The sequence below is a fragment of the Caloenas nicobarica genome, chromosome 15, assembly GCF_036013445.1.
Source record: "Caloenas nicobarica isolate bCalNic1 chromosome 15, bCalNic1.hap1, whole genome shotgun sequence".
Classification (NCBI taxonomy): Eukaryota; Metazoa; Chordata; class Aves; order Columbiformes; family Columbidae; genus Caloenas; species Caloenas nicobarica.
Genome location: NC_088259.1, coordinates 91,935 through 162,763, shown reverse-complemented (window position 1 = coordinate 162,763; position 70,829 = coordinate 91,935).

Below are 70,829 nucleotides of genomic sequence, written 5' to 3'. Positions count from 1 at the left end.
GGAAGGCAAAAAGTCTGCTCGTCATCGCTACGTGTCACGCTTTGGAAGAGATGCCACGGTACCACTCACCTCTTCTTCCTCTTCTTCCTCTTCTTCTTCTTCTTCTTCTTCTTCTTCTTCTTCTTCCTCCTCTTTTGTGCATGGTCAGTCCCACAACTCCTTGTCAAGGTTCTCCCTCTGCAGGAACCGCGGACAGCTTGGCCTCTATTCCTGCTGCTGCTCTCTGCAGCTCTGGGACTTGCCTTTGCCAGCCTGCAAGGGATCTTTTCTCATGCTAAACTGAAGAATGCCTCAGCCTACTCCTGGCTACACTTGGGCTTGAGCTAATGCTTGTGAGCCTGGGTTCTGAAACAGAGTCACAAAGGGAAAAAAAATGACATGAAATAACATCACATGAATTAACATAAAATCAAGAAAATTAATAAATTAACAACAAAATAAAATAAAATTCATTGTGTTATGTGTCCTTGACATTGATTTTGGAACTGAAAGCCCTCTGTCCTTTCAGGCAAACAGTCTCTTAGTTATTGGACTGGCGGAAAGGAGAGAAGAGGAGAGGAGAGGAGAGGAGAGGAGAGGAGAGGAGAGGAGAGGAGAGGAGAGGAGAGCAGTTCTGCTCTGTCAGGCCTGCAGTTCTGCGTGACAAGCCCTGAGCGAGCCCTGAGGCCTCCATACGTGATACTACAGGCAGTATTGCTACTGGAAGGAAGGCTGCACTGGCAACAAATCCACACTGTCTTTTTGCAAAAAAGGGACTCTATTAGGTTGCTTACTCCCCTATTTTGTAGGTACAGGGACTGATTTGGAGCCAGCACCCCAAAGGCTTCCTCCAAAGGGCTGCACATATGCGGCTGTGTCACCCCCATGTCACAATGCCAGCACCCGGCAACGCAGTGGTCACCAGGCCCCACGCAGGATCCAGAGGAGCAGCCTCCCGTGTCCACTGCCAGAGCTGGCCCGGGGGCAGCCCCAGCACATCTGACAGGAAGCACTTGAGGAGCTGCTGGAATCACAGGCCAGGGGCTGAGGGAAGAAAACCTTGCATGAGGCTGCTGGAGGCTCTCCGCTGCAAGACAATCTGCTGGCAGGGCCACCTTCCAAGCTCGGCTCACGGATGCAAATCCTTTTCAACTGGATAGCAGTGGCAAGACCAAGGCAATTCCTTCTTGAGGAGCACTGCACAGCTCACCATCCTCATCTCCTACACAGCAACGCTCAGGAGCCGTAAGAGATAGGATGTCGAGGGCTTGCAAGGGCTTGCAAGGGCTTGCAGTGCTTTGGAACACCCACTGGTGTCCTACACAGGGACAGCAAGGATTCTTGCCCACAAGGTCTATCAGCTCAGAGGCACTTGGGCACTCTGGCAAGTCCGCCAGATAGCTCCAGCTCAAGGGAGGATAGGGCTTGGGCAGCTCCTGGGAAGCATGAGCAGCCTGTGGGACAAGGAGCCAGGTCTGGCTCACATGCTCAGGGAACAGCCCATGGCCAGCACTGGGCTCAGCAAGGAACTTTTTCCCCTGGGGCACATTGGCACTGGTCCCCGGCGGTTTTTTGCCTTCCTCTGCAGTTCTCAGCACGGCCCCTTGCCACCATTTCTTTGGGCCATTTGGCCTGGGAGCCGGCTGCTCATGCTCCACCATGCTGGCAGCCGCAGCTGCCACTTCTCAGCTCTCCCTGCAGCTAACACAAGTGCCTGGCAGGGACCAGAGCACTTCTCATGCATCCCTGGCCAAGAAGCACAGCAGCCAAACAAGTTGTGCAAGGCAAAAAGTCTGCTCGTCATCGCTACATGTCACGCTTTGGAAGAGATGCCACGGTACCACTCACCTCTTCTTCCTCTTCTTCCTCTTCTTCCTCTTCTTCCTCTTCTTCTTCTTCTTCTTCTTCTTCCTCCTCTTTTGTGCATGGTCAGTCCCACAACTCCTTGTCAAGGTTCTCCCTCTGCAGGAACCGCGGACAGCTTGGCCTCTATTCCTGCTGCTGCTCTCTGCAGCTCTGGGACTTGCCTTTGCCAGCCTGCAAGGGATCTTTTCTCATGCTAAACTGAAGAATGCCTCGGCCTACTCCTGGCTACACTTGGGCTTGAGCTAATGCTTGTGAGCCTGGGTTCTGAAACAGAGTCACAAAGGGAAAAAAAATGACATGAAATAACATAACATGAATTAACATAAAATCAAGAAAATTAATAAATTAACAACAAAATAAAATAAAATTCATTGTGTTATGTGTCCTTGACATTGATTTTGGAACTGAAAGCCCTCTGTCCTTTCAGGCAAACAGTCTCTTAGTTATTGGACTGGCGGAAAGGAGAGAAGAGGAGAGGAGAGGAGAGGAGAGGAGAGGAGAGCAGTTCTGCTCTGTCAGGCCTGCAGTTCTGCGTGACAAGCCCTGAGCGAGCTCTGAGGCCTCCATACATGATACTACAGGCAGTATTGCTACTGGAAGGAAGGCTGCGCTGGCAACAAATGCACACTGTCTTTTTGCAAAAAAGGGACTCTATGAGGTTGCTTACTCCCCTATTTTGTAGCTACAGGGACTGATTTGGAGCCAGCACCCCAAAGGCTTCCTCCAAAGGGCTGCACATATGCGGCTGTGTCACCCCCATGTCACAATGCCAGCACCCGGCAACGCAGTGGTCACCAGGCCCCACGCAGGATACAGAGGAGCAGCCTCCCGTGTCCACTGCCAGAGCTGGCCCGGGGGCAGCCCCAGCACATCTGACAGGAAGCACTTGAGGAGCTGCTGGAATCCCAGGCCAGGGGCTGAGGGAAGAAAACCTTGCATGAGGCTGCTGGAGGCTCTCCGCTGCAAGACAATCTGCTGGCAGGGCCACCTTCCAAGCTCGGCTCATGGATGCAAATCCTTTTCAACTGGATAGCAGTGGCAAGACCAAGGCAATTCCTTCTTGAGGAGCACTGCACAGCTCACCATCCTCATCTCCTACAGAGCAACGCTCAGGAGCCGTAAGAGATAGGATGTCGAGGGCTTGCAAGGGCTTGCAAGGGCTTGCAGTGCTTTGGAACACCCACTGGTGTCCTACACAGGGACAGCAAGGATTCTTGCCCACAAGGTCTATCAGCTCAGAGGCACTTGGGCACTCTGGCAAGTCCGCCAGATAGCTCCAGCTCAAGGGAGGATAGGGCTTGGGCAGCTCCTGGGAAGCATGAGCAGCCTGTGGGACAAGGAGCCAGGTCTGGCTCACATGCTCAGGGAACAGCCCATGGCCAGCACTGGGCTCAGCAAGGAACTTTTTCCCCTGGGGCACATTGGCACTGGTCCCCGGCGGTTTTTTGCCTTCCTCTGCACTTCTCAGCACGGCCCCTTGCCACCATTTCTTTGGGCCATTTGGCCTGGGAGCCGGCTGCTCATGCTCCACCATGCTGGCAGCCGCAGCTGCCACTTCTCAGCTCTCCCTGCAGCTAACACAAGCGCCTGGCAGGGACCAGAGCGCTTCTCATGCATCCCTGCCCAAGAAGCACAGCAGCCAAACAAGTTGTGGAAGGCAAAAAGTCTGCTCGTCATCGCTACGTGTCACGCTTTGGAAGAGATGCCACGGTACCACTCACCTCTTCTTCCTCTTCTTCCTCTTCTTCTTCTTCTTCTTCTTCTTCTTCTTCTTCTTCTTCCTCCTCTTTTGTGCATGGTCAGTCCCACAACTCCTTGTCAAGGTTCTCCCTCTGCAGGAACCGCGGACAGCTTGGCCTCTATTCCTGCTGCTGCTCTCTGCAGCTCTGGGACTTGCCTTTGCCAGCCTGCAAGGGATCTTTTCTCATGCTAAACTGAAGAATGCCTCGGCCTACTCCTGGCTACACTTGGGCTAGAGCTAATGCTTGTGAGCCTGGGTTCTGAAACAGAGTCACAAAGGGAAAAAAAATGACATGAAATAACATAACATGAATTAACATAAAATCAAGAAAATTAATAAATTAACAACAAAATAAAATAAAATTCATTGTGTTATGTGTCCTTGACATTGATTTTGGAACTGAAAGCCCTCTGTCCTTTCAGGCAAACAGTCTCTTAGTTATTGGACTGGCGGAAAGGAGAGAAGAGGAGAGGAGAGGAGAGGAGAGGAGAGGAGAGGAGAGCAGTTCTGCTCTGTCAGGCCTGCAGTTCTGCGTGACAAGCCCTGAGCGAGCCCTGAGGCCTCCATACGTGATACTACAGGCAGTATTGCTACTGGAAGGAAGGCTGCACTGGCAACAAATCCACACTGTCTTTTTGCAAAAAAGGGACTCTATTAGGTTGCTTACTCCCCTATTTTGTAGGTACAGGGACTGATTTGGAGCCAGCACCCCAAAGGCTTCCTCCAAAGGGCTGCACATATGCGGCTGTGTCACCCCCATGTCACAATGCCAGCACCCGGCAACGCAGTGGTCACCAGGCCCCACGCAGGATCCAGAGGAGCAGCCTCCCGTGTCCACTGCCAGAGCTGGCCCGGGGGCAGCCCCAGCACATCTGACAGGAAGCACTTGAGGAGCTGCTGGAATCACAGGCCAGGGGCTGAGGGAAGAAAACCTTGCATGAGGCTGCTGGAGGTTCTCCGCTGCAAGACAATCTGCTGGCAGGGCCACCTTCCAAGCTCGGCTCATGGATGCAAATCCTTTTCAACTGGATAGCAGTGGCAAGACCAAGGCAATTCCTTCTTGAGGAGCACTGCACAGCTCACCATCCTCATCTCCTACAGAGCAACGCTCAGGAGCCGTAAGAGATAGGATGTCGAGGGCTTGCAAGGGCTTGCAAGGGCTTGCAGTGCTTTGGAACACCCACTGGTGTCCTACACAGGGACAGCAAGGATTCTTGCCCACAAGGTCTATCAGCTCAGAGGCACTTGGGCACTCTGGCAAGTCCGCCAGATAGCTCCAGCTCAAGGGAGGATAGGGCTTGGGCAGCTCCTGGGAAGCATGAGCAGCCTGTGGGACAAGGAGCCAGGTCTGGCTCACATGCTCAGGGAACAGCCCATGGCCAGCACTGGGCTCAGCAAGGAACTTTTTCCCCTGGGGCACATTGGCACTGGTCCCCGGCGGTTTTTTGCCTTCCTCTGCACTTCTCAGCACGGCCCCTTGCCACCATTTCTTTGGGCCATTTGGCCTGGGAGCCGGCTGCTCATGCTCCACCATGCTGGCAGCCGCAGCTGCCACTTCTCAGCTCTCCCTGCAGCTAACACAAGTGCCTGGCAGGGACCAGAGCACTTCTCATGCATCCCTGCCCAAGAAGCACAGCAGCCAAACAAGTTGTGCAAGGCAAAAAGTCTGCTCGTCATCGCTACGTGTCACGCTTTGGAAGAGATGCCACGGTACCACTCACCTCTTCTTCCTCTTCTTCCTCTTCTTCCTCTTCTTCTTCTTCTTCTTCTTCTTCCTCCTCTTTTGTGCATGGTCAGTCCCACAACTCCTTGTCAAGGTTCTCCCTCTGCAGGAACCGCGGACAGCTTGGCCTCTATTCCTGCTGCTGCTCTCTGCAGCTCTGGGACTTGCCTTTGCCAGCCTGCAAGGGATCTTTTCTCATGCTAAACTGAAGAATGCCTCAGCCTACTCCTGGCTACACTTGGGCTTGAGCTAATGCTTGTGAGCCTGGGTTCTGAAACAGAGTCACAAAGGGAAAAAAAATGACATGAAATAACATAACATGAATTAACATAAAATCAAGAAAATTAATAAATTAACAACAAAATAAAATAAAATTCATTGTGTTATGTGTCCTTGACATTGATTTTGGAACTGAAAACCCTCTGTCCTTTCAGGCAAACAGTCTCTTAGATATTGGACTGGCGGACAGGAGAGAAGAGGAGAGGAGAGGAGAGGAGAGGAGAGGAGAGGAGAGGAGAGGAGAGGAGAGGAGAGGAGAGGAGAGGAGAGGAGAGGAGAGGAGAGGAGAGCAGTTCTGCTCTGTCAGGCCTGCAGTTCTGCGTGACAAGCCCTGAGCGAGCCCTGATGTCTCCATACATGATACTACAGGCAGTATTGCTACTGGAAGGAAGGCTGCGCTGGCAACAAATGCACACTGTCTTTTTGCAAAAAAGGGACTCTATGAGGTTGCTTACTCCCCTATTTTGTAGGTACAGGGACTGATTTGGAGCCAGCACCCCAAAGGCTTCCTCCAAAGGGCTGCACATATGCGGCTGTGTCACCCCCATGTCACAATGCCAGCACCCGGCAACGCAGTGGTCACCAGGCCCCACGCAGGATCCAGAGGAGCAGCCTCCCGTGTCCACTGCCAGAGCTGGCCCGGGGGCAGCCCCAGCACATCTGACAGGAAGCACTTGAGGAGCTGCTGGAATCACAGGCCAGGGGCTGAGGGAAGAAAACCTTGCATGAGGCTGCTGGAGGCTCTCCGCTGCAAGACAATCTGCTGGCAGGGCCACCTTCCAAGCTCGGCTCATGGATGCAAATCCTTTTCAACTGGATAGCAGTGGCAAGACCAAGGCAATTCCTTCTTGAGGAGCACTGCACAGCTCACCATCCTCATCTCCTACAGAGCAACGCTCAGGAGCCGTAAGAGATAGGATGTCGAGGGCTTGCAAGGGCTTGCAAGGGCTTGCAGTGCTTTGGAACACCCACTGGTGTCCTACACAGGGACAGCAAGGATTCTTGCCCACAAGGTCTATCAGCTCAGAGGCACTTGGGCACTCTGGCAAGTCCGCCAGATAGCTCCAGCTCAAGGGAGGATAGGGCTTGGGCAGCTCCTGGGAAGCATGAGCAGCCTGTGGGACAAGGAGCCAGGTCTGGCTCACATGCTCAGGGAACAGCCCATGGCCAGCACTGGGCTCAGCAAGGAACTTTTTCCCCTGGGGCACATTGGCACTGGTCCCCGGCGGTTTTTTGCCTTCCTCTGCAGTTCTCAGCACGGCCCCTTGCCACCATTTCTTTGGGCCATTTGGCCTGGGAGCCGGCTGCTCATGCTCCACCATGCTGGCAGCCGCAGCTGCCACTTCTCAGCTCTCCCTGCAGCTAACACAAGCGCCTGGCAGGGACCAGAGCGCTTCTCATGCATCCCTGGCCAAGAAGCACAGCAGCCAAACAAGTTGTGGAAGGCAAAAAGTCTGCTCGTCATCGCTACGTGTCACGCTTTGGAAGAGATGCCACGGTACCACTCACCTCTTCTTCCTCTTCTTCCTCTTCTTCTTCTTCTTCTTCTTCTTCTTCTTCTTCTTCTTCTTCTTCTTCTTCTTCTTCTTCCTCCTCTTTTGTGCATGGTCAGTCCCACAACTCCTTGTCAAGGTTCTCCCTCTGCAGGAACCGCGGACAGCTTGGCCTCTATTCCTGCTGCTGCTCTCTGCAGCTCTGGGACTTGCCTTTGCCAGCCTGCAAGGGATCTTTTCTCATGCTAAACTGAAGAATGCCTCAGCCTACTCCTGGCTACACTTGGGCTTGAGCTAATGCTTGTGAGCCTGGGTTCTGAAACAGAGTCACAAAGGGAAAAAAAATGACATGAAATAACATAACATGAATTAACATAAAATCAAGAAAATTAATAAATTAACAACAAAATAAAATAAAATTCATTGTGTTATGTGTCCTTGACATTGATTTTGGAACTGAAAGCCCTCTGTCCTTTCAGGCAAACAGTCTCTTAGTTATTGGACTGGCGGAAAGGAGAGAAGAGGAGAGGAGAGGAGAGGAGAGGAGAGGAGAGGAGAGGAGAGGAGAGGAGAGGAGAGGAGAGGAGAGCAGTTCTGCTCTGTCAGGCCTGCAGTTCTGCGTGACAAGCCCTGAGCGAGCCCTGAGGCCTCCATACATGATACTACAGGCAGTATTGCTACTGGAAGGAAGGCTGCACTGGCAACAAATCCACACTGTTTTTTGCAAAAAAGGGACTCTATGAGGTTGCTTACTCCCCTATTTTGTAGGTACAGGGACTGATTTGGAGCCAGCACCCCAAAGGCTTCCTCCAAAGGGCTGCACATATGCGGCTGTGTCACCCCCATGTCACAATGCCAGCACCCGGCAACGCAGTGGTCACCAGGCCCCACGCAGGATCCAGAGGAGCAGCCTCCCGTGTCCACTGCCAGAGCTGGCCCGGGGGCAGCCCCAGCACATCTGACAGGAAGCACTTGAGGAGCTGCTGGAATCACAGGCCAGGGGCTGAGGGAAGAAAACCTTGCATGAGGCTGCTGGAGGCTCTCCGCTGCAAGACAATCTGCTGGCAGGGCCACCTTCCAAGCTCGGCTCATGGATGCAAATCCTTTTCAACTGGATAGCAGTGGCAAGACCAAGGCAATTCCTTCTTGAGGAGCACTGCACAGCTCACCATCCTCATCTCCTACAGAGCAACGCTCAGGAGCCGTAAGAGATAGGATGTCGAGGGCTTGCAAGGGCTTGCAAGGGCTTGCAGTGCTTTGGAACACCCACTGGTGTCCTACACAGGGACAGCAAGGATTCTTGCCCACAAGCTCCATCAGCTCAGAGGCACTTGGGCACTCTGGCAAGTCCGCCAGATAGCTCCAGCTCAAGGGAGGATAGGGCTTGGGCAGCTCCTGGGAAGCATGAGCAGCCTGTGGGACAAGGAGCCAGGTCTGGCTCACATGCTCAGGGAACAGCCCATGGCCAGCACTGGGCTCAGCAAGGAACTTTTTCCGCTGGGGCACATTGGCACTGGTCCCCGGCAGTTTTTTGCCTTCCTCTGCACTTCTCAGCACGGCCCCTTGCCACCATTTCTTTGGGCCATTTGGCCTGGGAGCCGGCTGCTCATGCTCCACCATGCTGGCAGCCGCAGCTGCCACTTCTCAGCTCTCCCTGCAGCTAACACAAGTGCCTGGCAGGGACCAGAGCACTTCTCATGCATCCCTGCCCAAGAAGCACAGCAGCCAAACAAGTTGTGCAAGGCAAAAAGTCTGCTCGTCATCGCTACGTGTCACGCTTTGGAAGAGATGCCACGGTACCACTCACCTCTTCTTCCTCTTCTTCCTCTTCTTCCTCTTCTTCTTCTTCTTCTTCTTCTTCCTCCTCTTTTGTGCATGGTCAGTCCCACAACTCCTTGTCAAGGTTCTCCCTCTGCAGGAACCGTGGACAGCTTGGCCTCTATTCCTGCTGCTGCTCTCTGCAGCTCTGGGACTTGCCTTTGCCAGCCTGCAAGGGATCTTTTCTCATGCTAAACTGAAGAATGCCTCAGCCTACTCCTGGCTACACTTGGGCTTGAGCTAATGCTTGTGAGCCTGGGTTCTGAAACAGAGTCACAAAGGGAAAAAAAATGACATGAAATAACATAACATGAATTAACATAAAATCAAGAAAATTAATAAATTAACAACAAAATAAAATGAAATTCATTGTGTTATGTGTCCTTGACATTGATTTTGGAACTGAAAACCCTCTGTCCTCTCAGGCAAACAGTCTCTTAGATATTGGACTGGTGGACAGGAGAGAAGAGGAGAGGAGAGGAGAGGAGAGGAGAGGAGAGGAGAGGAGAGGAGAGGAGAGCAGTTCTGCTCTGTCAGGCCTGCAGTTCTGCGTGACAAGCCCTGAGCGAGCCCTGATGTCTCCATACATGATACTACAGGCAGTATTGCTACTGGAAGGAAGGCTGCGCTGGCAACAAATGCACACTGTCTTTTTGCAAAAAAGGGACTCTATGAGGTTGCTTACTCCCCTATTTTGTAGGTACAGGGACTGATTTGGAGCCAGCACCCCAAAGGCTTCCTCCAAAGGGCTGCACATATGCGGCTGTGTCACCCCCATGTCACAATGCCAGCACCCGGCAACGCAGTGGTCACCAGGCCCCACGCAGGATCCAGAGGAGCAGCCTCCCGTGTCCACTGCCAGAGCTGGCCCGGGGGCAGCCCCAGCACATCTGACAGGAAGCACTTGAGGAGCTGCTGGAATCACAGGCCAGGGGCTGAGGGAAGAAAACCTTGCATGAGGCTGCTGGAGGTTCTCCGCTGCAAGACAATCTGCTGGCAGGGCCACCTTCCAAGCTCGGCTCATGGATGCAAATCCTTTTCAACTGGATAGCAGTGGCAAGACCAAGGCAATTCCTTCTTGAGGAGCACTGCACAGCTCACCATCCTCATCTCCTACAGAGCAACGCTCAGGAGCCGTAAGAGATAGGATGTCGAGGGCTTGCAAGGGCTTGCAAGGGCTTGCAGTGCTTTGGAACACCCACTGGTGTCCTACACAGGGACAGCAAGGATTCTTGCCCACAAGGTCTATCAGCTCAGAGGCACTTGGGCACTCTGGCAAGTCCGCCAGATAGCTCCAGCTCAAGGGAGGATAGGGCTTGGGCAGCTCCTGGGAAGCATGAGCAGCCTGTGGGACAAGGAGCCAGGTCTGGCTCACATGCTCAGGGAACAGCCCATGGCCAGCACTGGGCTCAGCAAGGAACTTTTTCCCCTGGGGCACATTGGCACTGGTCCCCGGCGGTTTTTTGCCTTCCTCTGCAGTTCTCAGCACGGCCCCTTGCCACCATTTCTTTGGGCCATTTGGCCTGGGAGCCGGCTGCTCATGCTCCACCATGCTGGCAGCCGCAGCTGCCACTTCTCAGCTCTCCCTGCAGCTAACACAAGCGCCTGGCAGGGACCAGAGCGCTTCTCATGCATCCCTGGCCAAGAAGCACAGCAGCCAAACAAGTTGTGCAAGGCAAAAAGTCTGCTCGTCATCGCTACGTGTCACGCTTTGGAAGAGATGCCACGGTACCACTCACCTCTTCTTCCTCTTCTTCCTCTTCTTCTTCTTCTTCTTCTTCTTCTTCTTCTTCTTCCTCCTCTTTTGTGCATGGTCAGTCCCACAACTCCTTGTCAAGGTTCTCCCTCTGCAGGAACCGCGGACAGCTTGGCCTCTATTCCTGCTGCTGCTCTCTGCAGCTCTGGGACTTGCCTTTGCCAGCCTGCAAGGGATCTTTTCTCATGCTAAACTGAAGAATGCCTCGGCCTACTCCTGGCTACACTTGGGCTTGAGCTAATGCTTGTGAGCCTGGGTTCTGAAACAGAGTCACAAAGGGAAAAAAAATGACATGAAATAACATAACATGAATTAACATAAAATCAAGAAAATTAATAAATTAACAACAAAATAAAATAAAATTCATTGTGTTATGTGTCCTTGACATTGATTTTGGAACTGAAAGCCCTCTGTCCTTTCAGGCAAACAGTCTCTTAGTTATTGGACTGGCGGAAAGGAGAGAAGAGGAGAGGAGAGGAGAGGAGAGGAGAGGAGAGGAGAGGAGAGGAGAGCAGTTCTGCTCTGTCAGGCCTGCAGTTCTGCGTGACAAGCCCTGAGCGAGCCCTGAGGCCTCCATACATGATACTACAGGCAGTATTGCTACTGGAAGGAAGGCTGCGCTGGCAACAAATGCACACTGTCTTTTTGCAAAAAAGGGACTCTATGAGGTTGCTTACTCCCCTATTTTGTAGCTACAGGGACTGATTTGGAGCCAGCACCCCAAAGGCTTCCTCCAAAGGGCTGCACATATGCGGCTGTGTCACCCCCATGTCACAATGCCAGCACCCGGCAACGCAGTGGTCACCAGGCCCCACGCAGGATCCAGAGGAGCAGCCTCCCGTGTCCACTGCCAGAGCTGGCCCGGGGGCAGCCCCAGCACATCTGACAGGAAGCACTTGAGGAGCTGCTGGAATCACAGGCCAGGGGCTGAGGGAAGAAAACCTTGCATGAGGCTGCTGGAGGCTCTCCGCTGCAAGACAATCTGCTGGCAGGGCCACCTTCCAAGCTCGGCTCATGGATGCAAATCCTTTTCAACTGGATAGCAGTGGCAAGACCAAGGCAATTCCTTCTTGAGGAGCACTGCACAGCTCACCATCCTCATCTCCTACAGAGCAACGCTCAGGAGCCGTAAGAGATAGGATGTCGAGGGCTTGCAAGGGCTTGCAAGGGCTTGCAGTGCTTTGGAACACCCACTGGTGTCCTACACAGGGACAGCAAGGATTCTTGCCCACAAGGTCTATCAGCTCAGAGGCACTTGGGCACTCTGGCAAGTCCGCCAGATAGCTCCAGCTCAAGGGAGGATAGGGCTTGGGCAGCTCCTGGGAAGCATGAGCAGCCTGTGGGACAAGGAGCCAGGTCTGGCTCACATGCTCAGGGAACAGCCCATGGCCAGCACTGGGCTCAGCAAGGAACTTTTTCCCCTGGGGCACATTGGCACTGGTCCCCGGCGGTTTTTTGCCTTCCTCTGCAGTTCTCAGCACGGCCCCTTGCCACCATTTCTTTGGGCCATTTGGCCTGGGAGCCGGCTGCTCATGCTCCACCATGCTGGCAGCCGCAGCTGCCACTTCTCAGCTCTCCCTGCAGCTAACACAAGTGCCTGGCAGGGACCAGAGCACTTCTCATGCATCCCTGGCCAAGAAGCACAGCAGCCAAACAAGTTGTGCAAGGCAAAAAGTCTGCTCGTCATCGCTACATGTCACGCTTTGGAAGAGATGCCACGGTACCACTCACCTCTTCTTCCTCTTCTTCCTCTTCTTCCTCTTCTTCCTCTTCTTCTTCTTCTTCTTCTTCTTCCTCCTCTTTTGTGCATGGTCAGTCCCACAACTCCTTGTCAAGGTTCTCCCTCTGCAGGAACCGCGGACAGCTTGGCCTCTATTCCTGCTGCTGCTCTCTGCAGCTCTGGGACTTGCCTTTGCCAGCCTGCAAGGGATCTTTTCTCATGCTAAACTGAAGAATGCCTCGGCCTACTCCTGGCTACACTTGGGCTTGAGCTAATGCTTGTGAGCCTGGGTTCTGAAACAGAGTCACAAAGGGAAAAAAAATGACATGAAATAACATAACATGAATTAACATAAAATCAAGAAAATTAATAAATTAACAACAAAATAAAATAAAATTCATTGTGTTATGTGTCCTTGACATTGATTTTGGAACTGAAAGCCCTCTGTCCTTTCAGGCAAACAGTCTCTTAGTTATTGGACTGGCGGAAAGGAGAGAAGAGGAGAGGAGAGGAGAGGAGAGGAGAGGAGAGGAGAGGAGAGGAGAGGAGAGGAGAGGAGAGGAGAGCAGTTCTGCTCTGTCAGGCCTGCAGTTCTGCGTGACAAGCCCTGAGCGAGCCCTGAGGCCTCCATACGTGATACTACAGGCAGTATTGCTACTGGAAGGAAGGCTGCACTGGCAACAAATCCACACTGTCTTTTTGCAAAAAAGGGACTCTATTAGGTTGCTTACTCCCCTATTTTGTAGGTACAGGGACTGATTTGGAGCCAGCACCCCAAAGGCTTCCTCCAAAGGGCTGCACATATGCGGCTGTGTCACCCCCATGTCACAATGCCAGCACCCGGCAACGCAGTGGTCACCAGGCCCCACGCAGGATCCAGAGGAGCAGCCTCCCGTGTCCACTGCCAGAGCTGGCCCGGGGGCAGCCCCAGCACATCTGACAGGAAGCACTTGAGGAGCTGCTGGAATCACAGGCCAGGGGCTGAGGGAAGAAAACCTTGCATGAGGCTGCTGGAGGTTCTCCGCTGCAAGACAATCTGCTGGCAGGGCCACCTTCCAAGCTCGGCTCATGGATGCAAATCCTTTTCAACTGGATAGCAGTGGCAAGACCAAGGCAATTCCTTCTTGAGGAGCACTGCACAGCTCACCATCCTCATCTCCTACAGAGCAACGCTCAGGAGCCGTAAGAGATAGGATGTCGAGGGCTTGCAAGGGCTTGCAAGGGCTTGCAGTGCTTTGGAACACCCACTGGTGTCCTACACAGGGACAGCAAGGATTCTTGCCCACAAGGTCTATCAGCTCAGAGGCACTTGGGCACTCTGGCAAGTCCGCCAGATAGCTCCAGCTCAAGGGAGGATAGGGCTTGGGCAGCTCCTGGGAAGCATGAGCAGCCTGTGGGACAAGGAGCCAGGTCTGGCTCACATGCTCAGGGAACAGCCCATGGCCAGCACTGGGCTCAGCAAGGAACTTTTTCCCCTGGGGCACATTGGCACTGGTCCCCGGCGGTTTTTTGCCTTCCTCTGCACTTCTCAGCACGGCCCCTTGCCACCATTTCTTTGGGCCATTTGGCCTGGGAGCCGGCTGCTCATGCTCCACCATGCTGGCAGCCGCAGCTGCCACTTCTCAGCTCTCCCTGCAGCTAACACAAGTGCCTGGCAGGGACCAGAGCACTTCTCATGCATCCCTGCCCAAGAAGCACAGCAGCCAAACAAGTTGTGCAAGGCAAAAAGTCTGCTCGTCATCGCTACGTGTCACGCTTTGGAAGAGATGCCACGGTACCACTCACCTCTTCTTCCTCTTCTTCCTCTTCTTCCTCTTCTTCTTCTTCTTCTTCTTCTTCCTCCTCTTTTGTGCATGGTCAGTCCCACAACTCCTTGTCAAGGTTCTCCCTCTGCAGGAACCGCGGACAGCTTGGCCTCTATTCCTGCTGCTGCTCTCTGCAGCTCTGGGACTTGCCTTTGCCAGCCTGCAAGGGATCTTTTCTCATGCTAAACTGAAGAATGCCTCAGCCTACTCCTGGCTACACTTGGGCTTGAGCTAATGCTTGTGAGCCTGGGTTCTGAAACAGAGTCACAAAGGGAAAAAAAATGACATGAAATAACATAACATGAATTAACATAAAATCAAGAAAATTAATAAATTAACAACAAAATAAAATAAAATTCATTGTGTTATGTGTCCTTGACATTGATTTTGGAACTGAAAACCCTCTGTCCTTTCAGGCAAACAGTCTCTTAGATATTGGACTGGCGGACAGGAGAGAAGAGGAGAGGAGAGGAGAGGAGAGGAGAGGAGAGGAGAGGAGAGGAGAGGAGAGGAGAGCAGTTCTGCTCTGTCAGGCCTGCAGTTCTGCGTGACAAGCCCTGAGCGAGCCCTGATGTCTCCATACATGATACTACAGGCAGTATTGCTACTGGAAGGAAGGCTGCGCTGGCAACAAATGCACACTGTCTTTTTGCAAAAAAGGGACTCTATGAGGTTGCTTACTCCCCTATTTTGTAGGTACAGGGACTGATTTGGAGCCAGCACCCCAAAGGCTTCCTCCAAAGGGCTGCACATATGCGGCTGTGTCACCCCCATGTCACAATGCCAGCACCCGGCAACGCAGTGGTCACCAGGCCCCACGCAGGATCCAGAGGAGCAGCCTCCCGTGTCCACTGCCAGAGCTGGCCCGGGGGCAGCCCCAGCACATCTCACAGGAAGCACTTGAGGAGCTGCTGGAATCACAGGCCAGGGGCTGAGGGAAGAAAACCTTGCATGAGGCTGCTGGAGGCTCTCCGCTGCAAGACAATCTGCTGGCAGGGCCACCTTCCAAGCTCGGCTCATGGATGCAAATCCTTTTCAACTGGATAGCAGTGGCAAGACCAAGGCAATTCCTTCTTGAGGAGCACTGCACAGCTCACCATCCTCATCTCCTACAGAGCAACGCTCAGGAGCCGTAAGAGATAGGATGTCGAGGGCTTGCAAGGGCTTGCAAGGGCTTGCAGTGCTTTGGAACACCCACTGGTGTCCTACACAGGGACAGCAAGGATTCTTGCCCACAAGCTCCATCAGCTCAGAGGCACTTGGGCACTCTGGCAAGTCCGCCAGATAGCTCCAGCTCAAGGGAGGATAGGGCTTGGGCAGCTCCTGGGAAGCATGAGCAGCCTGTGGGACAAGGAGCCAGGTCTGGCTCACATGCTCAGGGAACAGCCCATGGCCAGCACTGGGCTCAGCAAGGAACTTTTTCCCCTGGGGCACATTGGCACTGGTCCCCGGCGGTTTTTTGCCTTCCTCTGCAGTTCTCAGCACGGCCCCTTGCCACCATTTCTTTGGGCCATTTGGCCTGGGAGCCGGCTGCTCATGCTCCACCATGCTGGCAGCCGCAGCTGCCACTTCTCAGCTCTCCCTGCAGCTAACACAAGTGCCTGGCAGGGACCAGAGCACTTCTCATGCATCCCTGGCCAAGAAGCACAGCAGCCAAACAAGTTGTGCAAGGCAAAAAGTCTGCTCGTCATCGCTACATGTCACGCTTTGGAAGAGATGCCACGGTACCACTCACCTCTTCTTCCTCTTCTTCCTCTTCTTCCTCTTCTTCCTCTTCTTCTTCTTCTTCTTCTTCTTCCTCCTCTTTTGTGCATGGTCAGTCCCACAACTCCTTGTCAAGGTTCTCCCTCTGCAGGAACCGCGGACAGCTTGGCCTCTATTCCTGCTGCTGCTCTCTGCAGCTCTGGGACTTGCCTTTGCCAGCCTGCAAGGGATCTTTTCTCATGCTAAACTGAAGAATGCCTCGGCCTACTCCTGGCTACACTTGGGCTTGAGCTAATGCTTGTGAGCCTGGGTTCTGAAACAGAGTCACAAAGGGAAAAAAAATGACATGAAATAACATAACATGAATTAACATAAAATCAAGAAAATTAATAAATTAACAACAAAATAAAATAAAATTCATTGTGTTATGTGTCCTTGACATTGATTTTGGAACTGAAAGCCCTCTGTCCTTTCAGGCAAACAGTCTCTTAGTTATTGGACTGGCGGAAAGGAGAGAAGAGGAGAGGAGAGGAGAGGAGAGGAGAGGAGAGGAGAGGAGAGGAGAGGAGAGGAGAGCAGTTCTGCTCTGTCAGGCCTGCAGTTCTGCGTGACAAGCCCTGAGCGAGCCCTGAGGCCTCCATACGTGATACTACAGGCAGTATTGCTACTGGAAGGAAGGCTGCACTGGCAACAAATCCACACTGTCTTTTTGCAAAAAAGGGACTCTATTAGGTTGCTTACTCCCCTATTTTGTAGGTACAGGGACTGATTTGGAGCCAGCACCCCAAAGGCTTCCTCCAAAGGGCTGCACATATGCGGCTGTGTCACCCCCATGTCACAATGCCAGCACCCGGCAACGCAGTGGTCACCAGGCCCCACGCAGGATCCAGAGGAGCAGCCTCCCGTGTCCACTGCCAGAGCTGGCCCGGGGGCAGCCCCAGCACATCTGACAGGAAGCACTTGAGGAGCTGCTGGAATCACAGGCCAGGGGCTGAGGGAAGAAAACCTTGCATGAGGCTGCTGGAGGTTCTCCGCTGCAAGACAATCTGCTGGCAGGGCCACCTTCCAAGCTCGGCTCATGGATGCAAATCCTTTTCAACTGGATAGCAGTGGCAAGACCAAGGCAATTCCTTCTTGAGGAGCACTGCACAGCTCACCATCCTCATCTCCTACAGAGCAACGCTCAGGAGCCGTAAGAGATAGGATGTCGAGGGCTTGCAAGGGCTTGCAAGGGCTTGCAGTGCTTTGGAACACCCACTGGTGTCCTACACAGGGACAGCAAGGATTCTTGCCCACAAGGTCTATCAGCTCAGAGGCACTTGGGCACTCTGGCAAGTCCGCCAGATAGCTCCAGCTCAAGGGAGGATAGGGCTTGGGCAGCTCCTGGGAAGCATGAGCAGCCTGTGGGACAAGGAGCCAGGTCTGGCTCACATGCTCAGGGAACAGCCCATGGCCAGCACTGGGCTCAGCAAGGAACTTTTTCCCCTGGGGCACATTGGCACTGGTCCCCGGCGGTTTTTTGCCTTCCTCTGCACTTCTCAGCACGGCCCCTTGCCACCATTTCTTTGGGCCATTTGGCCTGGGAGCCGGCTGCTCATGCTCCACCATGCTGGCAGCCGCAGCTGCCACTTCTCAGCTCTCCCTGCAGCTAACACAAGTGCCTGGCAGGGACCAGAGCACTTCTCATGCATCCCTGCCCAAGAAGCACAGCAGCCAAACAAGTTGTGCAAGGCAAAAAGTCTGCTCGTCATCGCTACGTGTCACGCTTTGGAAGAGATGCCACGGTACCACTCACCTCTTCTTCCTCTTCTTCCTCTTCTTCCTCTTCTTCTTCTTCTTCTTCTTCTTCCTCCTCTTTTGTGCATGGTCAGTCCCACAACTCCTTGTCAAGGTTCTCCCTCTGCAGGAACCGCGGACAGCTTGGCCTCTATTCCTGCTGCTGCTCTCTGCAGCTCTGGGACTTGCCTTTGCCAGCCTGCAAGGGATCTTTTCTCATGCTAAACTGAAGAATGCCTCAGCCTACTCCTGGCTACACTTGGGCTTGAGCTAATGCTTGTGAGCCTGGGTTCTGAAACAGAGTCACAAAGGGAAAAAAAATGACATGAAATAACATAACATGAATTAACATAAAATCAAGAAAATTAATAAATTAACAACAAAATAAAATAAAATTCATTGTGTTATGTGTCCTTGACATTGATTTTGGAACTGAAAACCCTCTGTCCTTTCAGGCAAACAGTCTCTTAGATATTGGACTGGCGGACAGGAGAGAAGAGGAGAGGAGAGGATAGGAGAGGAGAGGAGAGGAGAGGAGAGGAGAGCAGTTCTGCTCTGTCAGGCCTGCAGTTCTGCGTGACAAGCCCTGAGCGAGCCCTGATGTCTCCATACATGATACTACAGGCAGTATTGCTACTGGAAGGAAGGCTGCGCTGGCAACAAATGCACACTGTCTTTTTGCAAAAAAGGGACTCTATGAGGTTGCTTACTCCCCTATTTTGTAGGTACAGGGACTGATTTGGAGCCAGCACCCCAAAGGCTTCCTCCAAAGGGCTGCACATATGCGGCTGTGTCACCCCCATGTCACAATGCCAGCACCCGGCAACGCAGTGGTCACCAGGCCCCACGCAGGATCCAGAGGAGCAGCCTCCCGTGTCCACTGCCAGAGCTGGCCCGGGGGCAGCCCCAGCACATCTCACAGGAAGCACTTGAGGAGCTGCTGGAATCACAGGCCAGGGGCTGAGGGAAGAAAACCTTGCATGAGGCTGCTGGAGGTTCTCCGCTGCAAGACAATCTGCTGGCAGGGCCACCTTCCAAGCTCGGCTCATGGATGCAAATCCTTTTCAACTGGATAGCAGTGGCAAGACCAAGGCAATTCCTTCTTGAGGAGCACTGCACAGCTCACCATCCTCATCTCCTACACAGCAACGCTCAGGAGCCGTAAGAGATAGGATGTCGAGGGCTTGCAAGGGCTTGCAAGGGCTTGCAGTGCTTTGGAACACCCACTGGTGTCCTACACAGGGACAGCAAGGATTCTTGCCCACAAGGTCTATCAGCTCAGAGGCACTTGGGCACTCTGGCAAGTCCGCCAGATAGCTCCAGCTCAAGGGAGGATAGGGCTTGGGCAGCTCCTGCTAAGCATGAGCAACCTGTGGGACAAGGAGCCAGGTCTGGCTCACATGCTCAGGGAACAGCCCATGGCCAGCACTGGGCTCAGCAAGGAACTTTTTCCCCTGGGGCACATTGGCACTGGTCCCCGGTGGTTTTTTGCCTTCCTCTGCAGTTCTCAGCACGGCCCCTTGCCACCATTTCTTTGGGCCATTTGGCCTGGGAGCCGGCTGCTCATGCTCCACCATGCTGGCAGCCGCAGCTGCCACTTCTCAGCTCTCCCTGCAGCTAACACAAGCGCCTGGCAGGGACCAGAGCGCTTCTCATGCATCCCTGGCCAAGAAGCACAGCAGCCAAACAAGTTGTGGAAGGCAAAAAGTCTGCTCGTCATCGCTACGTGTCACGCTTTGGAAGAGATGCCACGGTACCACTCACCTCTTCTTCCTCTTCTTCCTCTTCTTCTTCTTCTTCTTCTTCTTCTTCTTCTTCTTCCTCCTCTTTTGTGCATGGTCAGTCCCACAACTCCTTGTCAAGGTTCTCCCTCTGCAGGAACCGCGGACAGCTTGGCCTCTATTCCTGCTGCTGCTCTCTGCAGCTCTGGGACTTGCCTTTGCCAGCCTGCAAGGGATCTTTTCTCATGCTAAACTGAAGAATGCCTCAGCCTACTCCTGGCTACACTTGGGCTTGAGCTAATGCTTGTGAGCCTGGGTTCTGAAACAGAGTCACAAAGGGAAAAAAAATGACATGAAATAACATCACATGAATTAACATAAAATCAAGAAAATTAATAAATTAACAACAAAATAAAATAAAATTCATTGTGTTATGTGTCCTTGACATTGATTTTGGAACTGAAAGCCCTCTGTCCTTTCAGGCAAACAGTCTCTTAGTTATTGGACTGGCGGAAAGGAGAGAAGAGGAGAGGAGAGGAGAGGAGAGGAGAGGAGAGGAGAGGAGAGCAGTTCTGCTCTGTCAGGCCTGCAGTTCTGCGTGACAAGCCCTGAGCGAGCCCTGAGGCCTCCATACGTGATACTACAGGCAGTATTGCTACTGGAAGGAAGGCTGCACTGGCAACAAATCCACACTGTCTTTTTGCAAAAAAGGGACTCTATTAGGTTGCTTACTCCCCTATTTTGTAGGTACAGGGACTGATTTGGAGCCAGCACCCCAAAGGCTTCCTCCAAAGGGCTGCACATATGCGGCTGTGTCACCCCCATGTCACAATGCCAGCACCCGGCAACGCAGTGGTCACCAGGCCCCACGCAGGATCCAGAGGAGCAGCCTCCCGTGTCCACTGCCAGAGCTGGCCCGGGGGCAGCCCCAGCACATCTGACAGGAAGCACTTGAGGAGCTGCTGGAATCACAGGCCAGGGGCTGAGGGAAGAAAACCTTGCATGAGGCTGCTGGAGGCTCTCCGCTGCAAGACAATCTGCTGGCAGGGCCACCTTCCAAGCTCGGCTCATGGATGCAAATCCTTTTCAACTGGATAGCAGTGGCAAGACCAAGGCAATTCCTTCTTGAGGAGCACTGCACAGCTCACCATCCTCATCTCCTACAGAGCAACGCTCAGGAGCCGTAAGAGATAGGATGTCGAGGGCTTGCAAGGGCTTGCAAGGGCTTGCAGTGCTTTGGAACACCCACTGGTGTCCTACACAGGGACAGCAAGGATTCTTGCCCACAAGGTCTATCAGCTCAGAGGCACTTGGGCACTCTGGCAAGTCCGCCAGATAGCTCCAGCTCAAGGGAGGATAGGGCTTGGGCAGCTCCTGGGAAGCATGAGCAGCCTGTGGGACAAGGAGCCAGGTCTGGCTCACATGCTCAGGGAACAGCCCATGGCCAGCACTGGGCTCAGCAAGGAACTTTTTCCCCTGGGGCACATTGGCACTGGTCCCCGGCAGTTTTTTGCCTTCCTCTGCACTTCTCAGCACGGCCCCTTGCCACCATTTCTTTGGGCCATTTGGCCTGGGAGCCGGCTGCTCATGCTCCACCATGCTGGCAGCCGCAGCTGCCACTTCTCAGCTCTCCCTGCAGCTAACACAAGTGCCTGGCAGGGACCAGAGCACTTCTCATTCATCCCTGCCCAAGAAGCACAGCAGCCAAACAAGTTGTGCAAGGCAAAAAGTCTGCTCGTCATCGCTACGTGTCACGCTTTGGAAGAGATGCCACGGTACCACTCACCTCTTCTTCCTCTTCTTCCTCTTCTTCCTCTTCTTCGTCTTCCTCTTCTTCTTCTTCTTCCTCTTTTGTGCATGGTCAGTCCCACAACTCCTTGTCAAGGTTCTCCCTCTGCAGGAACCGTGGACAGCTTGGCCTCTATTCCTGCTGCTGCTCTCTGCAGCTCTGGGACTTGCCTTTGCCAGCCTGCAAGGGATCTTTTCTCATGCTAAACTGAAGAATGCCTCAGCCTACTCCTGGCTACACTTGGGCTTGAGCTAATGCTTGTGAGCCTGGGTTCTGAAACAGAGTCACAAAGGGAAAAAAAATGACATGAAATAACATAACATGAATTAACATAAAATCAAGAAAATTAATAAATTAACAACAAAATAAAATGAAATTCATTGTGTTATGTGTCCTTGACATTGATTTTGGAACTGAAAACCCTCTGTCCTTTCAGGCAAACAGTCTCTTAGATATTGGACTGGCGGACAGGAGAGAAGAGGAGAGGAGAGGAGAGGAGAGGAGAGGACAGGAGAGGAGAGGAGAGGAGAGGAGAGCAGTTCTGCTCTGTCAGGCCTGCAGTTCTGCGTGACAAGCCCTGAGCGAGCCCTGAGGCCTCCATACATGATACTACAGGCAGTATTGCTACTGGAAGGAAGGCTGCGCTGGCAACAAATGCACACTGTCTTTTTGCAAAAAAGGGACTCTATGAGGTTGCTTACTCCCCTATTTTGTAGGTACAGGGACTGATTTGGAGCCAGCACCCCAAAGGCTTCCTCCAAAGGGCTGCACATATGCGGCTGTGTCACCCCCATGTCACAATGCCAGCACCCGGCAACGCAGTGGTCACCAGGCCCCACGCAGGATCCAGAGGAGCAGCCTCCCGTGTCCACTGCCAGAGCTGGCCCGGGGGCAGCCCCAGCACATCTGACAGGAAGCACTTGAGGAGCTGCTGGAATCACAGGCCAGGGGCTGAGGGAAGAAAACCTTGCATGAGGCTGCTGGAGGCTCTCCGCTGCAAGACAATCTGCTGGCAGGGCCACCTTCCAAGCTCGGCTCATGGATGCAAATCCTTTTCAACTGGATAGCAGTGGCAAGACCAAGGCAATTCCTTCTTGAGGAGCACTGCACAGCTCACCATCCTCATCTCCTACAGAGCAACGCTCAGGAGCCGTAAGAGATAGGATGTCGAGGGCTTGCAAGGGCTTGCAAGGGCTTGCAGTGCTTTGGAACACCCACTGGTGTCCTACACAGGGACAGCAAGGATTCTTGCCCACAAGGTCTATCAGCTCAGAGGCACTTGGGCACTCTGGCAAGTCCGCCAGATAGCTCCAGCTCAAGGGAGGATAGGGCTTGGGCAGCTCCTGGGAAGCATGAGCAGCCTGTGGGACAAGGAGCCAGGTCTGGCTCACATGCTCAGGGAACAGCCCATGGCCAGCACTGGGCTCAGCAAGGAACTTTTTCCCCTGGGGCACATTGGCACTGGTCCCCGGCAGTTTTTTGCCTTCCTCTGCACTTCTCAGCACGGCCCCTTGCCACCATTTCTTTGGGCCATTTGGCCTGGGAGCCGGCTGCTCATGCTCCACCATGCTGGCAGCCGCAGCTGCCACTTCTCAGCTCTCCCTGCAGCTAACACAAGTGCCTGGCAGGGACCAGAGCACTTCTCATTCATCCCTGCCCAAGAAGCACAGCAGCCAAACAAGTTGTGCAAGGCAAAAAGTCTGCTCGTCATCGCTACGTGTCACGCTTTGGAAGAGATGCCACGGTACCACTCACCTCTTCTTCCTCTTCTTCCTCTTCTTCCTCTTCTTCGTCTTCCTCTTCTTCTTCTTCTTCCTCTTTTGTGCATGGTCAGTCCCACAACTCCTTGTCAAGGTTCTCCCTCTGCAGGAACCGTGGACAGCTTGGCCTCTATTCCTGCTGCTGCTCTCTGCAGCTCTGGGACTTGCCTTTGCCAGCCTGCAAGGGATCTTTTCTCATGCTAAACTGAAGAATGCCTCAGCCTACTCCTGGCTACACTTGGGCTTGAGCTAATGCTTGTGAGCCTGGGTTCTGAAACAGAGTCACAAAGGGAAAAAAAATGACATGAAATAACATAACATGAATTAACATAAAATCAAGAAAATTAATAAATTAACAACAAAATAAAATGAAATTCATTGTGTTATGTGTCCTTGACATTGATTTTGGAACTGAAAACCCTCTGTCCTTTCAGGCAAACAGTCTCTTAGATATTGGACTGGCGGACAGGAGAGAAGAGGAGAGGAGAGGAGAGGAGAGGAGAGGACAGGAGAGGAGAGGAGAGGAGAGGAGAGCAGTTCTGCTCTGTCAGGCCTGCAGTTCTGCGTGACAAGCCCTGAGCGAGCCCTGAGGCCTCCATACATGATACTACAGGCAGTATTGCTACTGGAAGGAAGGCTGCGCTGGCAACAAATGCACACTGTCTTTTTGCAAAAAAGGGACTCTATGAGGTTGCTTACTCCCCTATTTTGTAGGTACAGGGACTGATTTGGAGCCAGCACCCCAAAGGCTTCCTCCAAAGGGCTGCACATATGCGGCTGTGTCACCCCCATGTCACAATGCCAGCACCCGGCAACGCAGTGGTCACCAGGCCCCACGCAGGATCCAGAGGAGCAGCCTCCCGTGTCCACTGCCAGAGCTGGCCCGGGGGCAGCCCCAGCACATCTGACAGGAAGCACTTGAGGAGCTGCTGGAATCACAGGCCAGGGGCTGAGGGAAGAAAACCTTGCATGAGGCTGCTGGAGGCTCTCCGCTGCAAGACAATCTGCTGGCAGGGCCACCTTCCAAGCTCGGCTCATGGATGCAAATCCTTTTCAACTGGATAGCAGTGGCAAGACCAAGGCAATTCCTTCTTGAGGAGCACTGCACAGCTCACCATCCTCATCTCCTACAGAGCAACGCTCAGGAGCCGTAAGAGATAGGATGTCGAGGGCTTGCAAGGGCTTGCAAGGGCTTGCAGTGCTTTGGAACACCCACTGGTGTCCTACACAGGGACAGCAAGGATTCTTGCCCACAAGGTCTATCAGCTCAGAGGCACTTGGGCACTCTGGCAAGTCCGCCAGATAGCTCCAGCTCAAGGGAGGATAGGGCTTGGGCAGCTCCTGGGAAGCATGAGCAGCCTGTGGGACAAGGAGCCAGGTCTGGCTCACATGCTCAGGGAACAGCCCATGGCCAGCACTGGGCTCAGCAAGGAACTTTTTCCCCTGGGGCACATTGGCACTGGTCCCCGGCAGTTTTTTGCCTTCCTCTGCACTTCTCAGCACGGCCCCTTGCCACCATTTCTTTGGGCCATTTGGCCTGGGAGCCGGCTGCTCATGCTCCACCATGCTGGCAGCCGCAGCTGCCACTTCTCAGCTCTCCCTGCAGCTAACACAAGTGCCTGGCAGGGACCAGAGCACTTCTCATTCATCCCTGCCCAAGAAGCACAGCAGCCAAACAAGTTGTGCAAGGCAAAAAGTCTGCTCGTCATCGCTACGTGTCACGCTTTGGAAGAGATGCCACGGTACCACTCACCTCTTCTTCCTCTTCTTCCTCTTCTTCCTCTTCTTCGTCTTCCTCTTCTTCTTCTTCTTCCTCTTTTGTGCATGGTCAGTCCCACAACTCCTTGTCAAGGTTCTCCCTCTGCAGGAACCGTGGACAGCTTGGCCTCTATTCCTGCTGCTGCTCTCTGCAGCTCTGGGACTTGCCTTTGCCAGCCTGCAAGGGATCTTTTCTCATGCTAAACTGAAGAATGCCTCAGCCTACTCCTGGCTACACTTGGGCTTGAGCTAATGCTTGTGAGCCTGGGTTCTGAAACAGAGTCACAAAGGGAAAAAAAATGACATGAAATAACATAACATGAATTAACATAAAATCAAGAAAATTAATAAATTAACAACAAAATAAAATGAAATTCATTGTGTTATGTGTCCTTGACATTGATTTTGGAACTGAAAACCCTCTGTCCTTTCAGGCAAACAGTCTCTTAGATATTGGACTGGCGGACAGGAGAGAAGAGGAGAGGAGAGGAGAGGAGAGGAGAGGACAGGAGAGGAGAGGAGAGGAGAGGAGAGCAGTTCTGCTCTGTCAGGCCTGCAGTTCTGCGTGACAAGCCCTGAGCGAGCCCTGAGGCCTCCATACATGATACTACAGGCAGTATTGCTACTGGAAGGAAGGCTGCGCTGGCAACAAATGCACACTGTCTTTTTGCAAAAAAGGGACTCTATGAGGTTGCTTACTCCCCTATTTTGTAGGTACAGGGACTGATTTGGAGCCAGCACCCCAAAGGCTTCCTCCAAAGGGCTGCACATATGCGGCTGTGTCACCCCCATGTCACAATGCCAGCACCCGGCAACGCAGTGGTCACCAGGCCCCACGCAGGATCCAGAGGAGCAGCCTCCCGTGTCCACTGCCAGAGCTGGCCCGGGGGCAGCCCCAGCACATCTGACAGGAAGCACTTGAGGAGCTGCTGGAATCACAGGCCAGGGGCTGAGGGAAGAAAACCTTGCATGAGGCTGCTGGAGGCTCTCCGCTGCAAGACAATCTGCTGGCAGGGCCACCTTCCAAGCTCGGCTCATGGATGCAAATCCTTTTCAACTGGATAGCAGTGGCAAGACCAAGGCAATTCCTTCTTGAGGAGCACTGCACAGCTCACCATCCTCATCTCCTACAGAGCAACGCTCAGGAGCCGTAAGAGATAGGATGTCGAGGGCTTGCAAGGGCTTGCAAGGGCTTGCAGTGCTTTGGAACACCCACTGGTGTCCTACACAGGGACAGCAAGGATTCTTGCCCACAAGGTCTATCAGCTCAGAGGCACTTGGGCACTCTGGCAAGTCCGCCAGATAGCTCCAGCTCAAGGGAGGATAGGGCTTGGGCAGCTCCTGGGAAGCATGAGCAGCCTGTGGGACAAGGAGCCAGGTCTGGCTCACATGCTCAGGGAACAGCCCATGGCCAGCACTGGGCTCAGCAAGGAACTTTTTCCCCTGGGGCACATTGGCACTGGTCCCCGGCGGTTTTTTGCCTTCCTCTGCAGTTCTCAGCACCGCCCCTTGCCACCATTTCTTTGGGCCATTTGGCCTGGGAGCCGGCTGCTCATGCTCCACCATGCTGGCAGCCGCAGCTGCCACTTCTCAGCTCTCCCTGCAGCTAACACAAGCGCCTGGCAGGGACCAGAGCGCTTCTCATGCATCCCTGGCCAAGAAGCACAGCAGCCAAACAAGTTGTGCAAGGCAAAAAGTCTGCTCGTCATCGCTACGTGTCACGCTTTGGAAGAGATGCCACGGTACCACTCACCTCTTCTTCCTCTTCTTCCTCTTCTTCTTCTTCTTCTTCTTCTTCTTCTTCTTCTTCCTCCTCTTTTGTGCATGGTCAGTCCCACAACTCCTTGTCAAGGTTCTCCCTCTGCAGGAACCGCGGACAGCTTGGCCTCTATTCCTGCTGCTGCTCTCTGCAGCTCTGGGACTTGCCTTTGCCAGCCTGCAAGGGATCTTTTCTCATGCTAAACTGAAGAATGCCTCAGCCTACTCCTGGCTACACTTGGGCTTGAGCTAATGCTTGTGAGCCTGGGTTCTGAAACAGAGTCACAAAGGGAAAAAAAATGACATGAAATAACATAACATGAATTAACATAAAATCAAGAAAATTAATAAATTAACAACAAAATAAAATAAAATTCATTGTGTTATGTGTCCTTGACATTGATTTTGGAACTGAAAGCCCTCTGTCCTTTCAGGCAAACAGTCTCTTAGTTATTGGACTGGCGGAAAGGAGAGAAGAGGAGAGGAGAGGAGAGGAGAGGACAGGAGAGGAGAGGAGAGGAGAGGAGAGCAGTTCTGCTCTGTCAGGCCTGCAGTTCTGCGTGACAAGCCCTGAGCGAGCCCTGAGGCCTCCATACATGATACTACAGGCAGTATTGCTACTGGAAGGAAGGCTGCGCTGGCAACAAATGCACACTGTCTTTTTGCAAAAAAGGGACTCTATTAGGTTGCTTACTCCCCTATTTTGTAGCTACAGGGACTGATTTGGAGCCAGCACCCCAAAGGCTTCCTCCAAAGGGCTGCACATATGCGGCTGTGTCACCCCCATGTCACAATGCCAGCACCCGGCAACGCAGTGGTCACCAGGCCCCACGCAGGATCCAGAGGAGCAGCCTCCCGTGTCCACTGCCAGAGCTGGCCCGGGGGCAGCCCCAGCACATCTGACAGGAAGCACTTGAGGAGCTGCTGGAATCACAGGCCAGGGGCTGAGGGAAGAAAACCTTGCATGAGGCTGCTGGAGGCTCTCCGCTGCAAGACAATCTGCTGGCAGGGCCACCTTCCAAGCTCGGCTCATGGATGCAAATCCTTTTCAACTGGATAGCAGTGGCAAGACCAAGGCAATTCCTTCTTGAGGAGCACTGCACAGCTCACCATCCTCATCTCCTACAGAGCAACGCTCAGGAGCCATAAGAGATAGGATGTCGAGGGCTTGCGAGGGCTTGCAAGGGCTTGCAGTGCTTTGGAACACCCACTGGTGTCCTACACAGGGACAGCAAGGATTCTTGCCCACAAGGTCTATCAGCTCAGAGGCACTTGGGCACTCTGGCAAGTCCGCCAGATAGCTCCAGCTCAAGGGAGGATAGGGCTTGGGCAGCTCCTGGGAAGCATGAGCAGCCTGTGGGACAAGGAGCCAGGTCTGGCTCACATGCTCAGGGAACAGCCCATGGCCAGCACTGGGCTCAGCAAGGAACTTTTTCCCCTGGGGCACATTGGCACTGGTCCCCGGCGGTTTTTTGCCTTCCTCTGCAGTTCTCAGCACCGCCCCTTGCCACCATTTCTTTGGGCCATTTGGCCTGGGAGCCGGCTGCTCATGCTCCACCATGCTGGCAGCCGCAGCTGCCACTTCTCAGCTCTCCCTGCAGCTAACACAAGCGCCTGGCAGGGACCAGAGTGCTTCTCATGCATCCCTGGCCAAGAAGCACAGCAGCCAAACAAGTTGTGGAAGGCAAAAAGTCTGCTCGTCATCGCTACGTGTCACGCTTTGGAAGAGATGCCACGGTACCACTCACCTCTTCTTCCTCTTCTTCCTCTTCTTCTTCTTCTTCTTCTTCTTCTTCTTCTTCTTCCTCCTCTTTTGTGCATGGTCAGTCCCACAACTCCTTGTCAAGGTTCTCCCTCTGCAGGAACCGCGGACAGCTTGGCCTCTATTCCTGCTGCTGCTCTCTGCAGCTCTGGGACTTGCCTTTGCCAGCCTGCAAGGGATCTTTTCTCATGCTAAACTGAAGAATGCCTCAGCCTACTCCTGGCTACACTTGGGCTTGAGCTAATGCTTGTGAGCCTGGGTTCTGAAACAGAGTCACAAAGGGAAAAAAAATGACATGAAATAACATCACATGAATTAACATAAAATCAAGAAAATTAATAAATTAACAACAAAATAAAATAAAATTCATTGTGTTATGTGTCCTTGACATTGATTTTGGAACTGAAAGCCCTCTGTCCTTTCAGGCAAACAGTCTCTTAGTTATTGGACTGGCGGAAAGGAGAGAAGAGGAGAGGAGAGGAGAGGAGAGGAGAGGAGAGGAGAGGAGAGGAGAGGAGAGGAGAGGAGAGCAGTTCTGCTCTGTCAGGCCTGCAGTTCTGCGTGACAAGCCCTGAGCGAGCCCTGAGGCCTCCATACGTGATACTACAGGCAGTATTGCTACTGGAAGGAAGGCTGCACTGGCAACAAATGCACACTGTCTTTTTGCAAAAAAGGGACTCTATTAGGTTGCTTACTCCCCTATTTTGTAGGTACAGGGACTGATTTGGAGCCAGCACCCCAAAGGCTTCCTCCAAAGGGCTGCACATATGCGGCTGTGTCACCCCCATGTCACAATGCCAGCACCCGGCAACGCAGTGGTCACCAGGCCCCACGCAGGATCCAGAGGAGCAGCCTCCCGTGTCCACTGCCAGAGCTGGCCCGGGGGCAGCCCCAGCACATCTGACAGGAAGCACTTGAGGAGCTGCTGGAATCACAGGCCAGGGGCTGAGGGAAGAAAACCTTGCATGAGGCTGCTGGAGGCTCTCCGCTGCAAGACAATCTGCTGGCAGGGCCACCTTCCAAGCTCGGCTCATGGATGCAAATCCTTTTCAACTGGATAGCAGTGGCAAGACCAAGGCAATTCCTTCTTGAGGAGCACTGCACAGCTCACCATCCTCATCTCCTACAGAGCAACGCTCAGGAGCCATAAGAGATAGGATGTCGAGGGCTTGCGAGGGCTTGCAAGGGCTTGCAGTGCTTTGGAACACCCACTGGTGTCCTACACAGGGACAGCAAGGATTCTTGCCCACAAGGTCTATCAGCTCAGAGGCACTTGGGCACTCTGGCAAGTCCGCCAGATAGCTCCAGCTCAAGGGAGGATAGGGCTTGGGCAGCTCCTGGGAAGCATGAGCAGCCTGTGGAACAAGGAGCCAGGTCTGGCTCACATGCTCAGGGAACAGCCCATGGCCAGCACTGGGCTCAGCAAGGAACTTTTTCCCCCGGGGCACATTGCCACTGGTCCCCGGCGGTTTTTTGCCTTCCTCTGCAGTTCTCAGCACGGCCCCTTGCCACCATTTCTTTGGGCCATTTGGCCTGGGAGCCGGCTGCTCATGCTCCACCATGCTGGCAGCCACAGCTGCCACTTCTCAGCTCTCCCTGCAGCTAACACAAGCGCCTGGCAGGGACCAGAGCGCTTCTCATGCATCCCTGCCCAAGAAGCACAGCAGCCAAACAAGTTGTGCAAGGCAAAAAGTCTGCTCCTCATCGCCACATGTCACGCTTTGGAAGAGATGCCACGGTACCACTCACCTCTTCTTCCTCTTCTTCCTCTTCTTCCTCTTCTTCTTCTTCTTCTTCTTCTTCTTCTTCCTCCTCTTTTGTGCATGGTCAGTCCCACAACTCCTTGTCAAGGTTCTCCCTCTGCAGGAACCACGGACAACTTGGCCTCTATTCCTGCTGCTGCTCTCTGCAGCTCTGGGACTTGCCTTTGCCAGCCTGCAAGGGATCTTTTCTCATGCTAAACTGAAGAATGCCTCAGCCTACTCCTGGCTACACTTGGGCTTGAGCTAATGCTGGTGAGCCTGGGTTCTGAAACAGAGTCACAAAGGGAAAAAAAATGACATGAAATAACATAACATGAATTAACATAAAATCAAGAAAATTAATAAATTAACAACAAAATAAAATAAAATTCATTGTGTTATGTGTCCTTGACATTGATTTTGGAACTGAAAACCCTCTGTCCTTTCAGGCAAACAGTCTCTTAGATATTGGACTGGCGGACAGGAGAGAAGAGGAGAGGAGAGGAGAGGAGAGGAGAGGAGAGGAGAGGAGAGGAGAGGAGAGGAGAGGAGAGCAGTTCTGCTCTGTCAGGCCTGCAGTTCTGCGTGACAAGCCCTGAGCGAGCCCTGAGGCCTCCATACGTGATACTACAGGCAGTATTGCTACTGGAAGGAAGGCTGCACTGGCAACAAATCCACACTGTCTTTTTGCAAAAAAGGGACTCTATTAGGTTGCTTACTCCCCTATTTTGTAGCTACAGGGACTGATTTGGAGCCAGCACCCCAAAGGCTTCCTCCAAAGGGCTGCACATATGCGGCTGTGTCAGCCCCATGTCACAATGCCAGCACCCGGCAACGCAGTGGTCACCAGGCCCCACGCAGGATCCAGAGGAGCAGCCTCCCGTGTCCACTGCCAGAGCTGGCCCGGGGGCAGCCCCAGCACATCTGACAGGAAGCACTTGAGGAGCTGCTGGAATCACAGGCCAGGGGCTGAGGGAAGAAAACCTTGCATGAGGCTGCTGGAGGCTCTCCGCTGCAAGACAATCTGCTGGCAGGGCCACCTTCCAAGCTCGGCTCATGGATGCAAATCCTTTTCAACTGGATAGCAGTGGCAAGACCAAGGCAATTCCTTCTTGAGGAGCACTGCACAGCTCACCATCCTCATCTCCTACAGAGCAACGCTCAGGAGCCGTAAGAGATAGGATGTCGAGGGCTTGCAAGGGCTTGCAAGGGCTTGCAGTGCTTTGGAACACCCACTGGTGTCCTACACAGGGACAGCAAGGATTCTTGCCCACAAGGTCTATCAGCTCAGAGGCACTTGGGCACTCTGGCAAGTCCGCCAGATAGCTCCAGCTCAAGGGAGGATAGGGCTTGGGCAGCTCCTGGGAAGCATGAGCAGCCTGTGGGACAAGGAGCCAGGTCTGGCTCACATGCTCAGGGAACAGCCCATGGCCAGCACTGGGCTCAGCAAGGAACTTTTTCCCCTGGGGCACATTGGCACTGGTCCCCGGCGGTTTTTTGCCTTCCTCTGCAGTTCTCAGCACGGCCCCTTGCCACCATTTCTTTGGGCCATTTGGCCTGGGAGCCGGCTGCTCATGCTCCACCATGCTGGCAGCCGCAGCTGCCACTTCTCAGCTCTCCCTGCAGCTAACACAAGCGCCTGGCAGGGACCAGAGTGCTTCTCATGCATCCCTGGCCAAGAAGCACAGCAGCCAAACAAGTTGTGGAAGGCAAAAAGTCTGCTCGTCATCGCTACATGTCACGCTTTGGAAGAGATGCCACGGTACCACTCACCTCTTCTTCCTCTTCTTCCTCTTCTTCCTCTTCTTCCTCTTCTTCTTCTTCTTCTTCTTCTTCCTCCTCTTTTGTGCATGGTCAGTCCCACAACTCCTTGTCAAGGTTCTCCCTCTGCAGGAACCGCGGACAGCTTGGCCTCTATTCCTGCTGCTGCTCTCTGCAGCTCTGGGACTTGCCTTTGCCAGCCTGCAAGGGATCTTTTCTCATGCTAAACTGAAGAATGCCTCAGCCTACTCCTGGCTACACTTGGGCTTGAGCTAATGCTTGTGAGCCTGGGTTCTGAAACAGAGTCACAAAGGGAAAAAAAATGACATGAAATAACATAACATGAATTAACATAAAATCAAGAAAATTAATAAATTAACAACAAAATAAAATAAAATTCATTGTGTTATGTGTCCTTGACATTGATTTTGGAACTGAAAACCCTCTGTCCTTTCAGGCAAACAGTCTCTTAGATATTGGACTGGCGGACAGGAGAGGAGAGGAGAGGAGAGGACAGGAGAGGAGAGGAGAGGAGAGGAGAGGAGAGGAGAGGAGAGGAGAGCAGTTCTGCTCTGTCAGGCCTGCAGTTCTGCGTGACAAGCCCTGAGCGAGCCCTGATGTCTCCATACATGATACTACAGGCAGTATTGCTACTGGAAGGAAGGCTGTGCTGGCAACAAATGCACACAGTCTTTTTGCAAAAAAGGGACTCTATGAGGTTGCTTACTCCCCTATTTTGTAGGTACAGGGACTGATTTGGAGCCAGCACCCCAAAGGCTTCCTCCAAAGGGCTGCACATATGCGGCTGTGTCACCCCCATGTCACAATGCCAGCACCCGGCAACGCAGTGGTCACCAGGCCCCACGCAGGATCCAGAGGAGCAGCCTCCCGTGTCCACTGCCAGAGCTGGCCCGGGGGCAGCCCCAGCACATCTGACAGGAAGCACTTAAGGAGCTGCTGGAATCACAGGCCAGGGGCTGAGGGAAGAAAACCTTGCATGAGGCTGCTGGAGGCTCTCCGCTGCAAGACAATCTGCTGGCAGGGCCACCTTCCAAGCTCGGCTCATGGATGCAAATCCTTTTCAACTGGATAGCAGTGGCAAGACCAAGGCAATTCCTTCTTGAGGAGCACTGCACAGCTCACCATCCTCATCTCCTACAGAGCAACGCTCAGGAGCCGTAAGAGATAGGATGTCGAGGGCTTGCAAGGGCTTGCAAGGGCTTGCAGTGCTTTGGAACACCCACTGGTGTCCTACACAGGGACAGCAAGGATTCTTGCCCACAAGCTCCATCAGCTCAGAGGCACTTGGGCACTCTGGCAAGTCCGCCAGATAGCTCCAGCTCAAGGGAGGATAGGGCTTGGGCAGCTCCTGGGAAGCATGAGCAGCCTGTGGGACAAGGAGCCAGGTCTGGCTCACATGCTCAGGGAACAGCCCATGGCCAGCACTGGGCTCAGCAAGGAACTTTTTCCCCTGGGGCACATTGGCACTGGTCCCCGGCGGTTTTTTGCCTTCCTCTGCAGTTCTCAGCACGGCCCCTTGCCACCATTTCTTTGGGCCATTTGGCCTGGGAGCCGGCTGCTCATGCTCCACCATGCTGGCAGCCGCAGCTGCCACTTCTCAGCTCTCCCTGCAGCTAACACAAGCGCCTGGCAGGGACCAGAGCGCTTCTCATGCATCCCTGGCCAAGAAGCACAGCAGCCAAACAAGTTGTGGAAGGCAAAAAGTCTGCTCGTCACCGCTACATGTCACGCTTTGGAAGAGATGCCACAGTACCACTCACCTCTTCTTCCTCTCCTTCCTCTTCTTCTTCTTCTTCTTCTTCTTCTTCTTCTTCTTCTTCTTCTTCTTCTTCCTCCTCCTCCTCTTTTGTGCATGGTCAGTCCCACAAGTCCTTGTCAAGGTTCTCCCTCTGCAGGAACCGCGGACAGCTTGGCCTCTATTCCTGCTGCTGCTCTCTGCAGCTCTGGGACTTGCCTTTGCCAGCCTGCAAGGGATCTTTTCTCAGGCTAAACTGAAGAATGCCTCAGCCTACTCCTGGCTACACTTGGGCTTGAGCTAATGCTTGTGAGCCTGGGTTCTGAAACAGAGTCACAAAGGGAAAAAAAATGACACGAAGAAACATAACATGAATTAACATAAAATCAAGAAAACTAATAAATTAACAACAAAATAAAATAAAATTCATTGTGTTATGTGTCCTTGAAATTGATTTTGGAACTGAAAACCCTCTGTCCTTTCAGGCAAACAGTCTCTTAGATATTGGACTGGTGGACAGGAGAGAAGAGGAGAGGAGAGGAGAGGAGAGGAGAGCAGTTCTGCTCTGTCAGGCCTGCAGTTCTGCGTGACAAGCCCTGAGCGAGCCCTGAGGCCTCCATACATGATAGTACAGGCAGTATTGCTACTGGAAGGAAGGCTGCACTGGCAACAAATCCACACTGTATTTTGCTAAAAAGGGACTCTATTAGGTTGCTTACTCCCCTATTTTGTAGCTACAGGGACTGATTTGGAGCCAGCACCCCAAAGGCTTCCTCCAAAGGGCTGCACATATGCGGCTGTGTCAGCCCCATGTCACAATGCCAGCACCCGGCAACGCAGTGGTCACCAGGCCCCACGCAGGATCCAGAGGAGCAGCCTCCCGTGTCCACTGCCAGAGCTGGCCCGGGGGCAGCCCCAGCACATCTGACAGGAAGCACTTGAGGAGCTGCTGGAATCACAGGCCAGGGGCTGAGGGAAGAAAACCTTGCATGAGGCTGCTGGAGGTTCTCCGCTGCAAGACAATCTGCTGGCAGGGCCACCTTCCAAGCTCGGCTCATGGATGCAAATCCTTTTCAACTGGATAGCAGTGGCAAGACCAAGGCAATTCCTTCTTGAGGAGCACTGCACAGCTCACCATCCTCATCTCCTACACAGCAACGCTCAGGAGCCGTAAGAGATAGGATGTCGAGGGCTTGCAAGGGCTTGCAAGGGCTTGCAGTGCTTTGGAACACCCACTGGTGTCCTACACAGGGACAGCAAGGATTCTTGCCCACAAGGTCTATCAGCTCAGAGGCACTTGGGCACTCTGGCAAGTCCGCCAGATAGCTCCAGCTCAAGGGAGGATAGGGCTTGGGCAGCTCCTGGGAAGCATGAGCAGCCTGTGGGACAAGGAGCCAGGTCTGGCTCACATGCTCAGGGAACAGCCCATGGCCAGCACTGGGCTCAGCAAGGAACTTTTTCCCCCGGGGCACATTGCCACTGGTCCCCGGCGGTTTTTTGCCTTCCTCTGCACTTCTCAGCACGGCCCCTTGCCACCATTTCTTTGGGCCATTTGGCCTGGGAGCCGGCTGCTCATGCTCCACCATGCTGGCAGCCGCAGCTGCCACTTCTCAGCTCTCCCTGCAGGTAACACAAGTGCCTGGCAGGGACCAGAGCGCTTCTCATGCATCCCTGGCCACGAAGCACAGCAGCCAAACAAGTTGTGGAAGGCAAAATGTCTGCTCGTCATCGCTACATGTCACGCTTTGGAAGAGATGCCACGGTACCACTCACCTCTTCTTCCTCTCCTTCCTCTTCTTCTTCTTCTTCTTCTTCTTCTTCTTCTTCTTCTTCTTCTTCTTCTTCCTCCTCCTCTTTTGTGCATGGTCAGTCCCACAAGTCCTTGTCAAGGTTCTCCCTCTGCAGGAACCGCGGACAGCTTGGCCTCTATTCCTGCTGCTGCTCTCTGCAGCTCTGGGACTTGCCTTTGCCAGCCTGCAAGGGATCTTTTCTCAGGCTAAACTGAAGAATGCCTCAGCCTACTCCTGGCTACACTTGGGCTTGAGCTAATGCTTGTGAGCCTGGGTTCTGAAACAGAGTCACAAAGGGAAAAAAAATGACATGAAATAACATCACATGAATTAACATAAAATCAAGAAAATTAATAAATTAACAACAAAAGAAAATAATATTCATTGTGTTATGTGTCCTTGAAATTGATTTTGGAACTGAAACCCCTCTGTCCTTTCAGGCAAACAGTCTCTTAGATATTGGACTGGCGGACAGGAGAGGAGAGGAGAGGAGAGGAGAGGAGAGGAGAGGAGAGGAGAGGAGAGGAGAGCAGTTCTGCTCTGTCAGGCCTGCAGTTCTGCGTGACAAGCCCTGAGCGAGCCCTGAGGCCTCCATACATGATACTACAGGCAGTATTGCTACTGGAAGGAAGGCTGCACTGGCAACAAATCCACACTGTCTTTTTGCAGAAAAGGGACTCTATCAGGTTGCTTACTCCCCTATTTTGTAGGTACAGGGACTGATTTGGAGCCAGCACCCCAAAGGCTTCCTCCAAAGGGCTGCACATATGCGGCTGTGTCAGCCCCATGTCACAATGCCAGCACCCGGCAACGCAGTGGTCACCAGGCCCCACGCAGGATCCAGAGGAGCAGCCTCCCGTGTCCACTGCCAGAGCTGGCCCGGGGGTAGCCCCAGCACATCTGACAGGAAGCACTTGAGGTGCTGCTGGAATCACAGGCCAGAGCCTCAGGGAAGAAAACCTTGCATGAGGCTGCTGGAGGTTCTCCGCTGCAAGACAATCTGCTGGCAGGGCCACCTTCCAAGCTCGGCTCATGGATGCAAATCCTTTTCAACTGGATAGCAGTGGCAAGACCAAGGCAATTCCTTCTTCAGGAGCACTGCAGAGCTCACCATCCTCATCTCCTACACAGCAACGCTCAGGAGCCGTAAGAGATAGGATGTCGAGGCCTTGCAAGGGCTTGCAAGGGCTTGCAGTGCTTTGGAACACCCACTGGTGTCCTACACAGGGACAGCAAGGATTCTTGCCCACAAGGTCGATCAGCTCAGAGGCACTTGGGCACTCTGGCAAGTCCGCCAGATAGCTCCAGCTCAAGGGAGGATAGGGCTTGGGCAGCTCCTGGGAAGCATGAGCAGCCTGTGGGACAAGGAGCCAGGTCTGGCTCACATGCTCAGGGAACAGCCCATGGCCAGCACTGGGCTCAGCAAGGAACTTTTTCCCCCGGGGCACATTGGCACTGGTCCCCGGCGGTTTTTTGCCTTCCTCTGCCGTTCTCAGCACCGCCCCTTGCCACCATTTCTTTGGGCCATTTGGCCTGGGAGCCGGCTGCTCATGCTCCACCATGCTGGCAGCCGCAGCTGCCACTTCTCAGCTCTCCCTGCAGCTAACACAAGCGCCTGGCAGGGACCAGAGCTCTTCTCATGCATCCCTGCCCAAGAAGCACAGCAGCCAAACAAGTTGTGGAAGGCAAAAAGTCTGCTCGTCATCGCTACATGTCACGCTTTGGAAGAGATGCCACGGTACCACTCACCTCTTCTTCCTCTTCTTCCTCTTCTTCTTCTTCCTCTTCTTCTTCTCCTCCTTCTTCCTCCGCTTTTGAGCATGGTCAGTCCCACAAGTCCTTGTCAAGGTTCTCCCTCTGCAGGAACCGCGGACAGCTTGGCCTCTATTCCAGCTGCTGCTCTCTGCAGCTCTGGGACTTGCCTTTGCCAGCCTGCAAGGGATCTTTTCTCAGGCTAAACTGAAGAATGCCTCAGCCTACTCCTAGCTACACTTGGGCTTGAGCTAATGCTTGTGAGCCTGGGTTCTGAAACAGAGTCACAAAGGGAAAAAAAATGACATGAAATAACATAACATGAATTAACATAAAATCAAGAAAATTAATAAATTAACAAGAAAAGAAAATAAAATTCATTGTGTTATGTGTCCTTGAAATTGATTTTGGAACTGAAAGCCCTCTGTCCTTTCAGGCAAACAGTCTCTTAGATATTGGACTGGCGGACAGGAGAGAAGAGGAGAGGAGAGGAGAGGAGAGGAGAGGAGAGGAGAGGAGAGGAGAGCAGTTCTGCTCTGTCAGGCCTGCAGTTCTGCGTGACAAGCCCTGAGCGAGCCCTGAGGCCTCCATACATGATACTACAGGCAGTATTGCTACTGGAAGGAAGGCTGCACTGGCAACAAATCCACACTGTCTTTTTGCAGAAAAGGGACTCTATCAGGTTGCTTACTCCCCTATTTTGTAGGTACAGGGACTGATTTGGAGCCAGCACCCCAAAGGCTTCCTCCAAAGGGCTGCACATATGCGGCTGTGTCAGCCCCATGTCACAATGCCAGCACCCGGCAACGCAGTGGTCACCAGGCCCCACGCAGGATCCAGAGGAGCAGCCTCCCGTGTCCACTGCCAGAGCTGGCCCGGGGGTAGCCCCAGCACATCTGACAGGAAGCACTTGAGGTGCTGCTGGAATCACAGGCCAGGGCCTCAGGGAAGAAAATCTTACATGAGGCTGCTGGAGGTTCTCCGCTGCAAGACAATCTGCTGGCAGGGCCACCTTCCAAGCTCGGCTCATGGATGCAAATCCTTTTCAACTGGATAGCAGTGGCAAGACCAAGGCAATTCCTTCTTCAGGAGCACTGCAGAGCTCACCATCCTCATCTCCTACACAGCAACGCTCAGGAGCCGTAAGAGATAGGATGTCGAGGCCTTGCAAGGGCTTGCAAGGGCTTGCAGTGCTTTGGAACACCCACTGGTGTCCTACACAGGGACAGCAAGGATTCTTGCCCACAAGGTCGATCAGCTCAGAGGCACTTGGGCACTCTGGCAAGTCCGCCAGATAGCTCCAGCTCAAGGGAGGATAGGGCTTGGGCAGCTCCTGGGAAGCATGAGCAGCCTGTGGGACAAGGAGCCAGGTCTGGCTCACATGCTCAGGGAACAGCCCATGGCCAGCACTGGGCTCAGCAAGGAACTTTTTCCCCCGGGGCACATTGCCACTGGTCCCCGGCGGTTTTTTGCCTTCCTCTGCCGTTCTCAGCACCGCCCCTTGCCACCATTTCTTTGGGCCATTTGGCCTGGGAGCCGGCTGCTCATGCTCCACCATGCTGGCAGCCGCAGCTGCCACTTCTCAGCTCTCCCTGCAGCTAACACAAGCGCCTGGCAGGGACCAGAGCTCTTCTCATGCATCCCTGCCCAAGAAGCACAGCAGCCAAACAAGTTGTGGAAGGCAAAAAGTCTGCTCGTCATCGCTACATGTCACGCTTTGGAAGAGATGCCACGGTACCACTCACCTCTTCTTCCTCTTCTTCCTCTTCTTCTTCTTCCTCTTCTTCTTCTCCTCCTTCTTCCTCCGCTTTTGAGCATGGTCAGTCCCACAAGTCCTTGTCAAGGTTCTCCCTCTGCAGGAACCGCGGACAGCTTGGCCTCTATTCCAGCTGCTGCTCTCTGCAGCTCTGGGACTTGCCTTTGCCAGCCTGCAAGGGATCTTTTCTCAGGCTAAACTGAAGAATGCCTCAGCCTACTCCTAGCTACACTTGGGCTTGAGCTAATGCTTGTGAGCCTGGGTTCTGAAACAGAGTCACAAAGGGAAAAAAAATGACATGAAATAACATAACATGAATTAACATAAAATCAAGAAAATTAATAAATTAACAAGAAAAGAAAATAAAATTCATTGTGTTATGTGTCCTTGAAATTGATTTTGGAACTGAAACCCCTCTGTCCTTTCAGGCAAACAGTCTCTTAGATATTAGACTGGCGGACAGGAGAGAAGAGGAGAGGAGAGGAGACGAGAGGAGAGGAGAGGAGAGGAGAGGAGAGGAGAGGAGAGGAGAGGAGAGGAGAGGAGAGGAGAGCAGTTCTGCTCTGTCAGGCCTGCAGTTCTGCGTGACAAGCCCTGAGCGAGCCCTGAGGCCTCCATACATGATACTACAGGCAGTATTGCTACTGGAAGTAAGGCTGCACTGGCAACAAATCCACACTGTATTTTGCAAAAAAGGGACTCTATTAGGTTGCTTACTCCCCTATTTTGTAGGTACAGGGACTGATTTGGAGCCAGCACCCCAAAGGCTTCCTCCAAAGGGCTGCACATATGCGGCTGTGTCACCCCCATGTCACAATGCCAGCACCCGGCAACGCAGTGGTCACCAGGCCCCACGCAGGATCCAGAGGAGCAGCCTCCCGTGTCCACTGCCAGAGCTGGCCCGGGGGCAGCCCCAGCACATCTGACAGGAAGCACTTGAGGAGCTGCTGGAATCACAGGCCAGGGGCTGAGGGAAGAAAACCTTGCATGAGGCTGCTGGAGGTTCTCCGCTGCAAGACAATCTGCTGGCAGGGCCACCTTGCAACCTCGACTCATGGATGCAAATCCTTTTCAACTGGATAGCAGTGGCAAGACCAAGGCAATTCCTTCTTGAGGAGCACTGCAGAGCTCACCATCCTCATCTCCCACAGAGCAATGCTCAGGAGCCGTAAGAGATAGGATGTCGAGGGCTTGCAAGGGCTTGCAAGGGCTTGCAGTGCTTTGGAACACCCACTGGTGTCCTACACAGGGACAGCAAGGATTCTTGCCCACAAGGTCTATCAGCTCAGAGGCACTTGGGCACTCTGGCAAGTCCGCCAGATAGCTCCAGCTCAAGGGAGGATAGGGCTTGGGCAGCTCCTGGGAAGCATGGGCAGCCTGTGGGACAAGGAGCCAGGTCTGGCTCACATGCTCAGGGAACAGCCCATGGCCAGCACTGGGCTCAGCAAGGAACTTTTTCCCCCGGGGCACATTGCCACTGGTCCCCGGCGGTTTTTTGCCTTCCTCTGCACTTCTCAGCACGGCCCCTTGCCACCATTTCTTTGGGCCATTTGGCCTGGGAGCCGGCTGCTCATGCTCCACCATGCTGGCAGCCGCAGCTGCCACTTCTCAGCTCTCCCTGCAGGTAACACAAGCGCCTGGCAGGGACCAGAGCACTTCTCATACATCCCTGCCCAAGAAGCACAGCAGCCAAACAAGTTGTGGAAGGCAAAAAGTCTGCTCGTCATTGCTACATGTCACGCTTTGGAAGAGATGCCACGGTACCACTCACCTCTTCTTCCTCTTCTTCCTCTTCTTCTTCTTCTTCTTCTTCCTCTTCTTCTTCTTCTTCTTCTTCTTCTTCTTCCTCCTCTTTTGTGCATGGTCAGTCCCACAAGTCCGTGTCAAGGTTCTCCCTCTGCAGGAACCGCGGACAGCTTGGCCTCTATTCCTGCTGCTGCTCTCTGCAGCTCTGGGACTTGCCTTTGCCAGCCTGCAAGGGATCTTTTCTCAGGCTAAACTGAAGAATGCCTCAGCCTACTCCTGGCTACACTTGGGCTTGAGCTAATGCTTGTGAGCCTGGGTTCTGAAACAGAGTCACAAAGGGAAAAAAAATGACACGAAGAAACATCACATAAATTAACATAAAATCAAGAAAATTAATAAATTAACAACAAAAGAAAATAATATTCATTGTGTTATGTGTCCTTGAAATTGATTTTGGAACTGAAACCCCTCTGTCCTTTCAGGCAAACAGTCTCTAAGATATTGGACTGGCGGACAGGAGAGAAGAGGAGAGGAGAGGAGAGGAGAGGAGAGGAGAGGAGAGGAGAGGACAGGAGAGGAGAGGAGAGGAGAGCAGTTCTGCTCTGTCAGGCCTGCAGTTCTGCGTGACAAGCCCTGAGCGAGCCCTGAGGCCTCCATATATGATACTACAGGCAGTATTGCTACTGGAAGGAAGGCTGCACTGGCAACAAATCCACACTGTCTTTTTGCAGAAAAGGGACTCTATCAGGTTGCTTACTCCCCTATTTTGTAGGTACAGGGACTGATTTGGAGCCAGCACCCCAAAGGCTTCCTCCCAAGGGCTGCACATATGCGGCTGTGTCAGCCCCATGTCACAATGCCAGCACCCGGCAACGCAGTGGTCACCAGGCCCCACGCAGGATCCAGAGGAGCAGCCTCCCGTGTCCACTGCCAGAGCTGGCCCGGGGGTAGCCCCAGCACATCTGACAGGAAGCACTTGAGGAGCTGCTGGAATCACAGGCCAGGGCCTCAGGGAAGAAAACCTTGCATGAGGCTGCTGGAGGTTCTCCGCTGCAAGACAATCTGCTGGCAGGGCCACCTTCCAAGCTCGGCTCATGGATGCAAATCCTTTTCAACTGGATAGCAGTGGCAAGACCAAGGCAATTCCTTCTTGAGGAGCACTGCACAGCTCACCATCCTCATCTCCTACAGAGCAACGCTCAGGAGCCGTAAGAGATAGGATGTCGAGGGCTTGCAAGGGCTTGCAAGGGCTTGCAGTGCTTTGGAACACCCACTGGTGTCCTACACAGGGACAGCAAGGATTCTTGCCCACAAGGTCGATCAGCTCAGAGGCACTTGGGCACTCTGGCAAGTCCGCCAGATAGCTCCAGCTCAAGGGAGGATAGGGCTTGGGCAGCTCCTGGGAAGCATGAGCAGCCTGTGGGACAAGGAGCCAGGTCTGGCTCACATGCTCAGGGAACAGCCCATGGCCAGCACTGGGCTCAGCAAGGAACTTTTTCCCCCGGGGCACATTGGCACTGGTCCCCGGCGGTTTTTTGCCTTCCTCTGCACTTCTCAGTACGGCCCCTTGCCACCATTTCTTTGGGCCATTTGGCCTTGGAACCGGCTGCTCATGCTCCACCATGCTGGCAGCCGCAGCTGCCACTTCTCAGCTCTCCCTGCAGCTAACACAAGCGCCTGGCAGGGACCAGAGCTCTTCTCATGCATCCCTGCCCAAGAAGCACAGCAGCCAAACAAGTTGTGGAAGGCAAAAAGTCTGCTCGTCATCGCTACATGTCACGCTTTGGAAGAGATGCCACGGTACCACTCACCTCTTCTTCCTCTTCTTCCTCTTCTTCTTCTTCTTCTTCTTCTTCTTCTTCTTCTTCTTCTTCTTCTTCTTCCTCTTTTGTGCATGGTCAGTCCCACAACTCCTTGTCAAGGTTCTCCCTCTGCAGGAACCGCGGACAGCTTGACCTCTATTCCTGCTGCTGCTCTCTGCAGCTCTGGGACTTACCTTTGCCAGCCTGCAAGGGATCTTTTCTCATGCTAAACTGAAGAATGCCTCAGCCTACTCCTGGCTACACTTGGGCTTGAGCTAATGCTTGTGAGCCTGGGTTCTGAAACAGAGTCACAAAGGGAAAAAAAATGACATGAAATAACATAACATGAATTAACATAAAATCAAGAAAATTAATAAATTAACAACAAAAGAAAATAAAATTCATTGTGTTATGTGTCCTTGACATTGATTTTGGAACTGAAAACCCTCTGTCCTTTCAGGCAAACGGTCTCTTAGATATTGGACTGGCGGACAGGAGAGAAGAGGAGAGGAGAGGACAGGAGAGGAGAGGAGATGAGAGCAGGTCTGCTCTGTCAGGCCTGCAGTTCTGCGTGACAAGCCCTGAGCGAGCCCTGAGGCCTCCATACATGATACTACAGGCAGTATTGCTACTGGAAGGAAGGCTGCACTGGCAACAAATCCACACTGTCTTTTTGCAGAAAAGGGACTCTATTAGGTTGCTTACTCCCCTATTTTGTAGGTACAGGGACTGATTTGGAGCCAGCACCCCAAAGGCTTCCTCCAAAGGGCTGCACATATGCGGCTGTGTCAGCCCCATGTCACAATGCCAGCACCCGGCAACGCAGTGGTCACCAGGCCCCACGCAGGATCCAGAGGAGCAGCCTCCCGTGTCCACTGCCAGAGCTGGCCCGGGGGCAGCCCCAGCACATCTGACAGGAAGCACTTGAGGAGCTGCTGGAATCACAGGCCAGGGGCTGAGGGAAGAAAACCTTGCATGAGGCTGCTGGAGGTTCTCCGCTGCAAGACAATCTGCTGGCAGGGCCACCTTCCAAGCTCGGCTCATGGATGCAAATCCTTTTCAACTGGATAGCAGTGGCAAGACCAAGGCAATTCCTTCTTGAGGAGCACTGCACAGCTCACCATCCTCATCTCCTACAGAGCAACGCTCAGGAGCCGTAAGAGATAGGATGTCGAGGCCTTGCAAGGGCTTGCAAGGGCTTGCAGTGCTTTGGAACACCCACTGGTGTCCTACACAGGGACAGCAAGGATTCTTGCCCACAAGGTCTATCAGCTCAGAGGCACTTGGGCACTCTGGCAAGTCCGCCAGATAGCTCCAGCTCAAGGGAGGATAGGGCTTGGGCAGCTCCTGGGAAGCATGAGCAGCCTGTGGGACAAGGAGCCAGGTCTGGCTCACATGCTCAGGGAACAGCCCATGGCCAGCACTGGGCTCAGCAAGGAACTTTTTCCCCCGGGGCACATTGGCACTGGTCCCCGGCGGTTTTTTGCCTTCCTCTGCACTTCTCAGCACGGCCCCTTGCCACCATTTCTTTGGGCCATTTGGCCTGGGAGCCGGCTGCTCATGCTCCACCATGCTGGCAGCCGCAGCTGCCACTTCTCAGCTCTCCCTGCAGCTAACACAAGCGCCTGGCAGGGACCAGAGCTCTTCTCATGCATCCCTGCCCAAGAAGCACAGCAGCCAAACAAGTTGTGGAAGGCAAAAAGTCTGCTCGTCATCGCTACATGTCACGCTTTGGAAGAGATGCCACAGTACCACTCACCTCTTCTTCCTCTTCTTCCTCTTCTTCCTTTTCTTCTTCTTCTTCTTCTTCTTCTTCTTCTTCTTCTACTTCTTCCTCTTTTGTGCATGGTCAGTCCCGCAACTCCTTGTCAAGGTTCTCCCTCTGCAGGAACCGCGGACAGCTTGGCCTCTATTCCTGCTGCTGCTCTCTGCAGCTCTGGGACTTGCCTTTGCCAGCCTGCAAGGGATCTTTTCTCAGGCTAAACTGAAGAATGCCTCAGCCTACTCCTGGCTACACTTGGGCTTGAGCTAATGCTTGTGAGCCTGGGTTCTGAAACAGAGTCACAAAGGGAAAAAAAATGACATGAAATAACATCACATGAATTAACATAAAATCAAGAAAATTAATAAATTAACAACAAAAGAAAATAAAATTCATTGTGTTATGTGTCCTTGACATTGATTTTGGAACTGAAACCCCTCTGTCCTTTCAGGCAAACAGTCTCTTAGATATTGGACTGGCGGACAGGAGAGAAGAGGAGAGGAGAGGAGAGGAGAGGAGAGGAGAGGAGAGGACAGGAGAGGAGAGGAGAGGAGAGGAGAGCAGGTCTGCTCTGTCAGGTCTGCAGTTCTGCGTGACAAGCCCTGAGCGAGCCCTGAGGCCTCCATACATGATACTACAGGCAGTATTGCTACTGGAAGGAAGGCTGCACTGGCAACAAATCCACACTGTCTTTTTGCAAAAAAGGGACTCTATTAGGTTGCTTACTCCCCTATTTTGTAGGTACAGGGACTGATTTGGAGCCAGCACCCCAAAGGCTTCCTCCAAAGGGCTGCACATATGCGGCTGTGTCAGCCCCATGTCACAATGCCAGCACCCGGCAACGCAGTGGTCACCAGGCCCCACGCAGGATACAGAGGAGCAGCCTCCCGTGTCCACTGCCAGAGCTGGCCCGGGGGCAGCCCCAGCACATCTGACAGGAAGCACTTGAGGAGCTGCTGGAATCCCAGGCCAGGGGCTGAGGGAAGAAAACCTTGCATGAGGCTGCTGGAGGTTCTCCGCTGCAAGACAATCTGCTGGCAGGGCCACCTTCCAAGCTCGGCTCATAGATGCAAATCCTTTTCAACTGGATAGCAGTGGCAAGACCAAGGCAATTCCTTCTTGAGGAGCACTGCACAGCTCACCATCCTCATCTCCTACAGAGCAATGCTCAGGAGCCGTAAGAGATAGGATGTCGAGGCCTTGCAAGGGCTTGCAAGGGCTTGCAGTGCTTTGGAACACCCACTGGTGTCCTACACAGGGACAGCAAGGATTCTTGCCCACAAGGTCAATCAGCTCAGAGGCACTTGGGCACTCTGGCAAGTCCGCCAGATAGCTCCAGCTCAAGGGAGGATAGGGCTTGGGCAGCTCCTGGGAAGCATGAGCAGCCTGTGGGACAAGGAGCCAGGTCTGGCTCACATGCTCAGGGAACAGCCCATGGCCAGCACTGGGCTCAGCAAGGAACTTTTTCCCCCGGGGCACATTGGCACTGGTCCCCGGCGGTTTTTTGCCTTCCTCTGCACTTCTCAGCACGGCCCCTTGCCACCATTTCTTTGGGCCATTTGGCCTGGGAGCCGGCTGCTCATGCTCCACCATGCTGGCAGCCGCAGCTGCCACTTCTCAGCTCTCCCTGCAGCTAACACAAGCGCCTGGCAGGGACCAGAGCGCTTCTCATGCATCCCTGGCCAAGAAGCACAGCAGCCAAACAAGTTGTGGAAGGCAAAAAGTCTGCTCGTCATCGCTACATGTCACGCTTTGGAAGAGATGCCACGGTACCACTCACCTCTTCTTCCTCTTCTTCCTCTTCTTCTTCTTCTTCTTCTTCTTCTTCTTCTTCTTCTTCTTCTTCCTCTTTTGTGCATGGTCAGTCCCACAACTCCTTGTCAAGGTTCTCCCTCTGCAGGAACCGCGGACAGCTTGGCCTCTATTCCTGCTGCTGCTCTCTGCAGCTCTGGGACTTGCCTTTGCCAGCCTGCAAGGGATCTTTTCTCAGGCTAAACTGAAGAATGCCTCAGCCTACTCCTGGCTACACTTGGGCTTGAGCTAATGCTTGTGAGCCTGGGTTCTGAAACAGAGTCACAAAGGGAAAAAAAATGACATGAAATAACATCACATGAATGAACATAAAATCAAGAAAATTAATAAATTAACAACAAAAGAAAATAAAATTCATTGTGTTATGTGTCCTTGACATTGATTTTGGAACTGAAAACCCTCTGTCCTTTCAGGCAAACAGTCTCTTAGATATTGGACTGGCGGACAGGAGAGAAGAGGAGAGGAGAGGAGAGGAGAGGAGAGGAGAGGAGAGGAGAGGAGAGGAGAGGAGAGGAGAGGACAGGAGAGGAGAGGAGAGGAGAGGAGAGGAGAGGACAGGAGAGGAGAGGAGATGAGAGCAGGTCTGCGCTGTCAGGCCTGCAGTTCTGCGTGACAAGCCCTGAGCGAGCCCTGAGGCCTCCATACATGATACTACAGGCAGTATTGCTACTGGAAGGAAGGCTGCACTGGCAACAAATCCACACTGTCTTTTTGCAAAAAAGGGACTCTATTAGGTTGCTTACTCCCCTATTTTGTAGGTACAGGGACTGATTTGGAGCCAGCACCCCAAAGGCTTCCTCCAAAGGGCTGCACATATGCGGCTGTGTCACCCCCATGTCACAATGCCAGCACCCGGCAACGCAGTGGTCACGAGGCCCCACGCAGGATACAGAGGAGCAGCCTCCCGTGTCCACTGCCAGAGCTGGCCCGGGGGCAGCCCCAGCACATCTGACAGGAAGCACTTGAGGAGCTGCTGGAATCACAGGCCAGGGGCTGAGGGAAGAAAACCTTGCATGAGGCTGCTGGAGGTTCTCCGCTGCAAGACAATCTGCTGGCAGGGCCACCTTCCAAGCTCGGCTCATGGATGCAAATCCTTTTCAACTGGATAGCAGTAGCAAGACCAAGGCAATTCCTTCTTGAGGAGCACTGCACAGCTCACCATCCTCATCTCCTACACAGCAACGCTCAGGAGCCGTAAGAGATAGGATGTCGAGGCCTTGCAAGGGCTTGCAAGGGCTTGCAAGGGCTTGCAAGGGCTTGCAGTGCTTTGGAACACCCACTGGTGTCCTACACAGGGACAGCAAGGATTCTTGCCCACAAGGTCGATCAGCTCAGAGGCACTTGGGCACTCTGGCAAGTCCGCCAGATAGCTCCAGCTCAAGGGAGGATAGGGCTTGGGCAGCTCCTGGGAAGCATGAGCAGCCTGTGGGACAAGGAGCCAGGTCTGGCTCACATGCTCAGGGAACATGCCCATGGCCAGCACTGGGCTCAGCAAGGAACTTTTTCCCCCGGGGCACATTGGCACTGGTCCCCGGCGGTTTTTTGCCTTCCTCTGCAGTTCTCAGCACGGCCCCTTGCCACCATTTCTTTGGGCCATTTGGCCTGGGAGCCGGCTGCTCATGCTCCACCATGCTGGCAGCCGCAGCTGCCACTTCTCAGCTCTCCCTGCAGCTAACACAAGCGCCTGGCAGGGACCAGACCGCTTCTCATGCATCCCTGCCCAAGAAGCACAGCAGCCAAACAAGTTGTGGAAGGCAAAAAGTCTGCTCGTCATTGCTACATGTCACGCTTTGGAAGAGATGCCACAGTACCACTCACCTCTTCTTCCTCTTCTTCCTCTTCTTCCTCTTCTTCGTCTTCCTCTTCTTCTTCTTCTTCCTCTTTTGTGCATGGTCAGTCCCACAACTCCTTGTCAAGGTTCTCCCTCTGCAGGAACCGCGGACAGCTTGGCCTCTATTCCTGCTGCTGCTCTCTGCAGCTCTGGGACTTGCCTTTGCCAGCCTGCAAGGGATCTTTTCTCAGGCTAAACTGAAGAATGCCTCAGCCTACTCCTGGCTACACTTGGGCTTGAGCTAATGCTTGTGAGCCTGGGTTCTGAAACAGAGTCACAAAGGGAAAAAAAATGACATGAAATAACATCACATGAATTAACATAAAATCAAGAAAATTAGTAAATTAACAACAAAAGAAAATAACATTCATTGTGTTATGTGTCCTTGACATTGATTTTGGAACTGAAAACCCTCTGTCCTTTCAGGCAAACAGTCTCTTAGATATTGGACTGGCGGACAGGAGAGAAGAGAAGAGGAGAGGAGAGGAGAGGAGAGGAGAGGAGAGGAGAGGAGAGGAGAGGAGAGGAGAGGAGAGGACAGGAGAGGAGAGGACAGGAGAGGAGAGGAGATGAGAGCAGGTCTGCTCTGTCAGGCCTGCAGTTCTGCGTGACAAGCCCTGAGCGAGCCCTGAGGCCTCCATACATGATACTACAGGCAGTATTGCTACTGGAAGGAAGGCTGCACTGGCAACAAATCCACACTGTCTTTTTGCAAAAAAGGGACTCTATTAGGTTGCTTACTCCCCTATTTTGTAGGTACAGGGACTGATTTGGAGCCAGCACCACAAAGGCTTCCTCCAAAGGGCTGCACATATGCGGCTGTGTCAGCCCCATGTCACAATGCCAGCACCCGGCAACGCAGTGGTCACCAGGCCCCACGCAGGATCCAGAGGAGCAGCCTCCCGTGTCCACTGCCAGAGCTGGCCCGGGGGCAGCCCCAGCACATCTGACAGGAAGCACTTGAGGAGCTGCTGGAATCACAGGCCAGGGGCTGAGGGAAGAAAACCTTGCATGAGGCTGCTGGAGGTTCTCCGCTGCAAGACAATCTGCTGGCAGGGCCACCTTCCAAGCTCGGCTCATGGATGCAAATCCTTTTCAACTGGATAGCAGTGGCAAGACCAAGGCAATTCCTTCTTGAGGAGCACTGCACAGCTCACCATCCTCATCTCCTACAGAGCAACGCTCAGGAGCCCTAAGAGATAGGATGTCGAGGGCTTGCAAGGGCTTGCAAGGGCTTGCAAGGGCTTGCAAGGGCTTGCAAGGGCTTGCAGTGCTTTGGAACACCCACTGGTGTCCTACACAGGGACAGCAAGGATTCTTGCCCACAAGGTCTATCAGCTCAGAGGCACTTGGGCACTCTGGCAAGTCCGCCAGATAGCTCCAGCTCAAGGGAGGATAGGGCTTGGGCAGCTCCTGGGAAGCATGAGCAGCCTGTGGGACAAGGAGCCAGGTCTGGCTCACATGCTCAGGGAACAGCCCATGGCCAGCACTGGGCTCAGCAAGGAACTTTTTCCCCCGGGGCACATTGACACTGGTCCCCGGCGGTTTTTTGCCTTCCTCTGCACTTCTCAGCACGGCCCCTTGCCACCATTTCTTTGGGCCATTTGGCCTGGGAGCCGGCTGCTCATGCTCCACCATGCTGGCAGCCGCAGCTGCCACTTCTCAGCTCTCCCTGCAGCTAACACAAGCGCCTGGCAGGGACCAGAGCTCTTCTCATGCATCCCTGCCCAAGAAGCACAGCAGCCAAACAAGTTGTGGAAGGCAAAAAGTCTGCTCGTCATCGCTACATGTCACGCTTTGGAAGAGATGCCACAGTACCACTCACCTCTTCTTCCTCTTCTTCCTCTTCTTCCTCTTCTTCCCCTTCTTCTTCTTCTTCTTCTTCTTCTTCTTCTTCTTCTTCTTCTTCTTCTTCTTCTTCCTCTTTTGTGCATGGTCAGTCCCACAACTCCTTGTCAAGGTTCTCCCTCTGCAGGAACCGCGGACAGCTTGGCCTCTATTCCTGCTGCTGCTCTCTGCAGCTCTGGGACTTGCCTTTGCCAGCCTGCAAGGGATCTTTTCTCAGGCTAAACTGAAGAATGCCTCAGCCTACTCCTGGCTACACTTGGGCTTGAGCTAATGCTTGTGAGCCTGGGTTCTGAAACAGAGTCACAAAGGGAAAAAAAATGACATGAAATAACATCACATGAATTAACATAAAATCAAGAAAATTAATAAATTAACAACAAAAGAAAATAAAATTCATTGTGTTATGTGTCCTTGACATTGATTTTGGAACTGAAAACCCTCTGTCCTTTCAGGCAAACAGTCTCTTAGATATTGGACTGGCGGACAGGAGAGAAGAGGAGAGGAGAGGAGAGGAGAGGAGAGGACAGGAGAGGAGAGGAGAGGAGAGCAGGTCTGCTCTGTCAGGCCTGCAGTTCTGCGTGACAAGCCCTGAGCGAGCCCTGAGGCCTCCATACATGATACTACAGGCAGTATTGCTTCTGGAAGTAAGGCTGCACTGGCAACAAATCCACACTGTCTTTTTGCAAAAAAGGGACTCTATTAGGTTGCTTACTCCCCTATTTTGTAGGTACAGGGACTGATTTGGAGCCAGCACCCCAAAGGCTTCCTCCAAAGGGCTGCACATATGCGGCTGTGTCAGCCCCATGTCACAATGCCAGCACCCGGCAACGCAGTGGTCACGAAGCCCCACGCAGGATCCAGAGGAGCAGCCTCCCGTGTCCACTGCCAGAGCTGGCCCGGGGGCAGCCCCAGCACATCTGACAGGAAGCACTTGAGGAGCTGCTGGAATCACAGGCCAGGGCCTGAGGGAAGAAAACCTTGCATGAGGCTGCTGGAGGTTCTCCGCTGCAAGACAATCTGCTGGCAGGGCCACCTTCCAAGCTCGGCTCATGGATGCAAATCCTTTTCAACTGGATAGCAGTGGCAAGACCAAGGCAATTCCTTCTTGAGGAGCACTGCACAGCTCACCATCCTCATCTCCTACACAGCAACGCTCAGGAGCCGTAAGAGATAGGATGTCGAGGCCTTGCAAGGGCTTGCAAGGGCTTGCAGTGCTTTGGAACACCCACTGGTGTCCTACACAGGGACAGCAAGGATTCTTGCCCACAAGGTCGATCAGCTCAGAGGCACTTGGGCACTCTGGCAAGTCCGCCAGATAGCTCCAGCTCAAGGGAGGATAGGGCTTGGGCAGCTCCTGGGAAGCATGAGCAGCCTGTGGGACAAGGAGCCAGGTCTGGCTCACATGCTCAGGGAACAGCCCATGGCCAGCACTGGGCTCAGCAAGGAACTTTTTCCCTCGGGGCACATTGGCACTGGTCCCCGGCGGTTTTTTGCCTTCCTCTGCACTTCTCAGCACGGCCCCTTGCCACCATTTCTTTGGGCCATTTGGCCTGGGAGCCGGCTGCTCATGCTCCACCATGCTGGCAGCCGCAGCTGCCACTTCTCAGCTCTCCCTGCAGCTAACACAAGCGCCTGGCAGGGACCAGAGCGCTTCTCATGCATCCCTGGCCAAGAAGCACAGCAGCCAAACAAGTTGTGCAAGGCAAAAAGTCTGCTCGTCATTGCTACATGTCACGCTTTGGAAGAGATGCCACAGTACCACTCACCTCTTCTTCCTCTTCTTCCTCTTCTTCCTCTTCTTCGTCTTCCTCTTCTTCTTCTTCTTCCTCTTTTGTGCATGGTCAGTCCCACAACTCCTTGTCAAGGTTCTCCCTCTGCAGGAACCGCGGACAGCTTGGCCTCTATTCCTGCTGCTGCTCTCTGCAGCTCTGGGACTTGCCTTTGCCAGCCTGCAAGGGATCTTTTCTCATGCTAAACTGAAGAATGCCTCAGCCTACTCCTGGCTACACTTGGGCTTGAGCTAATGCTTGTGAGGCTGGGTTCTGAAACAGAGTCACAAAGGGAAAAAAAATGACATGAAATAACATAACATGAATTAACATAAAATCAAAAAAATTAGTAAATTAACAACAAAAGAAAATAAAATTCATTGTGTTATGTGTCCTTGACATTGATTTTGGAACTGAAAACCCTCTGTCCTTTCAGGCAAACAGTCTCTTAGATATTGGACTGGCGGACAGGAGAGAAGAGGAGAGGAGAGGAGAGGAGAGGAGAGGACAGGAGAGGAGAGGAGAGGAGAGCAGGTCTGCTCTGTCAGGCCTGCAGTTCTGCGTGACAAGCCCTGAGCGAGCCCTGAGGCCTCCATACATGATACTACAGGCAGTATTGCTTCTGGAAGTAAGGCTGCACTGGCAACAAATCCACACTGTCTTTTTGCAAAAAAGGGACTCTATTAGGTTGCTTACTCCCCTATTTTGTAGGTACAGGGACTGATTTGGAGCCAGCACCCCAAAGGCTTCCTCCAAAGGGCTGCACATATGCGGCTGTGTCAGCCCCATGTCACAATGCCAGCACCCGGCAACGCAGTGGTCACGAAGCCCCACGCAGGATCCAGAGGAGCAGCCTCCCGTGTCCACTGCCAGAGCTGGCCCGGGGGCAGCCCCAGCACATCTGACAGGAAGCACTTGAGGAGCTGCTGGAATCACAGGCCAGGGCCTGAGGGAAGAAAACCTTGCATGAGGCTGCTGGAGGTTCTCCGCTGCAAGACAATCTGCTGGCAGGGCCACCTTCCAAGCTCGGCTCATGGATGCAAATCCTTTTCAACTGGATAGCAGTGGCAAGACCAAGGCAATTCCTTCTTGAGGAGCACTGCACAGCTCACCATCCTCATCTCCTACAGAGCAACGCTCAGGAGCCGTAAGAGATAGGATGTCGAGGGCTTGCAAGGGCTTGCAAGGGCTTGCAGTGCTTTGGAACACCCACTGGTGTCCTACACAGGGACAGCAAGGATTCTTGCCCACAACGTCTATCAGCTCAGAGGCAGTTGGGCACTCTGGCAAGTCCGCCAGATAGCTCCAGCTCAAGGGAGGATAGGGCTTGGGCAGCTCCTGGGAAGCATGAGCAGCCTGTGGGACAAGGAGCCAGGTCTGGCTCACATGCTCAGGGAACAGCCCATGGCCAGCACTGGGCTCAGCAAGGAACTTTTTCCCCCGGGGCACATTGGCACTGGTCCCCGGCGGTTTTTTGCCTTCCTCTGCACTTCTCAGCACGGCCCCTTGCCACCATTTCTTTGGGCCATTTGGCCTGGGAGCCGGCTGCTCATGCTCCACCATGCTGGCAGCCGCAGCTGCCACTTCTCAGCTCTCCCTGCAGCTAACACAAGCGCCTGGCAGGGACCAGAGCGCTTCTCATGCATCCCTGGCCAAGAAGCACAGCAGTCAAACAAGTTGTGGAAGGCAAAAAGTCTGCTCGTCATCGCTACATGTCACGCTTTGGAAGAGATGCCACAGTACCACTCACCTCTTGTTCCTCTTCTTCCTCTTCTTCCTCTTCTTCGTCTTCCTCTTCTTCTTCTTCTTCCTCTTTTGTGCATGGTCAGTCCCACAACTCCTTGTCAAGGTTCTCCCTCTGCAGGAACCGCGGACAGCTTGGCCTCTATTCCTGCTGCTGCTCTCTGCAGCTCTGGGACTTGCCTTTGCCAGCCTGCAAGGGATCTTTTCTCATGCTAAACTGAAGAATGCCTCAGCCTACTCCTGGCTACACTTGGGCTTGAGCTAATGCTTGTGAGCCTGGGTTCTGAAACAGAGTCACAAAGGGAAAAAAAATGACATGAAATAACATAACATGAATTAACATAAAATCAAGAAAATTAGTAAATTAACAACAAAAGAAAATAAAATTCATTGTGTTCTGTGTCCTTGACATTGATTTTGGAACTGAAAACCCTCTGTCCTTTCAGGCAAACAGTCTCTTAGATATTGGACTGGCGGACAGGAGAGAAGAGGAGAGGAGAGGAGAGGAGAGGAGAGGAGAGGACAGGAGAGGAGAGGAGAGGAGAGCAGGTCTGCTCTGTCAGGCCTGCAGTTCTGCGTGACAAGCCCTGAGCGAGCCCTGAGGCCTCCATACATGATACTACAGGCAGTATTGCTTCTGGAAGTAAGGCTGCACTGGCAACAAATCCACACTGTCTTTTTGCAAAAAAGGGACTCTATTAGGTTGCTTACTCCCCTATTTTGTAGGTACAGGGACTGATTTGGAGCCAGCACCCCAAAGGCTTCCTCCAAAGGGCTGCACATATGCGGCTGTGTCAGCCCCATGTCACAATGCCAGCACCCGGCAACGCAGTGGTCACGAAGCCCCACGCAGGATCCAGAGGAGCAGCCTCCCGTGTCCACTGCCAGAGCTGGCCCGGGGGCAGCCCCAGCACATCTGACAGGAAGCACTTGAGGAGCTGCTGGAATCACAGGCCAGGGGCTGAGGGAAGAAAACCTTGCGTGAGGCTGCTGGAGGTTCTCCGCTGCAAGACAATCTGCTGGCAGGGCCACCTTCCAAGCTCGGCTCATGGATGCAAATCCTTTTCAACTGGATAGCAGTGGCAAGACCAAGGCAATTCCTTCTTGAGGAGCACTGCACAGCTCACCATCCTCATCTCCTACACAGCAACGCTCAGGAGCCGTAAGAGATAGGATGTCGAGGCCTTGCAAGGGCTTGCAAGGGCTTGCAGTGCTTTGGAACACCCACTGGTGTCCTACACAGGGACAGCAAGGATTCTTGCCCACAAGGTCGATCAGCTCAGAGGCACTTGGGCACTCTGGCAAGTCCGCCAGATAGCTCCAGCTCAAGGGAGGATAGGGCTTGGGCAGCTCCTGGGAAGCATGAGCAGCCTGTGGGACAAGGAGCCAGGTCTGGCTCACATGCTCAGGGAACAGCCCATGGCCAGCACTGGGCTCAGCAAGGAACTTTTTCCCCCGGGGCACATTGGCACTGGTCCCCGGCGGTTTTTTGCCTTCCTCTGCACTTCTCAGCACGGCCCCTTGCCACCATTTCTTTGGGCCATTTGGCCTGGGAGCCGGCTGCTCATGCTCCACCATGCTGGCAGCCGCAGCTGCCACTTCTCAGCTCTCCCTGCAGCTAACACAAGCGCCTGGCAGGGACCAGAGCGCTTCTCATGCATCCCTGGCCAAGAAGCACAGCAGTCAAACAAGTTGTGGAAGGCAAAAAGTCTGCTCGTCATCGCTACATGTCACGCTTTGGAAGAGATGCCACAGTACCACTCACCTCTTCTTCCTCTTCTTCCTCTTCTTCCTCTTCTTCGTCTTCCTCTTCTTCTTCTTCTTCCTCTTTTGTGCATGGTCAGTCCCACAACTCCTTGTCAAGGTTCTCCCTCTGCAGGAACCGCGGACAGCTTGGCCTCTATTCCTGCTGCTGCTCTCTGCAGCTCTGGGACTTGCCTTTGCCAGCCTGCAAGGGATCTTTTCTCATGCTAAACTGAAGAATGCCTCAGCCTACTCCTGGCTACACTTGGGCTTGAGCTAATGCTTGTGAGCCTGGGTTCTGAAACAGAGTCACAAAGGGAAAAAAAATGACATGAAATAACATCACATGAATTAACATAAAATCAAGAAAATTAGTAAATTAACAACAAAAGAAAATAAAATTCATTGTGTTATGTGTCCTTGACATTGATTTTGGAACTGAAAACCCTCTGTCCTTTCAGGCAAACAGTCTCTTAGATATTGGACTGGCGGACAGGAGAGAAGAGGAGAGGAGAGGAGAGGAGAGGAGAGGAGAGGAGAGGAGAGGAGAGGAGAGGAGAGCAGGTCTGCTCTGTCAGGCCTGCAGTTCTGCGTGACAAGCCCTGAGCGAGCCCTGAGGCCTCCATACATGATACTACAGGCAGTATTGCTACTGGAAGGAAGGCTGCACTGGCAACAAATCCACACTGTCTTTTTGCAAAAAAGGGACTCTATTAGGTTGCTTACTCCCCTATTTTGTAGGTACAGGGACTGATTTGGAGCCAGCACCCCAAAGGCTTCCTCCAAAGGGCTGCACATATGCGGCTGTGTCACCCCCATGTCACAATGCCAGCACCCGGCAACGCAGTGGTCACGAAGCCCCACGCAGGATCCAGAGGAGCAGCCTCCCGTGTCCACTGCCAGAGCTGGCCCGGGGGCAGCCCCAGCACATCTGACAGGAAGCACTTGAGGAGCTGCTGGAATCACAGGCCAGGGCCTGAGGGAAGAAAACCTTGCATGAGGCTGCCGGAGGTTCTCCGCTGCAAGACAATCTGCTGGCAGGGCCACCTTCCAAGCTCGGCTCATGGATGCAAATCCTTTTCAACTGGATAGCAGTGGCAAGACCAAGGCAATTCCTTCTTGAGGAGCACTGCACAGCTCACCATCCTCATCTCCTACAGAGCAACGCTCAGGAGCCGTAAGAGATAGGATGTCGAGGCCTTGCAAGGGCTTGCAAGGGCTTGCAGTGCTTTGGAACACCCACTGGTGTCCTACACAGGGACAGCAAGGATTCTTGCCCACAAGGTCGATCAGCTCAGAGGCACTTGGGCACTCTGGCAAGTCCGCCAGATAGCTCCAGCTCAAGGGAGGATAGGGCTTGGGCAGCTCCTGGGAAGCATGAGCAGCCTGTGGGACAAGGAGCCAGGTCTGGCTCACATGCTCAGGGAACAGCCCATGGCCAGCACTGGGCTCAGCAAGGAACTTTTTCCCCCGGGGCACATTGGCACTGGTCCCCGGCGGTTTTTTGCCTTCCTCTGCACTTCTCAGCACGGCCCCTTGCCACCATTTCTTTGGGCCATTTGGCCTGGGAGCCGGCTGCTCATGCTCCACCATGCTGGCAGCCGCAGCTGCCACTTCTCAGCTCTCCCTGCAGCTAACACAAGTGCCTGGCAGGGACCAGAGCGCTTCTCATGCATCCCTGGCCAAGAAGCACAGCAGTCAAACAAGTTGTGGAAGGCAAAAAGTCTGCTCGTCATCGCTACATGTCACGCTTTGGAAGAGATGCCACAGTACCACTCACCTCTTGTTCCTCTTCTTCCTCTTCTTCCTCTTCTTCGTCTTCCTCTTCTTCTTCTTCTTCCTCTTTTGTGCATGGTCAGTCCCACAACTCCTTGTCAAGGTTCTCCCTCTGCAGGAACCGCGGACAGCTTGGCCTCTATTCCTGCTGCTGCTCTCTGCAGCTCTGGGACTTGCCTTTGCCAGCCTGCAAGGGATCTTTTCTCATGCTAAACTGAAGAATGCCTCAGCCTACTCCTGGCTACACTTGGGCTTGAGCTAATGCTTGTGAGCCTGGGTTCTGAAACAGAGTCACAAAGGGAAAAAAAATGACATGAAATAACATAACATGAATTAACATAAAATCAAGAAAATTAGTAAATTAACAACAAAAGAAAATAAAATTCATTGTGTTCTGTGTCCTTGACATTGATTTTGGAACTGAAAACCCTCTGTCCTTTCAGGCAAACAGTCTCTTAGATATTGGACTGGCGGACAGGAGAGAAGAGGAGAGGAGAGGAGAGGAGAGGAGAGGAGAGGAGAGGAGAGGACAGGAGAGGAGAGCAGGTCTGCTCTGTCAGGCCTGCAGTTCTGCGTGACAAGCCCTGAGCGAGCCCTGAGGCCTCCATACATGATACTACAGGCAGTATTGCTTCTGGAAGTAAGGCTGCACTGGCAACAAATCCACACTGTCTTTTTGCAAAAAAGGGACTCTATTAGGTTGCTTACTCCCCTATTTTGTAGGTACAGGGACTGATTTGGAGCCAGCACCCCAAAGGCTTCCTCCAAAGGGCTGCACATATGCGGCTGTGTCAGCCCCATGTCACAATGCCAGCACCCGGCAACGCAGTGGTCACAAAGCCCCACGCAGGATCCAGAGGAGCAGCCTCCCGTGTCCACTGCCAGAGCTGGCCCGGGGGCAGCCCCAGCACATCTGACAGGAAGCACTTGAGGAGCTGCTGGAATCACAGGCCAGGGGCTGAGGGAAGAAAACCTTGCATGAGGCTGCTGGAGGTTCTCCGCTGCAAGACAATCTGCTGGCAGGGCCACCTTCCAAGCTCGGCTCATGGATGCAAATCCTTTTCAACTGGATAGCAGTGGCAAGACCAAGGCAATTCCTTCTTGAGGAGCACTGCACAGCTCACCATCCTCATCTCCTACAGAGCAACGCTCAGGAGCCGTAAGAGATAGGATGTCGAGGCCTTGCAAGGGCTTGCAAGGGCTTGCAGTGCTTTGGAACACCCACTGGTGTCCTACACAGGGACAGCAAGGATTCTTGCCCACAAGGTCGATCAGCTCAGAGGCACTTGGGCACTCTGGCAAGTCCGCCAGATAGCTCCAGCTCAAGGGAGGATAGGGCTTGGGCAGCTCCTGGGAAGCATGAGCAGCCTGTGGGACAAGGAGCCAGGTCTGGCTCACATGCTCAGGGAACAGCCCATGGCCAGCACTGGGCTCAGCAAGGAACTTTTTCCCCCGGGGCACATTGGCACTGGTCCCCGGCGGTTTTTTGCCTTCCTCTGCACTTCTCAGCACGGCCCCTTGCCACCATTTCTTTGGGCCATTTGGCCTGGGAGCCGGCTGCTCATGCTCCACCATGCTGGCAGCCGCAGCTGCCACTTCTCAGCTTTCCCTGCAGCTAACACAAGCGCCTGGCAGGGACCAGAGCGCTTCTCATGCATCCCTGGCCAAGAAGCACAGCAGTCAAACAAGTTGTGGAAGGCAAAAAGTCTGCTCGTCATCGCTACATGTCACGCTTTGGAAGAGATGCCACAGTACCACTCACCTCTTCTTCCTCTTCTTCCTCTTCTTCCTCTTCTTCGTCTTCCTCTTCTTCTTCTTCTTCCTCTTTTGTGCATGGTCAGTCCCACAACTCCTTGTCAAGGTTCTCCCTCTGCAGGAACCGCGGACAGCTTGGCCTCTATTCCTGCTGCTGCTCTCTGCAGCTCTGGGACTTGCCTTTGCCAGCCTGCAAGGGATCTTTTCTCATGCTAAACTGAAGAATGCCTCAGCCTACTCCTGGCTACACTTGGGCTTGAGCTAATGCTTGTGAGCCTGGGTTCTGAAACAGAGTCACAAAGGGAAAAAAAATGACATGAAATAACATCACATGAATTAACATAAAATCAAGAAAATTAGTAAATTAACAACAAAAGAAAATAAAATTCATTGTGTTATGTGTCCTTGACATTGATTTTGGAACTGAAAACCCTCTGTCCTTTCAGGCAAACAGTCTCTTAGATATTGGACTGGCGGACAGGAGAGAAGAGGAGAGGAGAGGAGAGGAGAGGAGAGGACAGGAGAGGAGAGGAGAGGAGAGCAGGTCTGCTCTGTCAGGCCTGCAGTTCTGCGTGACAAGCCCTGAGCGAGCCCTGAGGCCTCCATACATGATACTACAGGCAGTATTGCTTCTGGAAGTAAGGCTGCACTGGCAACAAATCCACACTGTCTTTTTGCAAAAAAGGGACTCTATTAGGTTGCTTACTCCCCTATTTTGTAGGTACAGGGACTGATTTGGAGCCAGCACCCCAAAGGCTTCCTCCAAAGGGCTGCACATATGCGGCTGTGTCACCCCCATGTCACAATGCCAGCACCCGGCAACGCAGTGGTCACGAAGCCCCACGCAGGATCCAGAGGAGCAGCCTCCCGTGTCCACTGCCAGAGCTGGCCCGGGGGCAGCCCCAGCACATCTGACAGGAAGCACTTGAGGAGCTGCTGGAATCACAGGCCAGGGCCTGAGGGAAGAAAACCTTGCATGAGGCTGCTGGAGGTTCTCCGCTGCAAGACAATCTGCTGGCAGGGCCACCTTCCAAGCTCGGCTCATGGATGCAAATCCTTTTCAACTGGATAGCAGTGGCAAGACCAAGGCAATTCCTTCTTGAGGAGCACTGCACAGCTCACCATCCTCATCTCCTACAGAGCAACGCTCAGGAGCCGTAAGAGATAGGATGTCGAGGCCTTGCAAGGGCTTGCAAGGGCTTGCAGTGCTTTGGAACACCCACTGGTGTCCTACACAGGGACAGCAAGGATTCTTGCCCACAAGGTCGATCAGCTCAGAGGCACTTGGGCACTCTGGCAAGTCCGCCAGATAGCTCCAGCTCAAGGGAGGATAGGGCTTGGGCAGCTCCTGGGAAGCATGAGCAGCCTGTGGGACAAGGAGCCAGGTCTGGCTCACATGCTCAGGGAACAGCCCATGGCCAGCACTGGGCTCAGCAAGGAACTTTTTCCCCCGGGGCACATTGGCACTGGTCCCCGGCGGTTTTTTGCCTTCCTCTGCACTTCACAGCACGGCCCCTTGCCACCATTTCTTTGGGCCATTTGGCCTGGGAGCCGGCTGCTCATGCTCCACCATGCTGGCAGCCGCAGCTGCCACTTCTCAGCTCTCCCTGCAGCTAACACAAGCGCCTGGCAGGGACCAGAGCGCTTCTCATGCATCCCTGGCCAAGAAGCACAGCAGTCAAACAAGTTGTGGAAGGCAAAAAGTCTGCTCGTCATCGCTACATGTCACGCTTTGGAAGAGATGCCACAGTACCACTCACCTCTTCTTCCTCTTCTTCCTCTTCTTCCTCTTCTTCGTCTTCCTCTTCTTCTTCTTCTTCCTCTTTTGTGCATGGTCAGTCCCACAACTCCTTGTCAAGGTTCTCCCTCTGCAGGAACCGCGGACAGCTTGGCCTCTATTCCTGCTGCTGCTCTCTGCAGCTCTGGGACTTGCCTTTGCCAGCCTGCAAGGGATCTTTTCTCATGCTAAACTGAAGAATGCCTCAGCCTACTCCTGGCTACACTTGGGCTTGAGCTAATGCTTGTGAGCCTGGGTTCTGAAACAGAGTCACAAAGGGAAAAAAAATGACATGAAATAACATCACATGAATTAACATAAAATCAAGAAAATTAGTAAATTAACAACAAAAGAAAATAAAATTCATTGTGTTATGTGTCCTTGACATTGATTTTGGAACTGAAAACCCTCTGTCCTTTCAGGCAAACAGTCTCTTAGATATTGGACTGGCGGACAGGAGAGAAGAGGAGAGGAGAGGAGAGGAGAGGAGAGGAGAGGAGAGGACAGGAGAGGAGAGGAGAGGAGAGCAGGTCTGCTCTGTCAGGCCTGCAGTTCTGCGTGACAAGCCCTGAGCGAGCCCTGAGGCCTCCATACATGATACTACAGGCAGTATTGCTTCTGGAAGTAAGGCTGCACTGGCAACAAATCCACACTGTCTTTTTGCAAAAAAGGGACTCTATTAGGTTGCTTACTCCCCTATTTTGTAGGTACAGGGACTGATTTGGAGCCAGCACCCCAAAGGCTTCCTCCAAAGGGCTGCACATATGCGGCTGTGTCACCCCCATGTCACAATGCCAGCACCCGGCAACGCAGTGGTCACGAAGCCCCACGCAGGATCCAGAGGAGCAGCCTCCCGTGTCCACTGCCAGAGCTGGCCCGGGGGCAGCCCCAGCACATCTGACAGGAAGCACTTGAGGAGCTGCTGGAATCACAGGCCAGGGCCTGAGGGAAGAAAACCTTGCATGAGGCTGCTGGAGGTTCTCCGCTGCAAGACAATCTGCTGGCAGGGCCACCTTCCAAGCTCGGCTCATGGATGCAAATCCTTTTCAACTGGATAGCAGTGGCAAGACCAAGGCAATTCCTTCTTGAGGAGCACTGCACAGCTCACCATCCTCATCTCCTACACAGCAACGCTCAGGAGCCGTAAGAGATAGGATGTCGAGGCCTTGCAAGGGCTTGCAAGGGCTTGCAGTGCTTTGGAACACCCACTGGTGTCCTACACAGGGACAGCAAGGATTCTTGCCCACAAGGTCGATCAGCTCAGAGGCACTTGGGCACTCTGGCAAGTCCGCCAGATAGCTCCAGCTCAAGGGAGGATAGGGCTTGGGCAGCTCCTGGGAAGCATGAGCAGCCTGTGGGACAAGGAGCCAGGTCTGGCTCACATGCTCAGGGAACAGCCCATGGCCAGCACTGGGCTCAGCAAGGAACTTTTTCCCCCGGGGCACATTGGCACTGGTCCCCGGCGGTTTTTTGCCTTCCTCTGCACTTCTCAGCACGGCCCCTTGCCACCATTTCTTTGGGCCATTTGGCCTGGGAGCCGGCTGCTCATGCTCCACCATGCTGGCAGCCGCAGCTGCCACTTCTCAGCTCTCCCTGCAGCTAACACAAGCGCCTGGCAGGGACCAGAGCGCTTCTCATGCATCCCTGGCCAAGAAGCACAGCAGTCAAACAAGTTGTGGAAGGCAAAAAGTCTGCTCGTCATCGCTACATGTCACGCTTTGGAAGAGATGCCACAGTACCACTCACCTCTTCTTCCTCTTCTTCCTCTTCTTCCTCTTCTTCGTCTTCCTCTTCTTCTTCTTCTTCCTCTTTTGTGCATGGTCAGTCCCACAACTCCTTGTCAAGGTTCTCCCTCTGCAGGAACCGCGGACAGCTTGGCCTCTATTCCTGCTGCTGCTCTCTGCAGCTCTGGGACTTGCCTTTGCCAGCCTGCAAGGGATCTTTTCTCATGCTAAACTGAAGAATGCCTCAGCCTACTCCTGGCTACACTTGGGCTTGAGCTAATGCTTGTGAGCCTGGGTTCTGAAACAGAGTCACAAAGGGAAAAAAAATGACATGAAATAACATCACATGAATTAACATAAAATCAAGAAAATTAGTAAATTAACAACAAAAGAAAATAAAATTCATTGTGTTATGTGTCCTTGACATTGATTTTGGAACTGAAAACCCTCTGTCCTTTCAGGCAAACAGTCTCTTAGATATTGGACTGGCGGACAGGAGAGAAGAGGAGAGGAGAGGAGAGGAGAGGAGAGGACAGGAGAGGAGAGGAGAGGAGAGCAGGTCTGCTCTGTCAGGCCTGCAGTTCTGCGTGACAAGCCCTGAGCGAGCCCTGAGGCCTCCATACATGATACTACAGGCAGTATTGCTTCTGGAAGTAAGGCTGCACTGGCAACAAATCCACACTGTCTTTTTGCAAAAAAGGGACTCTATTAGGTTGCTTACTCCCCTATTTTGTAGGTACAGGGACTGATTTGGAGCCAGCACCCCAAAGGCTTCCTCCAAAGGGCTGCACATATGCGGCTGTGTCACCCCCATGTCACAATGCCAGCACCCGGCAACGCAGTGGTCACGAAGCCCCACGCAGGATCCAGAGGAGCAGCCTCCCGTGTCCACTGCCAGAGCTGGCCCGGGGGCAGCCCCAGCACATCTGACAGGAAGCACTTGAGGAGCTGCTGGAATCACAGGCCAGGGGCTGAGGGAAGAAAACCTTGCATGAGGCTGCTGGAGGTTCTCCGCTGCAAGACAATCTGCTGGCAGGGCCACCTTCCAAGCTCGGCTCATGGATGCAAATCCTTTTCAACTGGATAGCAGTGGCAAGACCAAGGCAATTCCTTCTTGAGGAGCACTGCACAGCTCACCATCCTCATCTCCTACAGAGCAACGCTCAGGAGCCGTAAGAGATAGGATGTCGAGGCCTTGCAAGGGCTTGCAAGGGCTTGCAGTGCTTTGGAACACCCACTGGTGTCCTACACAGGGACAGCAAGGATTCTTGCCCACAAGGTCGATCAGCTCAGAGGCACTTGGGCACTCTGGCAAGTCCGCCAGATAGCTCCAGCTCAAGGGAGGATAGGGCTTGGGCAGCTCCTGGGAAGCATGAGCAGCCTGTGGGACAAGGAGCCAGGTCTGGCTCACATGCTCAGGGAACAGCCCATGGCCAGCACTGGGCTCAGCAAGGAACTTTTTCCCCCGGGGCACATTGGCACTGGTCCCCGGCGGTTTTTTGCCTTCCTCTGCACTTCACAGCACGGCCCCTTGCCACCATTTCTTTGGGCCATTTGGCCTGGGAGCCGGCTGCTCATGCTCCACCATGCTGGCAGCCGCAGCTGCCACTTCTCAGCTCTCCCTGCAGCTAACACAAGCGCCTGGCAGGGACCAGAGCGCTTCTCATGCATCCCTGGCCAAGAAGCACAGCAGTCAAACAAGTTGTGGAAGGCAAAAAGTCTGCTCGTCATCGCTACATGTCACGCTTTGGAAGAGATGCCACAGTACCACTCACCTCTTCTTCCTCTTCTTCCTCTTCTTCCTCTTCTTCGTCTTCCTCTTCTTCTTCTTCTTCCTCTTTTGTGCATGGTCAGTCCCACAACTCCTTGTCAAGGTTCTCCCTCTGCAGGAACCGCGGACAGCTTGGCCTCTATTCCTGCTGCTGCTCTCTGCAGCTCTGGGACTTGCCTTTGCCAGCCTGCAAGGGATCTTTTCTCATGCTAAACTGAAGAATGCCTCAGCCTACTCCTGGCTACACTTGGGCTTGAGCTAATGCTTGTGAGCCTGGGTTCTGAAACAGAGTCACAAAGGGAAAAAAAATGACATGAAATAACATCACATGAATTAACATAAAATCAAGAAAATTAGTAAATTAACAACAAAAGAAAATAAAATTCATTGTGTTATGTGTCCTTGACATTGATTTTGGAACTGAAAACCCTCTGTCCTTTCAGGCAAACAGTCTCTTAGATATTGGACTGGCGGACAGGAGAGGAGAGGAGAGGAGAGGAGAGGAGAGGAGAGGAGAGGAGAGGAGAGGAGAGGAGAGGAGAGGAGAGGAGAGCAGGTCTGCTCTGTCAGGCCTGCAGTTCTGCGTGACAAGCCCTGAGCGAGCCCTGAGGCCTCCATACATGATACTACAGGCAGTATTGCTTCTGGAAGTAAGGCTGCACTGGCAACAAATCCACACTGTCTTTTTGCAAAAAAGGGACTCTATTAGGTTGCTTACTCCCCTATTTTGTAGGTACAGGGACTGATTTGGAGCCAGCACCCCAAAGGCTTCCTCCAAAGGGCTGCACATATGCGGCTGTGTCAGCCCCATGTCACAATGCCAGCACCCGGCAACGCAGTGGTCACGAAGCCCCACGCAGGATCCAGAGGAGCAGCCTCCCGTGTCCACTGCCAGAGCTGGCCCGGGGGCAGCCCCAGCACATCTGACAGGAAGCACTTGAGGAGCTGCTGGAATCACAGGCCAGGGGCTGAGGGAAGAAAACCTTGCATGAGGCTGCTGGAGGTTCTCCGCTGCAAGACAATCTGCTGGCAGGGCCACCTTCCAAGCTCGGCTCATGGATGCAAATCCTTTTCAACTGGATAGCAGTGGCAAGACCAAGGCAATTCCTTCTTGAGGAGCACTGCACAGCTCACCATCCTCATCTCCTACACAGCAACGCTCAGGAGCCGTAAGAGATAGGATGTCGAGGCCTTGCAAGGGCTTGCAAGGGCTTGCAGTGCTTTGGAACACCCACTGGTGTCCTACACAGGGACAGCAAGGATTCTTGCCCACAAGGTCGATCAGCTCAGAGGCACTTGGGCACTCTGGCAAGTCCGCCAGATAGCTCCAGCTCAAGGGAGGATAGGGCTTGGGCAGCTCCTGGGAAGCATGAGCAGCCTGTGGGACAAGGAGCCAGGTCTGGCTCACATGCTCAGGGAACAGCCCATGGCCAGCACTGGGCTCAGCAAGGAACTTTTTCCCCCGGGGCACATTGGCACTGGTCCCCGGCGGTTTTTTGCCTTCCTCTGCACTTCTCAGCACGGCCCCTTGCCACCATTTCTTTGGGCCATTTGGCCTGGGAGCCGGCTGCTCATGCTCCACCATGCTGGCAGCCGCAGCTGCCACTTCTCAGCTCTCCCTGCAGCTAACACAAGTGCCTGGCAGGGACCAGAGCGCTTCTCATGCATCCCTGGCCAAGAAGCACAGCAGTCAAACAAGTTGTGGAAGGCAAAAAGTCTGCTCGTCATCGCTACATGTCACGCTTTGGAAGAGATGCCACAGTACCACTCACCTCTTCTTCCTCTTCTTCCTCTTCTTCCTCTTCTTCGTCTTCCTCTTCTTCTTCTTCTTCCTCTTTTGTGCATGGTCAGTCCCACAACTCCTTGTCAAGGTTCTCCCTCTGCAGGAACCGCGGACAGCTTGGCCTCTATTCCTGCTGCTGCTCTCTGCAGCTCTGGGACTTGCCTTTGCCAGCCTGCAAGGGATCTTTTCTCATGCTAAACTGAAGAATGCCTCAGCCTACTCCTGGCTACACTTGGGCTTGAGCTAATGCTTGTGAGCCTGGGTTCTGAAACAGAGTCACAAAGGGAAAAAAAATGACATGAAATAACATAACATGAATTAACATAAAATCAAGAAAATTAGTAAATTAACAACAAAATAAAATAAAATTCATTGTGTTATGTGTCCTTGACATTGATTTTGGAACTGAAAACCCTCTGTCCTTTCAGGCAAACAGTCTCTTAGATATTGGACTGGCGGACAGGAGAGAAGAGGAGAGGAGAGGAGAGGAGAGGAGAGGAGAGGAGAGGAGAGGAGAGGAGAGCAGGTCTGCTCTGTCAGGCCTGCAGTTCTGCGTGACAAGCCCTGAGCGAGCCCTGAGGCCTCCATACATGATACTACAGGCAGTATTGCTTCTGGAAGTAAGGCTGCACTGGCAACAAATCCACACTGTCTTTTTGCAAAAAAGGGACTCTATTAGGTTGCTTACTCCCCTATTTTGTAGGTACAGGGACTGATTTGGAGCCAGCACCCCAAAGGCTTCCTCCAAAGGGCTGCACATATGCGGCTGTGTCAGCCCCATGTCACAATGCCAGCACCCGGCAACGCAGTGGTCACCAGGCCCCACGCAGGATCCAGAGGAGCAGCCTCCCGTGTCCACTGCCAGAGCTGGCCCGGGGGCAGCCCCAGCACATCTGACAGGAAGCACTTGAGGAGCTGCTGGAATCACAGGCCAGGGGCTGAGGGAAGAAAACCTTGCATGAGGCTGCTGGAGGTTCTCCGCTGCAAGACAATCTGCTGGCAGGGCCACCTTCCAAGCTCGGCTCATGGATGCAAATCCTTTTCAACTGGATAGCAGTGGCAAGACCAAGGCAATTCCTTCTTGAGGAGCACTGCACAGCTCACCATCCTCATCTCCTACACAGCAACGCTCAGGAGCCGTAAGAGATAGGATGTCGAGGCCTTGCAAGGGCTTGCAAGGGCTTGCAGTGCTTTGGAACACCCACTGGTGTCCTACACAGGGACAGCAAGGATTCTTGCCCACAAGGTCGATCAGCTCAGAGGCACTTGGGCACTCTGGCAAGTCCGCCAGATAGCTCCAGCTCAAGGGAGGATAGGGCTTGGGCAGCTCCTGGGAAGCATGAGCAGCCTGTGGGACAAGGAGCCAGGTCTGGCTCACATGCTCAGGGAACAGCCCATGGCCAGCACTGGGCTCAGCAAGGAACTTTTTCCCCCGGGGCACATTGGCACTGGTCCCCGGCGGTTTTTTGCCTTCCTCTGCACTTCTCAGCACGGCCCCTTGCCACCATTTCTTTGGGCCATTTGGCCTGGGAGCCAGCTGCTCATGCTCCACCATGCTGGCAGCCGCAGCTGCCACTTCTCAGCTCTCCCTGCAGCTAACACAAGCGCCTGGCAGGGACCAGAGCGCTTCTCATGCATCCCTGGCCAAGAAGCACAGCAGTCAAACAAGTTGTGGAAGGCAAAAAGTCTGCTCGTCATCGCTACATGTCACGCTTTGGAAGAGATGCCACAGTACCACTCACCTCTTCTTCCTCTTCTTCCTCTTCTTCCTCTTCTTCGTCTTCCTCTTCTTCTTCTTCTTCCTCTTTTGTGCATGGTCAGTCCCACAACTCCTTGTCAAGGTTCTCCCTCTGCAGGAACCGCGGACAGCTTGGCCTCTATTCCTGCTGCTGCTCTCTGCAGCTCTGGGACTTGCCTTTGCCAGCCTGCAAGGGATCTTTTCTCATGCTAAACTGAAGAATGCCTCAGCCTACTCCTGGCTACACTTGGGCTTGAGCTAATGCTTGTGAGCCTGGGTTCTGAAACAGAGTCACAAAGGGAAAAAAAATGACATGAAATAACATAACATGAATTAACATAAAATCAAGAAAATTAGTAAATTAACAACAAAAGAAAATAAAATTCATTGTGTTATGTGTCCTTGACATTGATTTTGGAACTGAAAACCCTCTGTCCTTTCAGGCAAACAGTCTCTTAGATATTGGACTGGCGGACAGGAGAGAAGAGGAGAGGAGAGGAGAGGAGAGGAGAGGAGAGGAGAGGAGAGCAGGTCTGCTCTGTCAGGCCTGCAGTTCTGCGTGACAAGCCCTGAGCGAGCCCTGAGGCCTCCATACATGATACTACAGGCAGTATTGCTTCTGGAAGTAAGGCTGCACTGGCAACAAATCCACACTGTCTTTTTGCAAAAAAGGGACTCTATTAGGTTGCTTACTCCCCTATTTTGTAGGTACAGGGACTGATTTGGAGCCAGCACCCCAAAGGCTTCCTCCAAAGGGCTGCACATATGCGGCTGTGTCAGCCCCATGTCACAATGCCAGCACCCGGCAACGCAGTGGTCACGAAGCCCCACGCAGGATCCAGAGGAGCAGCCTCCCGTGTCCACTGCCAGAGCTGGCCCGGGGGCAGCCCCAGCACATCTGACAGGAAGCACTTGAGGAGCTGCTGGAATCACAGGCCAGGGGCTGAGGGAAGAAAACCTTGCATGAGGCTGCTGGAGGTTCTCCGCTGCAAGACAATCTGCTGGCAGGGCCACCTTCCAAGCTCGGCTCATGGATGCAAATCCTTTTCAACTGGATAGCAGTGGCAAGACCAAGGCAATTCCTTCTTGAGGAGCACTGCACAGCTCACCATCCTCATCTCCTACACAGCAACGCTCAGGAGCCGTAAGAGATAGGATGTCGAGGCCTTGCAAGGGCTTGCAAGGGCTTGCAGTGCTTTGGAACACCCACTGGTGTCCTACACAGGGACAGCAAGGATTCTTGCCCACAAGGTCGATCAGCTCAGAGGCACTTGGGCACTCTGGCAAGTCCGCCAGATAGCTCCAGCTCAAGGGAGGATAGGGCTTGGGCAGCTCCTGGGAAGCATGAGCAGCCTGTGGGACAAGGAGCCAGGTCTGGCTCACATGCTCAGGGAACAGCCCATGGCCAGCACTGGGCTCAGCAAGGAACTTTTTCCCCCGGGGCACATTGGCACTGGTCCCCGGCGGTTTTTTGCCTTCCTCTGCACTTCTCAGCACGGCCCCTTGCCACCATTTCTTTGGGCCATTTGGCCTGGGAGCCGGCTGCTCATGCTCCACCATGCTGGCAGCCGCAGCTGCCACTTCTCAGCTCTCCCTGCAGCTAACACAAGCGCCTGGCAGGGACCAGAGCGCTTCTCATGCATCCCTGGCCAAGAAGCACAGCAGTCAAACAAGTTGTGGAAGGCAAAAAGTCTGCTCGTCATCGCTACATGTCACGCTTTGGAAGAGATGCCACAGTACCACTCACCTCTTCTTCCTCTTCTTCCTCTTCTTCCTCTTCTTCGTCTTCCTCTTCTTCTTCTTCTTCCTCTTTTGTGCATGGTCAGTCCCACAACTCCTTGTCAAGGTTCTCCCTCTGCAGGAACCGCGGACAGCTTGGCCTCTATTCCTGCTGCTGCTCTCTGCAGCTCTGGGACTTGCCTTTGCCAGCCTGCAAGGGATCTTTTCTCATGCTAAACTGAAGAATGCCTCAGCCTACTCCTGGCTACACTTGGGCTTGAGCTAATGCTTGTGAGCCTGGGTTCTGAAACAGAGTCACAAAGGGAAAAAAAATGACATGAAATAACATAACATGAATTAACATAAAATCAAGAAAATTAGTAAATTAACAACAAAAGAAAATAAAATTCATTGTGTTATGTGTCCTTGACATTGATTTTGGAACTGAAAACCCTCTGTCCTTTCAGGCAAACAGTCTCTTAGATATTGGACTGGCGGACAGGAGAGAAGAGGAGAGGAGAGGAGAGGAGAGGAGAGGAGAGGAGAGGAGAGGAGAGCAGGTCTGCTCTGTCAGGCCTGCAGTTCTGCGTGACAAGCCCTGAGCGAGCCCTGAGGCCTCCATACATGATACTACAGGCAGTATTGCTTCTGGAAGTAAGGCTGCACTGGCAACAAATCCACACTGTCTTTTTGCAAAAAAGGGACTCTATTAGGTTGCTTACTCCCCTATTTTGTAGGTACAGGGACTGATTTGGAGCCAGCACCCCAAAGGCTTCCTCCAAAGGGCTGCACATATGCGGCTGTGTCAGCCCCATGTCACAATGCCAGCACCCGGCAACGCAGTGGTCACGAAGCCCCACGCAGGATCCAGAGGAGCAGCCTCCCGTGTCCACTGCCAGAGCTGGCCCGGGGGCAGCCCCAGCACATCTGACAGGAAGCACTTGAGGAGCTGCTGGAATCACAGGCCAGGGGCTGAGGGAAGAAAACCTTGCATGAGGCTGCTGGAGGTTCTCCGCTGCAAGACAATCTGCTGGCAGGGCCACCTTCCAAGCTCGGCTCATGGATGCAAATCCTTTTCAACTGGATAGCAGTGGCAAGACCAAGGCAATTCCTTCTTGAGGAGCACTGCACAGCTCACCATCCTCATCTCCTACACAGCAACGCTCAGGAGCCGTAAGAGATAGGATGTCGAGGCCTTGCAAGGGCTTGCAAGGGCTTGCAGTGCTTTGGAACACCCACTGGTGTCCTACACAGGGACAGCAAGGATTCTTGCCCACAAGGTCGATCAGCTCAGAGGCACTTGGGCACTCTGGCAAGTCCGCCAGATAGCTCCAGCTCAAGGGAGGATAGGGCTTGGGCAGCTCCTGGGAAGCATGAGCAGCCTGTGGGACAAGGAGCCAGGTCTGGCTCACATGCTCAGGGAACAGCCCATGGCCAGCACTGGGCTCAGCAAGGAACTTTTTCCCCCGGGGCACATTGGCACTGGTCCCCGGCGGTTTTTTGCCTTCCTCTGCACTTCTCAGCACGGCCCCTTGCCACCATTTCTTTGGGCCATTTGGCCTGGGAGCCAGCTGCTCATGCTCCACCATGCTGGCAGCCGCAGCTGCCACTTCTCAGCTCTCCCTGCAGCTAACACAAGCGCCTGGCAGGGACCAGAGCGCTTCTCATGCATCCCTGGCCAAGAAGCACAGCAGTCAAACAAGTTGTGGAAGGCAAAAAGTCTGCTCGTCATCGCTACATGTCACGCTTTGGAAGAGATGCCACAGTACCACTCACCTCTTCTTCCTCTTCTTCCTCTTCTTCCTCTTCTTCGTCTTCCTCTTCTTCTTCTTCTTCCTCTTTTGTGCATGGTCAGTCCCACAACTCCTTGTCAAGGTTCTCCCTCTGCAGGAACCGCGGACAGCTTGGCCTCTATTCCTGCTGCTGCTCTCTGCAGCTCTGGGACTTGCCTTTGCCAGCCTGCAA